At 40.6% G+C, this 72,089-nt stretch overlaps 3 protein-coding genes across 3 annotated transcripts in view; 1 reads left to right on the forward strand and 2 right to left on the reverse strand.

Annotated features, from left to right (window-relative positions):
* Positions 1 to 6,712: 6,712 nt before the first annotated feature.
* Positions 6,713 to 34,761, forward strand: ca6 (carbonic anhydrase VI). The gene is made up of 10 exons (XM_061903973.1): positions 6,713 to 6,873; positions 14,036 to 14,215; positions 19,042 to 19,190; positions 24,331 to 24,426; positions 25,665 to 25,731; positions 25,795 to 25,952; positions 29,381 to 29,507; positions 29,582 to 29,665; positions 29,762 to 29,797; positions 33,937 to 34,761. The coding sequence occupies exons 1-10, from the start codon at positions 6,756 to 6,758 to the stop codon at positions 34,566 to 34,568; spliced, it is 1,647 nt and encodes a 548-aa protein (XP_061759957.1). The 5' UTR covers positions 6,713 to 6,755; the 3' UTR covers positions 34,569 to 34,761.
* On the reverse strand, positions 31,516 to 54,245 carry slc2a1a (solute carrier family 2 member 1a). The gene is given in 12 exon segments (XM_061903975.1): positions 31,516 to 35,022; positions 37,641 to 37,768; positions 37,832 to 37,907; positions 40,274 to 40,375; positions 40,696 to 40,806; positions 40,870 to 41,057; positions 41,120 to 41,245; positions 48,410 to 48,562; positions 51,139 to 51,263; positions 51,331 to 51,491; positions 53,784 to 53,882; positions 53,956 to 54,245. Coding segments are annotated over 12 exon segments (1,545 nt in total). The 5' UTR covers positions 54,010 to 54,245; the 3' UTR covers positions 31,516 to 34,800.
* A 5,537-nt stretch (positions 54,246 to 59,782) lies between these two features.
* gpr157 (G protein-coupled receptor 157) overlaps positions 59,783 to 72,089 on the reverse strand; it is a 13,529-nt gene continuing 1,222 nt past the window's right edge. Inside the window, exons 2-4 of the mRNA XM_061903977.1 lie at positions 63,931 to 64,144; positions 63,662 to 63,856; positions 59,783 to 60,538 (exon numbers count right to left, since the gene is read on the reverse strand). Of these exons, the coding sequence (XP_061759961.1) occupies positions 60,329 to 60,538; positions 63,662 to 63,856; positions 63,931 to 64,144 (619 nt within the window). The 3' untranslated portion in view covers positions 59,783 to 60,328. The remainder of the gene's footprint in view (positions 60,539 to 63,661; positions 63,857 to 63,930; positions 64,145 to 72,089) is intronic.

A 72,089-nucleotide genomic window follows, 5' to 3' on the forward strand; every position in this document is an offset into this window, starting at 1 on the left:
TTTACCCATTCACACACACATTCACACACTGATGGAGGGAGCTGCCATGCAAGGCGCTAACCAGCACCCATCAGGAGCAAGGGTGAAGTGTCTTGCTCAGGACACAACGGACGTGACGAGGTTGGTACTAGGGGGGAATTGAACCAGGGACCCTCGGGTTGCGCACAGCCACTCTTCCACTGCGAAACGCCATCCCTAATATGAATTCATTTACAAATATTATGAATATTTCTATTTCCAGGTGTACATGTCACTATTGTGTGAACATTGAGACAATGGCTGAGTGTGCCTGCTGTCGTGAGCTAGAGGCAGTGGCCAGAACAATGGAGCAGGAAGGGGTGGAGACGTGCATCATAGACCACGCTGGCTTTCAATCTGTGTGTCTTGGTGAATGGGTGCTGCAGACAGCGTATTACGCCTACAAACAGCAATGTGGCGTGCCGCAGCAACAGCACTAATACGTTTAAATAATTCTTTATTCTATCAACCTTTGGAAGATAAGTCGAGTTTCACTGCTGAGCGTGAACCTAAACATACATTTAAAATAGAACAATGTTTCTACAAAAATGTTCTAGTCAACTTGAAAACTGGTTATTTATTTACAAGTTTATCTGAATTTTTTGACTTTCAAAAGATGTGCAGGAAAATACTGCTATTCCCTCACTGCTTCCGGGCAACTTATTTGCCTACTCACTTGGTTTGAGCCATTTCTTTTGCATGCTTCTACCGTGCAGCTGTCCATGAGCACAAATTGGGAAAAGGTCGCCATGGTCCTTGTGGATGTTCTGAATGTGTCGCTCCACAGACTTCCACTTGGCAACCAGAAGTTCTCCCTCTCCAGGCGGTGTAGACACTGCTGCCCAGTAGAAGTGGTTGATTATACTTAGCACCCAGGGCTTCAGGTCTTCACAGTCCTTGAGCTTGAGGATGGCCTTCAGTTTCTTCCCGATGGCTACAAACAGAAAAAAGCAGAAATTTGTGGATTAAATACAACATTGCATTCATCTGATCACTAATATGTACACACTACTTCACAACTTGTCATGCATAAAAATAATCCAACTAACATTTTGCAACATGCCAGATGTCATAGTATTGGGCATGTTTTTGCAAATCCATTTAGCGATCTGTCTGTCTGTCTGTCTGTCAACAGCACCCTGACATCCAGGTCCCAGCTGATCAGCAGCTACACCATCCTCTTCAGTCCTTCAATCTCCATATGGTAACTGCCGTGACATCCGTTGCTCTGAAATATATATAACAGAAAAGGAATGAGCAAAGAAAAAAATGAAAAAAGGGCTTAGTATAAACTAAATGCAAGCTTGTGATTCATTGAAATGGTTAATGTTACCAGACAAATTTACTAGGATAATTCTGGAAAATCCCGTATCTGCTTATTGTATTACCATAGTGTTTTAGTGAGATTATATGGTCGTACCTGTACAACCTGAAGGTCAAGAACCACATTGGCCTCAAGTTCCATTGTGGTGTAGGTACCGAACTTGTCTGCTCGCCCATCACCACCAAGGACGAGGGGTCGGCCTTCCACCTGCAGCATGGTGAGGTGCGTCCGTTGCTGTTCCTCTCACACCTTTTATGATGGCTGGCTGCAGGATGAGCTCCTGGTGGTTGAAAAATGTTCTCTTCAAATACGTGACCACTCTGATGCTGTTCAGCACTTGCAACACCTTGCCAGAAGATGCGCCGGCGAAGACGATGGCAGCAGATAGCAGGATGTTGCCCGCGGCTTAAGGGCCAATGTTTGGCTGGCTGCTCCACCTACTTACTCTGGTCACATGATGCACATTGTATACTCATGGTCGCCTGTATACCGTTCGAATCCCAAAAAGGGCTTATGTCCTGGCTGTCACAGGCTAGACAGTGACACCACTTGACGAGATTCTGGAGGCACGACTCAAAGATGATGTACTTCGGTTCCTTGTGGCAGCCCTCTTCCCACATCTTGGGAGTACGTGTGGGATCTGGCGACCCGTCAGGATAATTTGTATACTCTAGCCTTTAAATAGACCCCCCTTTTAGACGAGTTGATCTGCTGTTTCTTTTCTGCTCTGCCCCCCTCTCCCTTGTGGAGGGGGGGCAGAGGATCGGTGGCCACGGATGAAGCGCTGGCTTTCCAATGCTCGCCTGTGCATCGGTTGGGGAGATCTCTGCGCTGCTGACCCGTCTTCGCTAGGGATGGTTCCCTGCTGGCCCCACTATGGACTGGACTCTCACTATTATTATTATGTTGGATCCACTATGGACTAGACTATCACAATATTATGCTAGATCCACTCGACGGCCATTGCACCGGTCGCCCAGGGGGGGTCCCCACATCTGCGGTCCTCTACAAGGCGAGAATAATTTCGCAGTAGCCATTGTGGTCCTGGCATTATTGCTGATGGCACGGGAAGCGTCCAAGGACTGACCGGATTCGTGAGCCATGCCATTGTGGTCCTGGTATGGCTGCTGATGGTGCGAGGAGCGTCCAAGGACTGGCCCGATTCGTGAGGAGCGTGAATGCAAGGGCCAGGCAAGCGCTCCGGTAGCCGGTGAGCTGGAGGCGGCTTCTCTGACAGACGAGCTGAAGGCTGAGCAGAATTCCGAAATGGAGCAGACTGCAAGGCGAAGATGGGGGCAACGTCGGACCCATTGAAGGCAAAGGTGGCGTTGTCGGAAGATCCATTGGAGACAAAAGGGGCAGCATCGGAAGACCCATTGAAGGCAAAGGTGGCGTTGTCAGAAGACCCATTGGAGACAAAAGTGGCAGCATCGGAAGACCCATTGGAGGCAAAGGTGGCAGCGTCAGAAGACCCATTGGAGGCAAAAGTAGCAGCGTCAGAAGACCCATTGGAGGCAAAGGTGGCAGCGTCAGACGACCCATTGGAGGCAAAAGTGGCAGCGTCAGAAGACCCATTGGAGGCAAAAGTGGCAGCGTCAGAAGACCCATTGGAGGCAAAGGTGGCAGCGTCAGACGACCCATTGGAGGCAAAGGTGGCGTTGTCGGAAGATCCATTGGAGACAAAAGGGGCAGCATCGGAAGACCCATTGAAGGCAAAGGTGGCGTTGTCGGAAGACCCATTGGAGGCAAAAGTGGCAGCGTCAGAAGACCCATTGGAGGCAAAGGTGGCGTTGTTGGAAGACCCATTGGAGACGAAAGTGGCAGCATCGGAAGACCCATTAGAGGCAAAGGTGGCGTTGTCGGAAGACCCATTGGAGGCAAAAGTGGCAGCGTCAGAAGACCCATTGGAGGCAAAAGTGGCAGCGTCAGAAGACCCATTGGAGGCAAAGGTGGCAGCGTCATAAGACCCATTGGAGGCAAAAGTGGCAGCGTCAGAAGACCCATTGGAGGCAAAGGTGGCAGCGTCAGACGACCCATTGGAGGCAAAAGTGGCAGCGTCAGAAGACCCATTGGAGGCAAAAGTGGCAGCGTCAGAAGACCCATTGGAGGCAAAGGTGGCAGCGTCAGAAGACCCATTGGAGGCAAAAGTGGCAGCGTCAGAAGACCCATTGGAGGCAAAGGTGGCAGCGTCAGAAGACCCATTGGAGGCAAAAGTGGCAGCGTCAGAAGACCCATTGGAGGCAAAAGTGGCAGCGTCAGAAGACCCATTGGAGGCAAAAGTGGCAGCGTCAGAAGACCCATTGGAGGCAAAGGTGGCAGCGTCAGACGACCCATTGGAGGCAAAGGTGGCATTGTCAGGAGACCCATTGGAGGCAAAGGTGGCAGCGTCAGAAGACCCATTGGAGGCAAATGTGGCGTTGTCGGAAGATCCATTGGAGGCAAAAGTGGCAGCGTCGGAAGACCCACTGGAAACGAATGTAGTTCTGGTGGCGGCGGCGTTGCTGGACATAGAGTTGTATCTTCTGACCAGCAACCAAGTAGACAACATAGTGTATAAAATGAACAGCTTACAGCCCAGATCATACTACAAACAACCTACAGGAGTCTATCTATCAGACGTTAAAGTTTAAAAACCTACAATCATGATTTTTTCGGGCATGACTTCCACAACAAATTTCCCTGGCCATTTTGACTGTCTGTCTTCTCTTTGTTCCTGAATGCCATCAATCTCCTTATTCCAGGGACAGATCCCCTTTTTATTTCTCTTCTCAAATCTTCTAAGTATTTCTCCTCCTGGGTTTCCTGTCACAAATCCTTTAGTCGCCCTTCGTTCACCCACTTCTATGTTTTATTTTATTATCTTATTGCACAACTTCTGTCCCTTGGTACTTTCTTTGATGTCTTTTTTTAATCCCTGAACTAGTGTCATCAAATTGATCAGATTCATGTTTCTGTTTGAAGTACATTTTAATATATTCTTGTGCTGCTCAATCATAAACTTTTTCCTCCCTTCCCCTATTCATCTTCTTCTTACGCACTTTTAGCAATCATTTCTTCTCACTTTTTCCCCTCTTTTCTTTGGTGCTATGGCCATTTCCATGTCTTTCTCATACTGTATACCCCACCACCAGTGATGTGACAAAATGTGCCAAAGCGTCAAAAGATGTGTCGAGTAAGGGAGGGGGCGCTTCCTTCATGGGGGCAAGGAGCCGAAATGATGACGTGTGAAGTTTTTCTGCCTGGCTGTACCACGTGACTGCTTCGGGTTCAGATTGTGCCGGGACATTCTGTTAAGTGAGGTCGCATCTTACTGCACGGATTGTTCTCCCAAGATCTTACACCACATGGACAAAGATAAGACCTTCTGGAGGAAAGTGCTGTGGTCAGATGAAACAAAAATGTTGCTGTTTGGCCACAATACCCAGCAATCTGTTAAGAGGAGAAAAGGTGAGGCCTTTTATCCCAGGAACACCAAGCCCACCGTCAAGCATGGTGGTGGTAGTATTATGCTTTGGGCCTGCTTTGCTGCCAACGGAACTGGTGCTTTAAATGGGACAATGAAAAAGGAGGATTTCCTCCATATTCTTCAGAACAACCTAAAATCATCAGCCTGGAGGTTGGGTCTTGGGCGCAGTTGGGTGTTCCAACAGGAAAATGACCCCGAACGCACGTCAAAAGTGGTAAAGAAATGGTTAAATCAGACTACAATGAAAGTTTTAGAATGGCCTTCCCTAAGTCCTGACTTAAACGTGTGGACTATGCTGAAGAGACAAGTCTATGTCAGAAAAACAACAAATTTAGCTGAACTGCATCCATTTTGTCAAGAGGAGTGGTCAGAAACTCAACCAGAAGCTTGCCAGAAGCTTGTTGATGGCTACTAAAAGCACCATATTGCAGCAAAAATTGCCAAGGGACATGTAACCAAATATTAACATTGCTGTATGTATACTTTTGACCTAGCGGATTTGGTCACATTTTCAGTAGACCCATAATACATTCATAAAAGAACCAAACTTCATGAATGTTTTTTTTGTGACCAACAAGTATGTGCTCCAATCACTCTATCACAAAAAAAATAATAGTTGTAGAAATGATTGGAAACTCAAGACAGCCATGACATTATGTTCTTTACAAGTGTATGTGGAGTGTCCGTGCTGAGATCGGTTGGTCACGAGTCATACCAAAGACTATAAAAATGGGACCCCTTACCTCCTGCTTGGCACTCAGCATTAAGGGTTGGAATTGGGGTTAAATCACCATAAATTATTCCCTCACCTCCAAGGGATGATCAAGGGTGATGGGTCAAATGCAGAAAATAATTTCGCCACATCTACTATGTGTGCGACAATCATTGGTACTTTTACTTTAACTTGAAACCCTTTGACCATGAATGTACATAAGATTTTGGAAGAGCCATTTCTAATTTGGTCCTTCAGACCAAAAAAATTAAGTTTGTAGAATTAAGTTGACCATGTTCAGTAGTGTTTACAATCCTGATTCACACATCACTATTTATGCAGAAACTTCTCGTAGTTTTACTTGCTGGCTCACAAAGTCACAAAAAGTTTCCTGCAGTCAGGCAGTAAAACTGGTACCAAATGGCAACCTGTCATTTAGACACTTTCATGAGCTCTTTTTTATTGTAAAACAACACATTAGGACACTCACTGATGTTTCCAGCTCACGCTTTGAAACAACATCCAGACCCTAAAAATACCCTTGTGTTGTCAAATAGTTAATAGTCTACTAAACCAAGTTTGTATTTGCGTGTGAGGACATTTCACTCCTCCTCAGCACACTCACTCGTCAGGTATCCGAGGCGGTGGTGTCGGACATGCTCTAACTGGTACGGATCTAGGACAGGTGATGCATGCTATCCCATTATTCCCCGTGTTTATTAACTGTCATTTCATGTCAGGGAAAATAATCAATGGCGTGAGCGGACTTGTTCCCTTTTTTACGTGCAACTCAAACTAGGTCAGCTTTTATTGGGTCAATGGCAATTTCAGTCAGCATTTAGCAAGGAAATTTGTATTTTTTTCAAATGAATTTGTTCTTCATCTTTCTTTTATATGAACATGTCATCATGAGCAACGTATTTCTGTAAGTTTGGGTGCACATTTGTAAGTAAAATTCAAAAGTTGTGATGAATATGTAGGTAGATATTTAGATTTACAAGTATAAAAATAACCTTCCTGCAATATCACCCGTATAATCTCTACCCTATTATTCTGTGCACAGTTTAATATATACTTTTACAATCCTTTCACTAAGAGGGTCTTCTTGGGGAAAAAAAGCCAGGGCGATTCTTTTTTTTTTTTTTTTTTTACATAAAAAGGTTCCAGCACTTCCTTCCCTCTCACTTTAAAGGAGGAGAGTAGAACAATCTCTGCTGTGAGGTGTCACAGACGCCATGCCGAAAGCAACAGCAGACGCAGCGATGTGCTTCAAGTGTGTGTTAGTCTCTGCTTTCTTGCTGTGTGTTGTCATGGCAGGCATTCCTCATGATGACATACACTGGACATACACAGGTAGGAGTTGTTTTTTTATTATTATTGTTCTGTTTGGGATTTGTAGTAAAACTGATTTGATTTGTTGCATAAAACTTGAGGAATATGATGATGAGAATAATGAATGAATGAATTGATTTAAGTGGACTTAAACAAGTTGAAAAACTTATTCGGGTGTTACCATTTAGTGGAATTTGTATGGAATATGTACTGTACTGTGCAATCTACTAATAAAAGTTTCAATCAATGAAGGAACTATATCAATAATAAGAATTACAACATCGCCAAAAAACTCATCACAACACAATTCATTATGATGATTACTATCATCATATATGTCATTTTTATATTACACTTTTGGCAGCTTTTTAAGTGCTGTACAGCAGTGTTTTTCAACCGGTTCTGAACCGAGGCACAATTTTTTCATTGAAAAAATTCTGAGGCAGTCCACCAGCAGAAAACATAAAAAAATTAAACTCAGCAGCCGATATTGACGATAAAAAGTCGTTATCGCAATTGTTTGATATGACTCAAAACCAGTTGTTCTTAACCTTGTTGGAGATATCGAACCCCACCAGTTTCATATGCGCATTTACCGAACCCTTCATTAGTGGAAAAAAAAAAAAAAAAAAAATATATATATATATATATATATATATATATATATATATATATTCCAAATTCAAGACAAAGTTATATGTTTTTGGTAACACTTTAGTATAGGGAACATGTTCTAAGTAACAAATACTTAATTTTGTCATTATCTGTGGTCTGGATTATGTTTTTGTTATTCTTTTGTTAATTTTTGGAGTCTTTTAGTTCCTGTTTGCGCTCCCTTTTTTTGTTTGGTTACCATGCCGACTTATGATTTTATCCCTGCCTCTGGTGTTCGGACCGCGCACCCGTTTCTAATCCAGACCCTTATTTAAGCCTGTCTTTGCTAGTCAGTCGGCCTGGCGTCATTGCTTGTTTTCATGCAATACCACGGTTCGTGTTGTTCGATTCATGCCGTGTCCACGTAAGTCTTGCTTATTTCTTGCCACAGTTTTGTGTTTGTTCGAAGCCATAGTTTATGTTTGTTTGTCTCATGCCACAGTTTTGTGTTTGTTCCACGCCATAGTTTATGTTTGTTTACCTCATGCCCTCCCAAGATTTATCGAGTTAATAAATATGTTCCTATCTGCAAGCCTTGTCCGGAATAGTCCATTTGCGTCCTGGGAGAACAAACCTCGCAGTAAACTGCGACCCCTTCGTCATGACAGAATGATCATAAATCGGCATTAGATTAGATTAGATAGTACTTCCTTCAGGAGAGTGTAACCAAACAAAACAAGGGAGCGCAAACAGGAACCAAAAGAGTCCAAAAACTAACAAAAAATAACAAACATAATCCAGGCCACAGATCATGACCAATTTAGAGTTATTTGGACACAAGGGGAACATATTCTAAGTAATAAAAATTTACTTTAGAGTTATTTGGTTAGGGACAGGGTTAGAGGGTTTGGGTTATATTAAGGCCTTAATAATGACTAGTTAAGATCCAAAATGTTACTAATTTGCATGTTGATACGCGACTAATTAATGGTGAGTATATGTTCCCCATACTAAAGTGTTACCTTGTTTTTTTTACTGGTGCACAAAATGAACCGTGCATGAACATCACCTTGTTCAAACAACAAAACCAACAGTGCATAAACTCACAACAAATTACACACCTGCAAATCAGTCATCTGTTGTGGTATCTGTAATACGCCGATAGGGAGAAGTTTTTATTTACACAATGAGTCGGGTGTGTTTTGACCTCCGCCGAACCCCTGAGGCCAACTCACCGAACCCCAAGGGTTCGATCGAACCCAGGTTAAGAACCGCTGCTCTAAACCATAACCAAGCATGCATTGCTATAGCTCTTGTCTCAAAGTACTGTCACAACCTGTCACATCACGCTGAGTTTTTACGTGTTTTCCTGTGTGTAGTGTTTTAGTTCTTGTTTTGTTGTTGATTGTCATGTCATGTATGGATGTACTTTGTGGACGCCGTCTGCTCCACACGCTGTCAGTCTTTGCTGTCCTCCAGCATTCTGTTTTTTGTTTACTTTGCAGCCAGTTCAGTTTTAGTTTTGCATAGCCACCCCTAAGCTTCAATGCCTTTCTTTGGCGGCACTCGCCATTTGTTTATTTTTGGTTTAAGCATTAGATACCTTTTTACATGCAAACCATCGTCATCGTTCCTGACATTTACAAAGCAATTAGCTACCGGATGCCACCTACTGATATGGAAGAGTATTACATGGTTACTCTGCCAAGCTCAAGACAGCACAGACATTCAACAACGGCACATTTGCGGGTTATAAATACTGGTTTGCAAAAAATATTTTTAACCCAATTAGGTGAAATTACATAATCTCCCCCAGCACACCAAACAATATCTCACGGTACACTAGTGTGCCGCGGCACAGTGGTTGAAAAACACTGCTGTACAGCAACCTTGGCTACCTTGAAAGCCGCCTTATAAAAATAAATGTATAATTTAGGGGTGACCCGATACTGGAACGGCGAGTTTTGACCGAAACCGGTATTTTATATTAGCATGAATCATACATACTTTTATCAATTTGTTGCGTGGAATATTAGAATGGACCAGATTAAGTATTCATACAGTAACCTTATTACAGATTTATGCCAAAATAGACAAGTGGTAGGAAATGGATGGATGGATGGATGCTTTTAAAAAAGATTGATCATTTATTTTTTGGCGACACCAAGTGGTCACAATAATTTGTTAAGGTCATGATGCAGAAAGTTGACACATTTCTTATTGAATACGTTCTAATACACTGCTGCCATTAGACTTAGACAAACTTTATTGATCCACAAGGGAAATTGTTTCACACAGTAGCTCAGTTTCAAAGGATGGAAAGGATAATGCAGGAATAAAGTAGACTAAATATGTACCATAGTAGCGATATAAAATATAACGTATATGTAATATTTACATATCATATATACAGTATATAACATATACTGATATATTATATTATTATATTATGTTATATTTTCATATAATGTATACAATACATAAAAAATCCCAATTAATTCATTTATATGCAGATAAGTGGGACGGCGTGATGCAGTGGAAGAGTGGCCGTGCGCAACGCGAGGGTCCTTGGTTCAATTCTCACCTAGTACCAACTTTGTCATGTCCGTTGTGTCCTGAGCAAGACACTTCACCCTTGCTCCTGATGGGTGCTGGTTAGCGCCTTTCATGGCAGCTCCCTCCATCAATGTGTGTGTGAATGGGTAAATGTAGAAGTAGTGTCAAAGCGCTTTGAGTACTTTGAAGGTAGAAAAAGCGCTATACAAGTATAACCCCTTTATCATTTATATGCAACTGCAATGGTTTAATTTGCAACTAAAATGATTTGATACTTGTTAATATTGTCAAATGTCACGTTTTAGACCGCGATATTGTTCAATGAAGGACACTTGTTACGTATGTCTAGCTTGTGCGCTCTTGCGTGCTTAGCTTTTGCGTAACTCCTCACTCCGAGTATCTTATACCATCTTTACTTTTGTAAATGACTTCACTAAAATACTAGAATAGGCCAACCATGTGTGCTTATTGGAGGATATTTAGATCTCAACTGGCTGCCGATGTCATCATTTTGCAGGGTTGCTTGTATCGGAGCATATATCGAAGATTTTAATGCATCTGATACTTCTTTTTTTTTTGCTCATACCCGACCGATGTCTGATATCAATATCAAATCGGAACACTCCTTGTATGTGTATTATTATTCATTGCAGACTAATCCTGATATGCCAATTCACGCAGCAGTTTTATATTTAATACTTTCAAAAAGTGTTGGGGATGATTAATAGGTTGCAAGAGTACCGAGTTGGGCAAGTCATGTCCCATGACTGTAAACTGTTTAATAGTCAGATACAGAAAACAATTTTCCAAACAAAGTCACTTCCCAGTTGATGAAATATTTCAAACTGCGGTGGATTTGACAATTGCTTAAAATGTTTTATTTATCAGATGAATCACAGGGTTGCTGTAGATTGATTTCAATTTAAAGAAGGGAATGCACTTTTATTAAGTACATTTAACATGATGTTCATTTGAATTTTGACATCCCCAGCAGAATTTCAGCAAATTTTGCAAAACTCTTGTTTTTTGTCATCTTTATCCCTTTAAAGTTTCCTGCTAAAAACTAAAAAAATATATATAGTATTGTACGTATATTATGAGTTATGAACCTAAAAAAAGGCATAACCGTCTGATGCATTGATGGTCAGTATGCTCTAAAATCCATATTGCGATAAATGAAATTATTTTTTCTGAACAAAAGCACATTGCATGTGGTTTTGAGAACATTTACTGTGCAACACTGTAAAAACACAACATGATGTTGCAAATCCATTTAAATACAGGACAAAGAAAATGTTTCAAGTGTTGGTTTCTTCCAAAAGAAGCCATTCTAAAATGCATTTTAAGTAGTTTTTGACAACCAAGATATAGAGAACAGGAAATACAATTGTCCAATCAATAAACTAACAGATACTGTGAATTACATACTAAGAAGACTTTAAAGAAAGACAACTATTCAAATGTTGTGTACAGATACTTCAAATAATACTATTACACAAAATAGCCTGCAACATTTGGTGCTGTACAATTTTTTTTTTTTTTTTTTCAAATGAAGCAATTAATTTGTTAAATAAAAGAATAATTTCAGTATCAAACTAAAGAACACACAGTATTTCAAGAACCACAGCAGAGTGAGTCAAAAGTGCGCAGCAGTGCAGGACGCCGCACATTGAGTTTATTATTTTTGCCTAAATGACTCAAGAGATGCAAATAACAGAACAACCAGTTCTCAGTTGGCATTGCTGGAATTCAAGTGTGTGTTTTTCTCTGAAGTGGTCAAACAGAGGGCTCTTTGCCTGTGTTGTTCATTCCTCAGGATTTTGCAATAATAGAATTGCAGCAATTCACACAAATTCAACAATCCTCCTTGCAACTGCATGTGTCCAATCCCTGCATCTTCTCTGCACATTTAGGTCAAACCGTCATTTCGCCAATCTAATTTGTCTCAGAGCGTTCAAATGCGACTGTCCAATCTATCAAATGTGTCCCTGCGATGGCCTGCGTTGACGACCCACATCCTTTTAGAGATGTTGATGTGTGATGATAATCACAGCATTCACCAACAAAAATGACAGCTGCTCGATCTCAACGTTTCCACAGTTTTCTCAACAAAAGCAGCGGTCAACGTTGTGTGATGTGTTTTAACTAAGAACCACGCACAATATTGATAAAGCGAACACTGGTACTGTTTTTTATTTTATTTTACTTACATCTGACTGAAGCCGAGAACAGAATGCCATCAGAGTAAAATGGCAACGCCCCCTGGTGGTAAAAAAAAAAGATGCACTACTTCTAACATTAATGTCGATGGATGTTCTCATTCATCCAGGTCGGTGTATTCCCAGGGGCCATTCAATAAATCGCAACTGGACTGTTTGGTTTAAGGAATTTAAAGTCATCCCGTGTAATTAGATTAACAATAATGATTGATTTATCTGCATTTTTACTCTATTTTTTTTTATAATTCTTAGCAGAACTTTTACAAAAAGGTGCAAAACAAGTTAAAAAATGCTTATGCCCTTTGAGATCTCTTGATAAAAAAAGTCAATAGATCCATCCATCCATCCATTTTTCTACCACTTATTCCCTTCGGGGTAGCGGGGGGTGCTGGAGCCTATATCAGCTACACTCGGGCGGAGGGTGGGGTACACCCTGGACAAGTCACCATCTCATCACAGGGCCAACACAGATAGACAGACAACATTCTCACTCACATTCACACACTAGGGACCATATAGTGATGCCAATCAACCTATCCCCAGGTGCATGTCTTTTGAGATGGGAGGAAGCCGGAGTACCCGGGGGGAACCCACGCAGTCAAGGGAGAACATGCAAACTCCACACAGAGAAAGATCCATCGCCCGGGAGGGCCGGGATTGAACTCAGGACTACTCAGGACCTTCGTATTGTGAGGCAGACGCACTAATCCCTTTTCCTCCATGCTGCCCTTGGTCAGAAACCACGTCCAAATAAAATATGGTTTTCCCCAGCTCCTCCTCTTCGCTTTCAGCCATGTTTACCCTTACTCATTATACGGCGTAGCTTGTTGCAGCTTGTAACGTGCATTATCTCATGAGGGCAATGAAAGTAAAACTTCTATCTTATGCCACATTTCTATAGTTAATCAATCTATCTGCAGCTCAGCTTACCTTCCAGGGGGGTGATCAAGGGTGATGGGTCAAATACAGAGAATAATTTTGCCGCACCTTGTGTGTGTGTGGCAATAATTGGCACTTTAACTTAATATGACTCAAAATGTGAATAAATGTCCATCCATCCATCCAATAAACACGCGTTAAGTTGCTCATTCCTAATAAAACATGACTAATATAGATTAAGAATCAATTATATTTTACTGTGATTAATAAAAATTAATCCACAACCACCCTAGGATTATTCTGATTAAAAATGTTCATGGTCCGACAGCACTAATATTTGCATTTGGCTTATATCGGTCATTACGAGTCACTTTCAGGTCAATATTGACAGTCAAACAGCCCTACAGTATGTCAAGACGTGGACTGTGGTGCGGATTGTTTTCCCATGGTGCAAAGCGACTGGATCGGACCCGATGTGAAGGTAATGACATATTTTATTATTAGCTAAAAAAAAAAAAGTAACAAACGAAAGGCGCTCTAAGCAGAGGTTCAAAACTTAGCTCTGAAAACAAAAACTCGCACAATGGCAGAACTATGGACAACAAAAACACTTACAGGGACGTGAAAAGTATGAATCTATGGCAAGAAGTGAGCAATCCGGTATCAAGGGTGTGTAAAGGGTGATGTCGCCAGGCTGACTGCCTGGCAACTATAGGCTTAAATATTGCTGTGATTGTTGACAGGTGCGTGAGTCCAATCAAATGAGCCAGGTGAAACTAATGGTTGTCATGGAAACTAAAACAAACCAGGGTGCGCAAAAACAGGATCTAACGGAGTAAAAAACAAAACAGAACATAACTAAACAGAACATGATCCCAAAGACATGACACAGTACATCTGTAACTTGACATTGACATATTTGTGCCTTGGTGCAGAGGGGAGTTTGGACCAGATGCACTGGGCCACAAAGTATCCGGCATGTGGGGGTAAGAAACAGTCCCCCATTGACATCCAGAGACGCGGCGTGAGACACAACCCGGACATGCTACAGCTGGAGCTCAGTGGATATGACGCACAGAGAGGGACCTTCCTTATGTCCAATAATGGACACTCAGGTATGTGTAATGTATTTTAACACCTTTACATGGAAAGTTATGCAGATAGATCTACAAACCCCGTTTCCATATCATTTGGGAAATTGTGGAAAATGTAAAAGTAAACGGAATACAATTATTTGGAAATCCTTTTCAACCCATATTCAATTGAACGCACTACAAAGACAAGATATTTGATGTTCAAACTCATAAACTTAATTTTTTTTTTGCAAATAATAATTAACTTAGAATTTCATGGCTGCAACATGTGCCAAAGTAGTTAGGAAAGGGCATGTTCACCACTGTGTTACATCACCTTTTCTTTTAACAACACTCAATAAACGTTTGGGAACTGAGGAAACTAATTGTTGAAGCTTTGAAAGTGGAATTCTTTCCCATTCTTGTTTTATGTAGAGCTTTAATCGTTCAACAGTCCGGGGTCTCCGCTGTCGTATTTTACGTTTCATAATGCGCCACACATTTTGGATGGGAGACAGGTCGGGACTGCAGGCGGTCCAGGAAAGTACCCGCACTCTTTTTTTACAAAACCACGCTGTTGTAACACATGCTGAATGTGGCTTGGCATTGTCTTGCTGAAATAAGCAGGGGCGTCCATGAAAAAGACGGCGCTCAGATGGCAGCATATGTTGTTCCAAAACCTGTATGTACCTTTTGGCATTAATGGTGCCTTCACAGATGTGTAAGTTACCCATGCCTTGGGCACTAATGCACCCCCATACCATCGCAGATGCTGGCTTTTGAAATTTGCATCGATAACAGTCTGGATGGTTCGCTTCCCCTTGGGTCCGGATGACACGATGTCGAATATTTTCAAAAGCAATTTTAAATATGGACTCGTCAGACCACAAAACACTTTGCCACTTTGCATTAGTCCATCTTAGATGATCTCGGGCCCAGAGAAGCCGGCGGCGTTTCTGGATGTTGTTGATAAATGGCTTTTGCTTTGCATAGTAGAGCTTTAACTTGCACTTACAGATGTAGCGACCAAACGTATTTAGTGACAGTGGTTTTCCAAAGTGTTCCTGAGCCCATGTGGTGATATCCTTTAGAGATTGATGTTGGTTTTTGATACAGTGCCGTCTGAGGGATCGAAGGTCACGGTCATTCAATGTTGGTTTCCGGCCATGCCGCTTACATGGAGTGATTTCTCCAGATTCTCTGAACCTTTTGATGATATTATGGACCGTAGATGTTGAAATCCCTAAATTTCTTGCAATTGCACTTTGAGAAACGTTGTTCTTAAACTGTTTGACTATTTGCTCACGTAGTTGTGGACAAAGAGGTGTACCTCGCCCCAACCTTTCTTGTGAAAGACTGAGCATTTTTTGGGAAGCTGTTTTTATACCCAATCATGACACCCACCTGTTCCCAATTAGCCTGCACACTTGTGGGATGTTCCAAATAAGTGTTTGATGAGCATTCCTCAACTTTATCAGTATTTATTGCCACCTTTCCCAACTTATTTGTCACATGTTACTGGCATAAAATTCTAAAGTTAATGATTATTTGCACAAAAAAAAATAATGTTTATCAGTTTGAACATCAAATATGTTGTCTTTGTAGCATATTCAACTGAATATGGGTTGAAAAATTATTTGCAAATCATTGTATTTGTTTATATTTACATCCAACAAAATTTCCCAACTCATACGGAAACAGGGTTTGTAAAACATACTGAATATCCAACTAGCATTTTGGTTGCCGGTGGAGTTTTTAGATTTCTTAATTGATTTGAAGAAGAAGAATGAATTTGGGTAGGGTCGGGTACCGAATTCAGTACTTTCATTGGCACTGACCGAACTCTGTCGGTGTTACCAAGTGTCAATTCACATTAAAGAAAACAGTGTCCTATTAATATACCTTGGTTGCCTCAGGACGTCATGTCCGGTTGGAGACCATACACTTGACTTTGACTTTATTTCGATCACAACAACCAAAAAAACTTTCCATCCATCCAACTTTAACCAAGTAAAGAAAGTGGAAAATGAAATGGTGTGTGTTCGAAAAGGAGCAGGAAGAAGCAAAAGCTAATGTCCTGCCTCATCACTCTCTTATTATAATCTGATTCTTTATCAACAACCAAATACATGACATTGTATAACAATATTCATTTAATATACATTATAGTGTACATTATATCATATCATATACCAGTAGTATATTTAGTATATAAATGTATACCGTATTTCCTTGAATTGCCGCAGGGCATATAGTATGCACCTGCCTTGAATTCGTGCGGGGTCAAACTTGCTTTGCGAAATAATCAGCGCATGCTTAGTATTACCGCCTGGTCAAACTGGTGGCGTCACGAGTGACACTTCCCCTGTCATCATTTTCAAAATGGAGGAGGCTGATTTCAATACCGGTAATTTGAAATCGCATAAAGGGAAGAAGATTAGGAGCTATTCAGTTGGATTTAAGGTCCAAGCTTACATCACACTCAAATTTTTACTGCATGCCTTTGGTAACTGCCGGAGTGAGAAGAGGTTTTAAAATAATTAGCGCATGCTTACTTTTACCGCATGCCTTTGGTAAGCGCAGGAGTGAGAAGAGGTTTTAAATTAATTAGCGCTCCGGCGGCAATTCAAGGAAATACGGTAATATATATTCAATTACATCCATGAATACTCATGGATGTAAAAAAAACACTCATCATATTTGGTCAGAGACACAGTTACATGGGGCGGTGTAGCTCGGTCAGTAGAGTGGCCATCCTAGTCACTGCCGTTGTGTCCTTGGGCAAGACACTTTACCCACCTGCTCCCAGTGCCACCCACACTGGTGTAAATGTAACTTAGATATTGGGTTTCACTATGTAAAAGCGCTTTGAGTCACTAGAGAAAAGCGCTGTATAAATATAATTCACTTCACTCATTTCAAGAAAGTATGTCCTGGGATCAAGATAGGATTTTAACCACTTAAGAACAGAACCGGATATTCCCAACCAGTTTTCTAACCTCTGTATTAGGATAGTATGGTCATCTATTTCAGAATTAGCACTCTCGTTCAGCAGAACCAAGACTGAGACTTTTCCTGCGTCTTTGTTCAGGCGGAATATCATTTGTCACCTTGATCAATGCTGTTTCAGTGCTGGAGCCTGAAGCCTGACTGGAAATGATCAAACTCATAGTTGAAGTTAAAGTACCAATGATCGTCTCACACGCATACACACACACACACACACACACACTAGGTGTGGTGAAATTTGTCGTCTGCATTTGACCCATCCTCATGTTCACCCCGTGGAAGGTGAGGGGAGCAGTGAGAAGCAGTGGTTGCCACGCTCGGGAATCATTTTTGGTGATTTAACCCCAATTCTAACCCTTGATGCTGAGTGCCAATCAGGGAGGTAATGGATACCACTTTTATCATCTTTGGTATGACTCGGCCGGGGTTTGAACTCACAATCTACAGATCTCAGGGTGGACACCTTAACCACAAGGTCACTGAGCAGTTGGTATCAAACTTTTCCCTAAAATGTCAGGTTTGATATGAGCCGATAGTTGTCCAGTACTGTGGCATCAAGACTACCCTTCTTTAGTAGGTGCTTAATGACCACATTTATTAAAGGCCTACTGAAATTAGATTTTCTTATTTAAACGGGGATAGCAGGTCCATTCTATGTGTCATACTTGAACATTTTGCGATATTGCCATATTTTTGTTGAAAGGATTTAGTAGAGAACATCGACGATAAAGTTCACAACTTTTGGTCGCTAATAAAAAAGCCTTGCCTTTACCGGAAGTAGCAGACGATGAGCGCGTGACATCACCGGTGTGATGGCTCCTCACGTCCTCACATTGTTTATAATGTGAGCCTCCAGCAGCAAGAGCTATTTGGACCGAGAAAGCGACAATTTCCCCATTAATTAGAACGAGGATGAAAGATTCGTGGATTAGGAAAGTTAGAGTAAGACACTAAAAAAAAAAAAAAAAAGCGACGGCTCCGGGCGACAGCAGTGGTTGCGTTTCAGATGTAATTAGACACATTTACTAGGATAATTCTGCTTATTGTGTTAATAGTATTTTAATGAGATTAGATGAGTAAAGTCATACCTGAAAGTCGGATGGCTGCGGTTAACGCCAGTGATCACAGCTGCCTTTTTGACAGCTACAGGAGAAGGTCCCATAATCCACTGAAGTCTCTGGTAAGTGCCAACAATTTTCCCATCCAAAAACTTGCTGGTTGACATAGAGAAACATGTTCGCTTGACCGCTCTGTATTAAAGCTTCACAACAAAAACAAAGAAACACCGGCTGAGTCTCGGTGCTAAAGACAGCTGCAATACACTGCTTTCCACCAACAACATTCCTATTTATAGTCTCCATTATTAATTGAACAAATTGCAAAAGATTCAGCAACACAGATGTCTGAATTACTGTGTAATTATGCGATGAAAAGAGACGACTTTTAGCCATAACTGGTGCTGAGCTAATATTTCCTGTCAGTCCGTGACGTCACGCACAAGCGTCATCATTCCGTAACGTTTTCAACAAGAAACTCCGCGGGAAATTTAAAACTGTAATTTAGTCAACTAAAAGGGCCGTATTGGCATGTGTTGCAATGTTAATATTTCATCATTGATATATAAACTATCAGACTGCGTGGTCGGTAGTAGTGGGTTTCAGTAGGCCTTTAAGGCCTTTGGAAAGATTCCAGTCTGAAGTGAGATGTAACTAGATGATTGACTTGTGGTAAAAAAACAACTGCTCAGCACAAATATTACAAATCTAGTGGGTAACTCATCAAGGCAGCATGTTATTTGACTCAGAATGTGGATGAAGTGGTTAACTGACCTGAATAATTGACCATGTTGTTTCAATCAGTCCAAATCGACCTGCCCCCCACAATGAAGATCACAAAGGGCCTCCCAGGAAAATACACAGCTGTTCAGATGCATCTGCACTGGGGCGGCTGGGACCTGGAGGCCAGCGGAGCAGAGCATACCATCGACGGCATCCGCTACATGGCAGAGGTAGACTAAATAAATACATCCAGCTTTGAAGGCGATACACTTCAATGGTGACAGATGAACGTGTGAAACCCAAACATTCCCCTAAATGCAAACATTTCAATTTGTCAAAGTGACAGTGTGTGCGGGTATTAGGTGTTGACATAGAAGAGTGTAGCACACATAGTACATCATTGTAACACATCATTTATGGTGCATACTTTGGATCATTTTGTAGACTAAATTAATAAAAAATTCTGTTAATTTTACATTCAAACATGAGTTACATTTTTTTACTGAACCTTCTCTAAAGTCTTCTGATCAAATCAAATCAACTTTATTTATAAAGCACATTTAAAATTTACCACCGGGGTGACCAAAGTGCTGTACAATGGACAGGTTAAAAGATAATACAATGACAGAGCAAACAACACAACACAAACAGAACATGATAAAAAATAAATAAATAAAACATGAAAACAGGTTTACAGCAGGTGTATAATGGGGCGCCATTGCAGGATGGATATCACATAGTGTTGAAAGCCAAGGAATACAAGTATGTTTTTAAGAGAGATTTAAAAACAGGAAGATGTCTCCCTGTTTAAATGCCACTTTTGTTCTTAGATAGTCCAAGTTCAGTAAATCCCTGCAACACGACAAATAATCATCTACTTTTGGTGGATTTGACTAAAACCAGACTAGAAGTAGTGATCAAATGTATTACATGAAAAAGAGTGTTTGTTTGGTTGAGTATTCATTGCAATGCTTCTTAATCTTGCCAAAACAATAGTACCTTAATTAATTGTTTCTGTGATGGCGCTCTTAACTCAAAACACTAGTATCTCAAATCAAAGTCTCCCATTTAAATCAATTGAAAGCTATTTAATCGCCGCTTGGCTTCCCCTAAAACAGCACAATTTTAACATGTAGCATGCCTTTAAAAAAAACTTTTAGACAAGAAAATAATGTGTAAAACATAAAATACAATTTACTACTAACTGTACTTTATAGTAAATAAATGGGTTGTACTTGTATAGCGCTTTTCTACCTTCAAGGTACTCAAAGCGCTTTGACACTACTTCCACATTTACCCATTCACACACACATTCACACACTGATGGAGGGAGCTGCCATGCAAGGCGCCAACCAGCACCCATCAGGAGCAAGGGTGAAGTGTCTTGCTCAGGACACAACGGACGTGACGAGGTTGGTACTAGGTGGGATTTGAACCAGTGACCCTCGGGTTGCGCACGGCCACTGTTCCACTGCGCCACGCCGTCCCTAGTAGTAATACTAATGTACAGCATTTTCTTTGGCTAGCGGACTTCTACGGTATCTTTTCAGCAGATTCTCCGTCAAACACAACATAAGCTGCTATTCTATATTTTCATGGATATATGTCCGCCATTCGTAAGTAATTTTAGCATCCCTGGCTGGCGTTAGTGTGACGCTTGGGTGGCATCATGGTGATGTTTTGTTCTCTCGTGGGTGCAGCGGGGATGGAAAACAGCATGAAGGTAGGAATGATAATTTATTGGTACATTAAAGAACACAATAAAACAAACTAAGAACAAAGGCACTTGCACAAAGGCACTAGACTAAACAAACAGAAAGCGTTAGCATGTAAGCTAGGGACATAAACAGGGCAGGAATAGCGTGGAAGCTAACAAGTATCAAAAGTAGGTTACCACAATGCGGGAAGAGCGACGTCATCTGTTGCATAGAAACAAATAAGAGTCTGAGAACGAATGGCAAACAAAGGAAGTCTTAAATAAGGAGATAATCACAAATCAGGTGCGCGACGACAAACAAGAGACAGGTGACACTAATGAGTTACTATGACAACAGAAACAAAACAGGAAGTGCCACCAGGAACTAAGGACGTCAAATAACAAACAGGCTGTGATAACAAAACAGAAAACCGAACCCAGACCAGAACAAGACATGATCCAAGTCGTGGATAGTGACAGTTAGATTCTTCTGCTTCAGTATGGTGCAGACGAGCAATGACACGCTCAAATTGCTTCACCAATCGGCAACACGCTCGGTCATGTTTTCAATTATTTATTTGATGAATTCAATGAACATCATCCACTTTTTCTCAGCACTGTCCTTTACACTCACTTTCTTCCTTTCCAAGTTTGGAAAAACAAAGTTATGTCGATCTCTAGCTATGAGCTAAGGCTAGCGAGTAAAAACAGATGTTTTGGTCTGATCACACAGTTCACTGTGACATTTGCAACTCCAATTAATGGCAGGGGTTGCTTGTAACTCAAATTTTTGCTCGCAACTTAAAGTATAACAGTGAACCTGAATACAGCTCTTATCTCAAAACACTCTAAAGTTTGGCAAGTCCAGGCTGACCATATTCTGAAATCCCAAAAAGAGGCCGGGACTAGGTGAAAATTTGCCAATGATACTCGAACTTGCCTTATAAATAATATATTTATTCATCCATCCCATCCATCCATTTTCTACCGCTTAATCCCTTCGGGTTCGCGGGGGGTGCTGGAGCCTATCTCAGCTGCAATCGGACGGAAGGCGGTGTACACCCTGGACAAGTCGCCACTTCATCGCAGGGCCAACACAGATAGACAGAAATCATTCACACTCACATTCACACACTAGGGACCATTTAGTGTTGCCAATCAAGCATTTTTTCTCCTCTGTTGACAGCAGTGTTGGCGCTAGGAATTTTTTGAATGGGGTCCAACAGTAAAATTTTGTGGTCCCACTTTTTTGTAAGCATTTTGAGAAAAAAAAAAGATAAACGTATGCATTATCCTGTTACAGTATATCTCACATTCTATTTTGTGTTTTGGAAAAAGGTTGTCATAAACGTTACTTAATTCATTAAAAAAAATAATATAAAAAAAAAGAAAACACATTTGTATGCGTATATAAATGTATTCAGTTATAAACATTCATTCCCTTTCTTCTTTCCTTCATGGATCTGAACAATGCTGGTAGTTTTTTCTATGTTTTATTTAATAAGTTGTATGTGTATATTTTTCAGTATAAAAGTGTAAAAAGTGTTTTGCTTCAGTCATGAAATGATAATGGTGTGCCAGGGCATACATACATTTTATATTTAACGCTTCAATCTCTGAAGTCTACATCAACTTCTGATCTATCCCTCATTTTAAAATGTTTTAGTTGTTTTTATGTTGTTGTTTTTTTTGTTTGTTTGTTTCCTGCCTTTTTGTGTCAAACAAAACTATGTTTTTAATGGCAAAGACACAAAATATGTAAAGTCTTTCACCAAAAATATTTTTCAAAATGGAATATTTGATGTGAAAGCATCAGAAACTTGGATAGGTGAATAATTCACAATACATTCATTTTGATTCAATATTATGTTTTGATCAATGACAGTTTGAAAAAAAACCCCAGCTTTGTTTTGTTAGTCGACATTGCAACTTTTTCTAAATTACATTTCACCTTTAAGCTTTTTAATTTCACTTTTGTTCTGTTTTTGTTTATTTTAATCGTATTTTTAGAATGTGTTGTGGGCCTTTGAAACATTGGCTGTGGGCCGCAAAAAGGCCTCGGGGACACACTTTTGACACCCCTATTTATAGATAATAATATTATAAATCTGATAAATCTATTGATAAAAAGCAGAGCCTGTCGACGCATGCACGTTTATCATAACTCTCTTGCTCTCTCTGTCTCTGCCCCTCCCTCACGAATGCTGCTGCCTGCGCACACCTTCACAATTTGTTTTGTTTTTAACCCCTTCTTAACCCTGAACGTACATTGAAAATTCACACAACCCCAACTCAAAATGCCAGACATTTGAGGCTTTTAAGAAACTCCGCCCGGACAACCCTGCAAATGAGGACATGTCCAGGGAAAAGAGGACGTATGGTCAGTCTAGGCAACTCTGTAGTTAATAATATAATAATAATAATAAATGTTATTTCTCGGCGCCTTTCTCAACAGTCAAGGACACTGTACATTCGTTAAAAGCAGTGCAACACAAACAATCATAAAAAAGTAGGAAATAGACAAATATTCAGATCAGGCTAAAATACAACAACAACACAATGCAAATGAGGTATTTCTTATATAAGTAAAATGAATATTCATTAGTTCTAGTGACATACATTGATAATGTGACAAAAGACAATTAAACCCTTTTGTTTATTTTTTTTTAAGTAAAACCCACTGTGTGTGTGTAAAGCTGTCACCATGTTGAACTCTAACTTATAATAATAATAATAATTCACCCCTATACAATATCATGCCCTAATCCCCTACTGTGCAATACTACCCTTCGAGTGCAATACGTCCGACACTAATTGTTATTTATTACTTCGGTACTCTTGTCTTGTTATGTATAATGTACAGTATTTTGTACTTCTATAGTGTTTTGTATATTGTACAGGATTGCTTATTATTTTTATTGGATAGTAGTCTGTTTATTTCAATTGTTAGTTTTTTCCTTTATATACCTCTTGTGTTATTTATTTCACCCCATATTTGTTCCTACTACCGCACCTTAATTTGGAGTCTTTAATCTCGTTATATGGAAATATAATGACAATAAAAGTCCATTTTATTCTATTCTATTCTATTCTAACTTTAATGCTAACACATACACTATGTCAGAGTTAATAGACACACTACTGTGTACTTTATCCACTTTTTCCATATAATGAACTCTGTTATTCTGAACTTCTCCAACGTAATAGATAGAATAGATATCACAAACAACAACATAACAAAAAAGAGCGGCAGAAGAGGACACAAATACATGTTAGCAACACTAGCATATACTGGTAGTATATTTATGTATACTAACATTATTTTTACAGCAGGTTTGCTCAAAGAAAACAAAATGATTTAACTTACAGCTGCCACGTCTGAGCCAGGGTTTACTTTAAGATGTGTTACAAAACCTCTTTTTTTTCCCATTCAGTGGCCATTTTTAATATAAAAAAATACTTGTTTTGTTAGGTGTGTGTGTGTGTGTGTGTGTGTGTGTGTGTGTGTGTGTGTGTGTGTGTGTGGTGTCCACTGGCTATTTTTTTTCCCTGCGTTAGCATACTTTATTTCTGTCTCTCACCAGAATGTCAATGATCATTTTTGTGCCTTTCATCCATTTTAAAGTGCAATGCTCATTTGGTATTCTGCGGCTGTTCTCTCTGTTGTCTTTCAGCTCCATGTCGTCCATTACAATTCGGACAAGTACAAGAGCTTCACTGAGGCCAAAGATAAATCAGACGGGCTGGCAGTGCTCGCCTTTTTCTACGACGTAGGCTTCCCTTTCCTCTCCATGTGTGGCGTTTGGTTTTGTATCTCAATCCCGCTCTGGACGTGTATGATATAAGACTTTTGGACCCGGTTTTGTGCTAAGTTTGCCTCCCTAGTGCAGGGGTCACCAACGCGGTGCCCGCGGGCACCAGGTAGCCCGTAAGGACCAGATGAGTAGCCCGCTGGCCTGTTCTAAAAATAGCCCAAATAGCAGCACTTACCAGTGAGCTGCCTCTATTTTTTAAATTGTATTTATTTACTAGCAAGCTGGTCTCGCTTTGCTCGACATTTTTAATTCTAAGAGAGACAAAACTCAAATAGAATTTGAAAATCCAAGAAAATATTTTAAAAACTTGGTCTTCACTTGTTTAAATAAATTCATTTATTTTTTTTACTTTGCTTCTTATAACTTTCAGAAAGACAATTTTAGAGAAAATATACAACCTTAAAAATGATTTTAGGATTTTTAAACACATATACCTTTTTACCTTTTAAATTCCTTCCTCTTCTTTCCTGACAATTTAAATCAATGTTCAAATATTTTTTTTAATTACCTTAATCAGGAAGAAATACTAATGACGGTCCATAAATTATTTTTTTAATTTTTTCAAAAAGATTCGAATTAGATAGTTTTTCTCTTCTTTTTTTTTGGTGAATTTTGAATTTCAAAGAGTCAAAATTGAAGATGAACTATGTTTCTAAATTTAATTTTCATTTTTTCCCTGTTTTCTCCTCTTTTAAACTGTTCAATTGAGTGTTTTTTTCATCATTTATTCTCTACAAAAAACCTTCCGTAAAAGGAAAAAAAAATGTACCACAGAATGACGGACAGAAATACCCAGTTTTTTATATATATAGATTTATTTATTAAAGGTAAATTGAGCAAATTGGCTATTTCTGGCAATTTATTTAAGTGTGTATCAAAATGGTAGCCCTTTGCATTAATCAGTACCCAAGAAGTAGCTCTTGGTTTCAAAAAGGTTGGTGACCCCTGCCCTAGAGGAATGAGGTGAATCCCAGGCAGCCAGTGATGTGATCATCGCTATGGTAACAACAGCTATCATCCCTGGTCATATCACTGGTGGCAATAATTAGAAATTATTACAGCAGGGAAACATGACCTCCTGATCCAGTGTGTATTAAAATAGTCAGATAATCTTGACCCTCTTGTAGAAAAAAAGATCATACGTGCACACTATCATGCGATCTGCTGCTAATGACTTGTTGCTGCATTGTCAGGACGGCCATTTTGAGAACACCTACTACAGTGATTTCATCTCCAACCTGGCCAACATCAAATATGCAGGTGAGTCGTGTGGGAAGCACAATACTGTGACATCAGTCTGTGTTTGAATACGGACTCTGGCAGGTCAGTCCATGAACATTTCAAGCCTGAACGTGCGCTCCATGTTGCCCGAGAACATGAACCATTTCTTCAGGTACCAGGGCTCCCTCACTACTCCCCCCTGCTATGAGAGCATCCTGTGGACGGTGTTCGACACCCCCATTACTCTTTCACATAACCAGGTAACCAAGAAGGATTATTCATATCTGTGTTGCACAGGGTTATCACACCTGCAAAACACAGGGTGGTAACTTCTGTCAATGCACCTCTATGCCAGTATAGTAACATCTGTCAACGCACCTCTATGCCAGAATAGTAACTTCTGTCAACGCACCTCTATGCCAGAATAGTAACTTCTGCCAATGCACCTCTATGCCAGAATAGTAACTTCTGTCAATGCACCTCTATGCCACAATTGTAGCTTCTGTCAATGCACCTCTATGCCAGAATAGTAGCTTCTGTCAATGCACCTCTATGCCAGAATAGTAACTTCTGCCAATGCACCTCTATGCCAGAAAAGTAACTTCTGTCAACGTACCTCTATGCCAGAATAGGAACTTCTGCCAATGCACCTCTATGCCACAATTGTAGCTTCTGTCAATGCACCTCTATGCCAGAATAGTAACTTCTGCCAATGCACCTCTATGCCAGAATAGTAACTTCTGTCAACGCACCTCTATGCCAGAATAGTAACTTCTGTCAACGCACCTCTATGCCACAATAGTAACTTTTGCCAATGCACCTCTATGCCAGAATAGTAACTTCTGCCAATGCACCTCTATGCCAGAATAGTAACTTCTGTCAACGCACCTCTATGCCAGAATAGTAACTTCTGTCAACGCACCTCTATGCCAGAATAGTAACTTCTGCCAATGCACTTCTATGCCACAATTGTAGCTTCTGTCAATGCACCTCTATGCCAGAATAGTAACTTCTGTCAACGCACCTCTATGCCAGAATAGTAACTTCTGCCAATGCACTTCTATGCCACAATTGTAGTTTCTGCCAATGCACCTCTATGGCAGAATAGTAACTTCTGTCAACGCACCCCTATGCCAGAATAGTAACTTCTGTCAACGCACCTCTATGCCAGAATAGGAACTTCTGCCAATGCACCTCTATGCCAGAATAGTAACTTCTGTCAATGCACCTCTATGTCAGAATAATAACTTCTGTCAATGCACCTCTATGTCAGAATAGTAATTAATGGCAATGCACCTCTATGCCAGAATAGTAACTTCTGTCAATGCACCCCTATGCATGAATAGTAACTTCTGTCAATGCACCTCTATGCCAGAATAGTAACTTCTGTCAATGCACCTCTATGCCAGAATAGTAACTTCTGTCAATGCACCTCTATGCCAGAATAGTAACTTCTGTCAACGCACCTCTATGCCAGAATAGTAACTTCTGCCAATGGACCTCTATGCCAGAATAGTAACTTCTGTCAATGCGCCTCTATGCCACAATTGTAGCTTCTGTCAATGCACCTCTATGCCAGAATAGTAACTTCTGCCAATGCACCTCTATGCCAGAAGAGTAACTTCTGTCAACGCACCTCTATGCCAGAATAGTAACTTCTGTCAATGCACCTATATGCCAGAATAGTAACTTCTGTCAATGCACCTCTATGCCACAATTGTAGCTTCTGTCAATGCTCCTCTATGCCAGAATAGTAACTTCTGCCAATGCCCCTCTATGCCAGAATAGTATCTTCTGTCAACGCACCTCTATGCCAGAATAGTAACTTCTGTCAACGCACCTCTATGCCAGAATAGGAACTTCTGCCAATGCACCTCTATGCCACAATTGTAGCTTCTGTCAATGCACCTCTATGCCAGAATAGTAACTTCTGCCAATGCACCTCTATGCCAGAATAGTAACTTCTGTCAACGCACCTCTATGCCACAATAGTAACTTTTGCCAATGCACCTCTATGCCAGAATAGTAACTTCTGCCAATGCACCTCTATGCCACAATTGTAGCTTCTGTCAATGCACCTCTATGCCAGAATAGTAACTTCTGTCAACGCACCTCTATGCCAGAATAGTAACTTCTGCCAATGCACCTCTATGCCACAATTGTAGCTTCTGTCAATGCACCTCTATGCCAGAATAGTAACTTCTGTCAACGCACCTCTATGCCAGAATAGTAACTTCTGCCAATGCACTTCTATGCCACAATTGTAGTTTCTGCCAATGCACCTCTATGGCAGAATAGTAACTTCTGTCAACGCACCCCTATGCCAGAATAGTAACTTCTGTCAACGCACCTCTATGCCAGAATAGGAACTTCTGCCAATGCACCTCTATGCCAGAATAGTAACTTCTGTCAATGCACCTCTATGTCAGAATAATAACTTCTGTCAATGCGCCTCTATGTCAGAATAGTAATTAATGGCAATGCACCTCTATGCCAGAATAGTAACTTCTGTCAATGCACCCCTATGCATGAATAGTAACTTCTGTCAATGCACCTCTATGCCAGAATAGTAACTTCTGTCAACGCACCTCTATGCCAAAATAGTAACTTCTGTCAATGCACGTCAATACCAGAATAGTAACTTCTCCCAATGCACCTCTATGCCAGAATAGTAACTTCTCCCAATGCACCTCTATGCCAGAATAGTAACTTCTCCCAATGCACCTCTATGAAAGTACAGTAACTTTTGTCAAAGTAGTAGATTATGCCAGAGCAACTATATCATAGGGTGGTAATGTCTATCAACACACCTCTGTGACAGGTTGGTAACTTCTGTCAATTCACCTCTATGATAGGGTTCTAACAACTTTCCCTGCATTTCTATGGCTTAGTCATAACTTCTGTCAGTGTACCTTTAATGCCAGGCTGGTAACTTCTGTCAATATACCTCAAAAACAGGGTGGTAATGTCATGTCAACACATCTCTTTGACAGTTTCTTCTCTCAATGCACCTCTATGACAGTACAGTGACACACTTGGCGGTAACTTCTGTCAGTGCACCTCTATGACATTTTGGGGAAAATATTAACAACCAGCTCTGTGACGCTGAGAACTCAGAAAAAGTTGAGTAGCGAAAGAGCTTTGTAAAGTTGTTTTGGGAAATATTTTTAAAATGAGGGGAGGATGCATCCCATCCAACCTCTATGGCAGAATAGCAACTTCTATCAGTGCACCTCAATGACACAATAGTGAGACACCTCTTTGACATGGTGGTAACTTCTTTCAATGCACCTCTATGACAGGACAGACACTTCACTCTATGCACCTCTATGTGTGTGTCAACACCTTTATTACGGGGTGGTAATTTATGTCAATACATCACTCTGACAGGGTGGTGTCTCCTGTCAACACACATCTACAAAAGGATGGTAACTTCTGTCAACACACCTGCACGACAGGGTGTCATACACATCAACATTTCTCTATAAAAGAACAATAACTGTCCCGTCAGGGCACCTCAAACACAGAGAACCGAAACAATGCATCACAATACAAACCTGAACCAGCTTTAAGAGGTGCAAATACTTAACCCAGCTTGAGCGCTTGGGTGTTGTTTAGGTTTTATAACTTTTGTGCGCCTCCACATCAAGATCTAAGCTCTGGCACCTTTGGACTTTGTTGCGCCCAGATCAGGAAACTGGAGAGCACACTGATGGACATCCACAACAAGACTCTGTGGGACGACTACCGCATGGCTCAGCCCCTAAATGACCGAGTGGTGGAGTCGTCTTTCCTGCCACGACTTGGGAAAGGAAGTGTGTAACGCACGAATATCTGACCAATTAAGAGCAAGACAAACCATTACTGTTCACCTTTTTTGTTTCGCCAGCATTCTGTCGACAGGACGAAATCGAATCCAAGCTGCTTAAAATCGAGGGACTGATAACGTCTCTTGGAAAAAGCGTGTACTCAGGTGAGGTGGTATGCCAACACACACCAAGTCATATTTGGCTGAATGCTGTTCCTATTTACTCAAGAGTGTTGATCTACACTTACTTGTATGCCTTAGGTGGTAGACTACAAGACTCACGGCCAAGCAAACATGGTGAGCTTTTCTATTTTCCAGTTCACATTCAAGCAAACAAAGTGGCTTTTAATTCCTGTTCAGCATTGTGCAAAAGTCTTGAGGAATATTGCAAATAAACATTAGTATAATCATTACTTTCTTCTAGTTTGTATTATTTCCTATGCTATTGACTAACACCTGTTTGGCCTGAGCGCCGGCCCCCATACCTGTCCCTGATTGGTATTCAGGACACACCTGTCCCTGGTTGCCAATCAGGGTGTTTCTTTTGCTCTGCGCTTCCATGTGCTTGCTCTTTGTGCACTTCCCAGCAGCACGTCTTTGGTTTTTTTTTTGTGTTAAATGTTTTTTTCTGGTAAAAAGAGCTTCTTTTATGCACTTGTCTGCCATATCTGCATCCCAGACATACACTAGAACATAATGGAGAATCCCTTCAATTAGCAAAAAGTCCAGCTGCCTTGGTTTAACTGTTGCGGATTACCATTTAATATCAAATTTAGGGAAATTTGCTATCTTAAAAGCATGGGTGCTTCCATTTTGCAGCCAATCTCGTGCATTGATTGTACTGTATTGGGTGTAAGTGTCTATGATATCTTACCAAGCGTTGTTTTATTACTATCCTTAATTCGATCACCTGCATGGTAGTAACTTCTGTCCATGTTTGTCTACAGCAGGGTGGAATCTTTTTACAGCTCTTTGACAGAGTGGTATCTTCTGTCACTTGTCAGATTCAAACACTGATGACATCTATTGAACAGACAAAAAACAAGGAATCATGCAGCGACAGAGTTCAATTTTGCTCAATGAGGAGAGACGTATTGGGCTGTACACTTAGTTACAGTTCTAACCTACACTCTGAGGTACAGCCCATGTGCTCCTCTATTTATTTGGGAGGTCTTTGGTTTCATCAGTGAGGCTGCTTCTGAAGGAAGGGGGTTAATTTCAGCAGCCCCAGTTAGACACAATATATGAATATTCAGAAATGGAAATGTGCTGACACTCGTGATATCGCCCTGTCTCTGCTTTGTCTGTGTCACGGTACTCAATGTTCGCCCTTGGCAGTCAGCAGACCGGGTCTGGACACAAACACTGATACGAGACAACCCACAATCCAAGATCGCAAGTTATCCCTTTGCACGGATAGAAAAGTACAACTTCAGCATAATCGATAATAACCATAGCAACGACCTTTAAGCATAAGATTTGTGTGATGACTTACACATAATTATTCCAACACAATGCACGTCAATGATAGTGTAGTGACACACATCTTAGACAGGGTGCTAACTTCTGTCAATGCTCGGCTACAACAGTGTGGTAACTTCTATCGACCTATCTCTTTGACAAAGTTGTTATTCTGTCAATGCACCTCTATGACAGTAAAGTGACACACCTTTTTGACAGGATGGTAATTTCTATCAGTGTACCTCTATGACGTAGTGGTAACTTCATTCAACACATCTCTTTGAAAGAATGTCATCTTCTGTCAACGCATCTCTGTGACACCTTTTCGACAGGGTCGTGCCTATAGTCAATGCACCTCTATGGCAGGGTGGTAACTTCTGTCAATTCCTCTCTTTGACAGAGTGGTATTTTTTGTCAATCCAGTATAGTGACACTTCTTTGACAGGGAGGTAACTTCTGTCAGTGCTTGTCTACAGTAGAACAGATACTTCTATCAATGAACCTCTACAGCAGGGTGGTAACTGCCATCAACACATCTTTTTGACAGGGTGGTGTCTTCTGTCAATGCGATGCAGTGATACACTACTTCGACAGTGTGGTAACTTCTGTCAATCCGCCTCTATTTCATGGTGGTAACTTCTGTCAACATATCTCTTTGACCGCGTGGCATCTTCTTTCAGTGCACCTCGATGACAGTATAGTGAAACACCTTTTTGACAGGATGGTGACTTCTGTCAATTTACCTCTGCGACAAAGTGGTAACTCTGTCAACACATCTCTGTGACAAAGTGGTATCTTCTTTCAAAACAACTCAATGACAGCATAGTGACCCACTTTTTTGACAAGGTGTTGACTTCTGTTAAAGCACCACTATGACAGTGTAGTAACTTCTGTCAACACATCTCTTTGACAGAGGGGTGTCTTTTGTCAATGCAATATAGTAACACGCTTCTTTGACTGGGAGGTAATGTCTGTGAATGCTCGTCTACAGGAGAGTAGCAACTTTTGTCAATGAACCTCTATGAAAAGGTGGTAACTTCTGTCAACACATCTTTTTGACAGAATGGAAACCTCTGTCAATGTTCACATGCGACAGAGTAGTGACTTCTGACAGTGCACTTCTATGACTGAGCGGTTATCCATGTCAGTACATCTCTTCGACATAGTGGTATCCTCCGTCAATGCGCACCTATGACAGTATAGTGACACACCCCTTTGACAGGGTGGTAACTTCTGTTAATGCTCACGTGTGACAGAGTGGCAACCTCTGTCAATGAACTTCTACCACAGGGTGGTAACATCATCAACACATCTCTTGGACAGAGTGGAATCTTCTGTCAATGCATCTATGACAGTATAATGACCCCCCTCTTTCAGAGGGTGGTAACTTCTGTCAATGCACCTTTATGACACTATAGTGACAAACCTCTTTGTCAGGTTGGTACATTCTGGCAATGCAGGTCTATGACATTTTGTAAAAAAAAAAAATCAGGATATTTACAAATAAATATTTATTCAAAAACACAACAACCAAGTCTGAGTATTATGTCAAAACAGCATAAACAAAGGCCGAGTAGCGGAAAAGCCACCCATCCAAATGATGAGAATCAGGTGTCCTAATCACTTCTCCCGGCCACAGGTGTATAAAATCAAGCACTTATGCATGGACACTGTTTCCACAAATTTTTGTGAAAGAATCGCCCGCTCTTAGGAGCTCAGTGATTTCCATTGTGGAACTGTCGTAAAATGCCACCTCTGCAACAAATCCAGTCGTGAAATTTCCTCGCTCCTAAATATTCCAAAGTCAACTGTGTTTTTTATTATAAGAATATGGAAGAGTTTGAGAACAACAGCAACTCAGCCACCAAGTGGTAGGCCACGTAAACTGACAATGAGGGGTCAGCGGATGCATAGTGCTAAGACTCTCCGCACAGTCAGTTGCTACAGAGCTCCAAACTTCAAGTGAACGTCCAATTAGCCCACGTACAGTACGCAGAGAGCTTCTTGGAATGGGTTTCCATGGCCAAGCAGCTGCATCTAAGCCATACATCACCAAGTCCAATGCAAAGCGTCAGATGCAGTGGTGTAAAGGACCCTAGAGCAGTGGAGACGCGTTCTCAGGAGTGATGAATCACGCGTTTCCATCTGGCAATCTGATGGACGAGTATGGGTTTAGAGGTTTCCAGGAAAACGGTACATTTCGGACTGCTTTGTGCCAAGTGTGAAATTTGGTGGAGGAGGAATTATGGTGTGGGGTTGTTGTTGTTTTTTTTTGTTTTTTTTTTTAAGGAGTTGGGCTTGGCCCCTTAGTTCCAGAGATATGAACTTTGAATGCTCCAGGAAACCAGAACATTTTGGATGATTCCATGCTCCTAACCTTGTGGGAACAATTTGGAGCAGGCCTCTTCCTCTTCCAACATGACTGTGCACCAGTGCACAAAGTAAGGTCTATAAAGACATATATGACAGAATCTGTGTGGATGAACTTGACTGGCCTGCACAGAGTCCTGACCTGAACCCGATAGAACACCTTTGGGATGATATTAGAACGGAAACTGAGAGCCAGGCCTTCTCGACCTACATCAGTGTGTGACCTGACCAGTGCGCTTTTGGAAGAATGGTCAAAAATTCCTATAAACACATTCCGCAACCTTGTGGACAGCCATCCCAAAAGAGCTGAAGCTGTAATAGCTGCAAAAGGTGGACCGACATCATAGTGAACCCTTAGGTTAGGAATGGGATGCCACTTCAAGTTCATATGTGAGTCAAGGCAGGTGGCCAATACTTGTGGCAATATAGTTCTATTTGTAAAATGAGGGGAGAATGTGTTCTATTTAGGCAGATGTTTTTTTTAATCACTTATTGTTATTATTGTTCAGGGTTGCAGAGAGTGGGTCAGCAGTCATTCACAGGGCAAGAGGATGCATTACCTAACTGATGCTCAACCGTCATTTAAGACTCTTTGTCTCCCTCAGAACCTCAAGCTTTGTTCCCTCTCGTGCTCAACTTCCAGCGGGAGAATACTGGCAGTTATGCAAAAGCCCACCTGGGCCGTCCCATGAAGCTGGACTCCTTCACCGTCTGCATGCACGTGTTGCCTGAACGGGAGGGCGCGCACACGGTCATCTCCTACTCCAGCAACAGCATCCACAACGAGCTGGTGATCTCCATCAGCGAGGACCGAGACAGCAAGGAGGTGGGCCTCTGGATCGGCAACGAGTTCGTCAACTTGCCGTTCAACTTCCAGTCCCAAAGCTGGGCCAACTACTGCATCACGTGGTCGTCCCGCACAGGGGGCGCGGAGCTGTGGATCAACGGCATGGTGGGGGAGCGACGCTACTTAAAAAACGGCTACACCATTACCCCCGGCGGGGTGTTTGTCTTGGGAAACGACCAGGACAGCTTGCTGGGTATTTCCAACACGGATGCCTTTGTGGGGAAGATGACGGATGTGAACGTGTGGGACTATACCCTCAGCACGGCAAACATTCGGAACCAGATGTCATGTGAGAGGAACGTCACGGCGCAGGGAAATGTGTTTAGCTGGGGGACCACCAAACTTAGCCTGTACGGGGGGGTGCAGCTAGACAGTCAGTACAGATGCTGAAATATACACGAAATGCCTTAAAATATGCATGGCAATATATTAGGGGACATGATCAGTCAGTATTTAATGTAGGCTTTAGCAATATACGAATAAAGTAAGTAATGCATTGACAAAAACGTGGATTATTTTTGATAATGCTGCAAAAAAACATTGTGCAAATGTTCATTGAAAATAAAATTAGAATCACATCCAACCCCCCCCCCCAAAGTGAAGACTTCCTCTATTTTCCCTCTCAAAAGGATGTGACCTTCCATGCATCCTGCAGGCTCTCTTTGTTGTCTTTCACGTTGCCATCCTCTCCCAGCTTGAGCCCCACCTTGTTCCTCTTTGCAAACATCTGGGAGACCTCCAGGAAGGTCTTGTTCTTGGTTTCGGGCAGCACCAGCCAGATGTAAATCAGCGCTTGCAGACAAACGCAGGAAAAAACGATGAAGCTGTAAGACCCCAGGCCTCTCTATTTGGGGGAGACAAAACCCAATCAGTTGCCAGTCAGAATACTTCCTATGCCAGCCTTGTACAGTTCTTTTACTTTTGCTGCTGTGTGCTGCACACACCTGTTTTCCCTTTGTTCACATCTTGTTTTACTTTATTTTCCCTAAAAAAAGGGTTTCTTCTTCTGCAATTGCCTGCCATCTCTGCATCCCGGGGTCCAAAACAACCCGAACATTGTTTCAAGTAAATGATTTTTGTATGTTGTTATTCATATACAAAACAATAAAATGGGACAGCGTGGCTTGGATAATAAGGCAAACCGTGTCAGCAACTTCAGGTTTCCAGGTTCGATTCCAGCTTCTGCCATTCTAGTCACGGCCATTGTGTCTTGGGAAAAACCCTCCGCCCACCTTGTTCACTGTGGCAACTAAACAGGTTAATGAATGTGCAGGACTCCCTTGAAAAATAGATTTTTATTCTCAATGGGACTAAAGGTGAACATTTTTTTGAAGGTGTATCACTGGGATTTATAACAGAATCATAGGAATTTTGGGTAAACTATTATAACAGAAAATGCGCTCAGAGTAAAAAGTCATTCTAAAAAATAAAATAAAAAGATTGTAACTTCAGCATTCATCCCAAAAAATCTGATCATAGCTGACATTTTCATCAAAATATACCTAGAACTTTTTCAGCTATGTTGCTAACAGACAGACAGAAAAACAAACCCCCTGGCAGAGGAAATTAATCGACAGATACCTACAATGGCAATGTCTCTACATGTTTGCTTTGTTTGTCTGCAGACTGCAACAGGGTTCACTCCTGAAATAAACTGAGAGAACCCTCTTGTCAGTCATCAACCCTCTTTGTCTCTGCAGGCTGTTAGCATACATGCACAGAAGTTAAGGATCATAACGTAAACTTTAGTAGAAAGAATCGGCATTAGCATCAAAATCTAATCAGTTGTTCTTTATCCCACTTTGTGGACTTCCTGAACTAACACATTTCTTAAAGTCCCACTTAAGACCTTTCAGTTAAGCCAAATTGATTTTTTTCTCTGTTTAATTCCTTGCTTCTTGTCTTTTTTAATAGATGTCATCAGTGTTTGAACCTGACAAAACCTGTTTTAGAAATAAAAACATAGCGTTAAACTAATAGTAACACGAATATTAGCATATGTATTAATATTAATATGATATAATAATGTTAATCACAATAATAGTTATGTTATCATAGTATAATTGTAATATTTATATAAGTTACTAAACATTCTAGTCACCATTTGCATTGTTTTTCACTTTAAAGGGGAACATTATCACAATTTCAAAAGGGTTAAAAACAATAAAAATCAGTTCCCAGTCACTTGTTGTATTTTTTGAATTTTTTTCCTAAATTTTACCAGTCCCGGAATATCTCTAAAAAAAGCTTTAAAGTGCTTGATTTTCGCTATTTGCGATGCGACTATCCATTGCCCTGTGACGTCATACAGGGCTGCCAATGTAAACAAACAATGGCGAAAAGCACAGCAAGATATAGCGACATTAGCTCGGATTCAGACTCGGATTTCAGCGGCTTAAGCGATTCAACAGATTACGCATGTATTGAAACGGATGGTTGGAGTATGAAAGTATTGAAGAAGAAACTGAAGCTATTGAGCGAATAGCTATTGACGCTATTCATAGCCATAGCATGGCCGAATAGCTGCGTTAGCATCGCAGGTAAAATGTGCGGACCAAACGATCAGGACTTTCGCATCTCGTGACACTGGAGCACCTTAAATCCTTCGATTGGTAAGTGTTTTTTTCGCATTAAATGTGGGTGGAAGGAAACGTAATATAGTTGCAAATGCATCTGCAGGTTATCCATACATCTCTGTGCCATGTCTGCTTTAGCACCGCCGGTAAATAGCATGTTTAGCATCAATTAGCGTAGCATGTTAGCATCGATTAGCTGGCAGTCAACATCAACAAAACTCACCTTTGTGATTTCGTTGACTTTATCATTGCAAATGCATCTGCAGGTTATCCATACATCTCTGTGCCATGTCTGTCATCGCCAGGAAAATGTGGAGACACTTTGGCACATTCAATGGGGGTCTGGCGGCAGACATGTTCGCATCTTCGGGCCAGTGGTGCAACGTGAATCCCTCCCTGTTAGTGTTGTTACACCCTCCGACAACACACCGACGAGGCATGATGTCTCCAAAGTTCCAAAAAATAGTCGAAAAAACGGAAAATAACAGAGCTGAGACCCAATGTTTGCAATGTGTTGAAAATTAAAATGGCGGCTGTACTTCCTCGGAGACGTCACGTTCTGACGTCATCGCAAAAAGAGCGATAAACAGAAAGGCGTTTAATTCGCCAAAATTCACCCATTTAAAGTTCGGAAATCGGTTAAAAAAATATATGGTCTTTTTTCTGCACCATCAAGGTATATATTGACGCTTACATAGCTCTGGTGATAAAGTTCCCCTTTAAAATTATCTTTAGCCTGATCTTTTAACACAAACAATCAGACTGACCGTATGTATTTGACTGTAGTGTACAGTATCAATAATGAATAGATAATGTAGATTGAGACTCAACTCGAGAGGAAGGAAAGTAGAGGAGCCCCAACGATGTGAGGTGTGTTGAAACTGACCTCCATGAAGGGGAAGAGCAGGCCAACAGTGAAGTTGGAGAGCCAGTGGATAGAACCTGCCACCATGAAGGCAGCGGGTCTGGCTGACTGGCGGAACATCTCGGTGGTCACCACGTACGGGATTGAACCTGTGGAAGAATGGTTAAGACGCATGACGTCAAATTGAATTATGTGACTATCTACAAACTCACTGGGTCCAATGGCATGTCCCATGATGTAGATGACGACGGACGCGATGCTGACATAAGACATCCATGTCACACTCTCCTGTAAACACACACCAACAATGAGGTAATGCCTTCTCCTAATGTAAACAGCATCTTAAATGGTGTCACTGACTCCATATGTACCATCTTCTACAGTGTTTTTGACCCTACTGATATATTAAGACATGGGTTCTTCACCTTTTTGACACCGGGGCCCAAATTTTCTACGACAGAGGGGCCTGTGGCCCCACTCAAATATTAACACTGAATTAGTAATCTTGAGATCGGTAGGTTGTGAGTTCAAACCCCAGTCGAGTCATACCAAAGACTTTAAAAATGGGACCCATTATCTCCCTGCTTGGCACTCAGCATCAAGGGTTGGAATTGCGAGTTAGATCACCAAAAATGATTCCCGGGCGCGGCCACCGCTACTGCCCACTGCTCCTTTCACCTCCCGGAGGGTGATCAAGGGTGATGGGTCAAGTGCAGAGAATAATTTCGCCACACCTAGTGTGTGTGTGACAATCATTGGTACTTTAACTTTACTCTTGATTTTAATCATATTTAATAATTATTTTTCTAACTTAGTTACAGTTTACAACCTTGTCAACTGATATGAAAGACTCTGTTGATCACAAAGATTATGAATAAGCTTTAGGTCAGTCTGATGACAAGAATAAATAATCAAACCTACTGCAAAAGCACTGATAAAAAATAAATGCAAATACAATTACGCAGTGCCGAAATAAATTTTAACTAAATAATAACATACAAAAGTGTTTAACTAAACTGTCAGTTAAATTCAAGTGCAAATGAAAACTTTAGTCATCATTTTTGTGCTTAAGAATTTTCTGTATGACTTGGGCTGCAGACTTCCTCGGTTTGTTTGAGATTGTCATTACTGCCACAAGTGGTGGAAAAGTGTATTACAACGGAGCGTTAATGCGGACCATCAAGAGAAGCTAGATGAGTCATCTAGTCAGGATGCCTACAGGGAGGTGTTTAGGGCATGTCCGGCCAGTAGGAGGCCACGGGGAAGACCCAGGACTGGTTGAGGAGACTATGTGTCCCAGGACTGGTTGAGGAGAACATGTGTCCCAGCTTCCCTGGGAACGCCTCGAGATCCCTCAGGAGGAGCTGGACGAAGGTAAGTCTAAGCTCCCCTGCTTAGGCTGCTGCCCCCACGACCCAACCTCGGATAAGCGGAAGAAGACAGACGGATGGATAATTATTGAATTTGACAAAAACCCAGAGTAAGATTATTAGTTTAGTATTGATATTTGATTGGGCTCAGAGACCTCTGTGGTGGAAAAGTGTGTCCCTGAGGTCAAAAGGGTAAAGAACTTCTGGTGTACTTCAAATGAAATTTTATCGCAAACGTATTTCTATCCCCTTCCTGCTCCATCACTGACAGGAATATAATGACACATTTCTCCACTTGGCTACACACTGCTTCCTGTGGCACACAACATTAGTCCTTGATTAGTGAAGCAAGGGAACTGGGTTTGAATTCCAATTGGAGTTGATTTATGAAGGATTATATTTTTATGTTTTAATGCTGTTAAATTTGTTATTTTGCACTCAACAATTTATTTTACATTAACTTGTTTTAGAACAGAATATACACCAAATTAAAATAATGTTGATTTAAAAAAAAAAAGTCGAACATACAGTGGGGCAAAAAAGTATTTAGTCAGCCACCGATTGTGCAGGTTCTCCCACTTAAAATGATGACAGAGGTCAGTAATTTTCTTCATAGGTACACTTCAACTGTGAAAGACAGAATGTGAAAAAAAATCCAGGAATTCACATTGTAGGAATTTAAAAGAATGTATTTGTAAATTATGGTGGAAAATAAGTATTAGGTCAACCATTCAAAGCTCTCACTGATGGAAGGAGGTTTTGGCTCAAAATCTCATGATACATGGCCCCATTCATTCTTTCCTTAACACGGATCAATCGTCCTGTCCCCTTAGCAGAAAAACAGCCCCAAAGCCTGATGTTTCCACCCCCATGCTTCACAGTAGGTTTGGTGTTCTTGGGATGCAACTCAGTATTCTTCTTCCTCCAAACACGACGAGTTGAGTTTATACCAAAAAGTTCTATTTTGGTTTCATCTGACCACATGACATTCTCCCAATCCTCTGCTGTATCATCCATGTATCCATTTTGGTATAAACTCAACTGACTAAATACTTTTTTGCCCCACTGTACATAACAAAGTTTAAAAAAAAATGTAATAGGGAAGGACGGGCCTCCAAAAACAATCAGGCCCTTTTTTGTCTAAATTAACCCAATTGGGATATTTGAATTTTCACTTAGCAGTTCTAAAAGTGCTTCTGTAACACAAACCATAGGAGAGTCTAAGACTGGCCACGAGAGGGCAGTAGAGTGACACACTGTGGGAGCTTTCCACTGCCGTCATACCTGGAAGTGGAGGGCAATGGTGAGCATCAGACAGGAGCCACAGCAGATCCCAAATCCACAGAGGAGGAGGATACGTCTCCCTAAGGCCTCCACGATGAACACCTTGAGTAGCAAAATCCAAATGAATGTCTTTGTTACGGAAGGGAATGGATTCATATGGCCCCATTTTTGAGTGGATCTTGCTTGGTAGGAAGGTGGGGGGGTTAATCATTTTGCAATGCCGTCTGCTGAAAATGATGGAAAGCACCACTCTACATAGCAACTGAGGCTGTGGTCAAAGTTGGAATTACCACAAAACACTCTAATGTTGTTGAGCTGCTAAGGTGGATAGTGCACCATCCCCCCAATTGGTAACATTTCAAGTGTCAGGTAAAATGAATCCCCTTCCTACTGTAAGCCACTCAACCTATGAGGGTACCTACAGCTGCGATGGTCATGATGACGTTAACAGCACCGGTTCCAACTGTGACGTATTGGATGTAATTTTGGGCCACCCCCGCATTGGCGTATATGCTGTCTGCGTAGTAGTAGATCTACAGAAGTGGGAACAACAGACTCAATAATGAGTAGCAGTGTAACATTGGTGCGGGCCTCACCGCGTTGACCCCTGACAGCTGCTGACCCATGTTCATTACGACGATGGAGACCAGCTGCTAGCGAAGAGAACGCTTGGACAGCAAGGAAAGCAAGGACAAGCGACCCTCCGCCTTCTCCGACTGGTCCTCTAAACGCATCTCTGACAGCTCCTCCGCCACGTCGGCCCAACCGCGCAGGCGCTGTAGCGCTAAAAGCAGGCGGAGCCTAAGGCGAGTGTAATCTCGCACGAACTTGACTTTTGTAAATCACCTTTCTTTGCCGTTGTTTTGTCGCCCCTTTGGATGAGTGTGTACCTGGGGCTCTCTGGAAAGAAGGGCAGCAGCAGGATCTCAATCAGGGCAGGAATACCAGTGAGACCCAGCATGAGCGTCCAGCCTGAACACACACGGCACCAAGATTAAGAGCCGTCTTGACTCACTTTCCACCATTTCCCATAATTAAAACATTCAATTACATAGCACATTTAATTATCTGTCTAGGTTGAAAATATAGTGGTATCTCAACATTAGGAGTGTTTTGAGATAAGAGCTAATTGTAACGCTTATGTTACAAATATCTGAGTTACAAGCATCCCCGCCATTAGCAGGTGTAGCAAACCCTGTACGATCTGCCCCGAAACATTTGGTATTTGATTGATTGATTGAGACTTTTATTAGAAAATTGCACAGTACAGTACATATCCCGTACAATTGACCACTAAATGGTAACACCCGAATACGTTTTTCAACTTGTTTAAGTAGGGGTCCACATTAATCAATTCATGGTATAAATATATACTATCAGCATAATACAGTAATCACATAAGTTAATCATCAGAGTATATATATACTAGGGCTGTGGATCTTTGGGTGTCCCACGATTCGATTCAGTATCGATTCCTGGGGTCACGATTCGATAATATATCGATTTTTTCGATTCGATTCGATTCTCGATTCAAAATAATATTTTTCCGATTCAAAATGATTCTGTATTCATTCAATACGTAGGATTTCAGCATGATCTACCCCAGTCTGCTGACATGCAAGCAGAGTAGTAGATTTTTTTAAAAACAGCCTTTATAATTGTAAAGTACAATGATTTATCAACTGATTGCAATAATGTAAATTTGTTTTAACTATTAAACAAACCAAAAATATGACTTATTTTATCTTTTTGAAAACATTGTACACAGTGTTGTCAAGCTTATGAGATGCGATGCAAGTGTAAGCCACTGTGACACTATTGTTCTTTTTTTTATTTTTATAAATGTCTAATGATAATGTCAATGAGGGATTTTTAATCACTGCTATGCTGAAAATATAACTAATATTGATACTGTTGTTGATGATATTCATTTTTGTTTCACTACTTTTGGTTTGTTCTGTGTCTTGTTTGTGTCTTCTCAATTGCTCTGTTTATTGCAGTTCTGAGTGTTGCTGGGTCAGGTTTGGTTTTGGAATTGGATAGCATTGGTATGGTATTGCTGTGTAGTGGTTAGTTGGATTGCTAAAAAATTTTTAAAAAAAAAGAAATAAAATAAATAAATAAATCGATTTTTTAATAGTGAGAATCGATTCTGAATTGTTCAACGTATTTGATTCGATTCGTATTCGAATCTATTTTTTCCCACACCCTTAGTATATATATATTGAAGTATTTACATTATTTACAATCCGGGGGGTGGAATATGGAGGTGGTTGGGGTGGGGTGGTTAGGTTTGGTTGATATCAGCACTTCAGTCATCAACAATCATGTAGTCTGAGAAATAGACATTGACACAGTGTAGGACTGACTTCAAAGGATATGTACAGCAAGCAGTGAACATAGTGAGCTCACAATGCATAAGAACAAGTATATACATTGGGTTATTTACATTTGATTATTTACAATCCGGGGAGGTGGGATGTGGTGGGGGAAGGGTGTTAGTCTAGAGTTGTAGTTGCCTGGAGGTTTTCTTTTAGTGCGGTTTTGAAGGAGGGTAAAGATGCACTTCTTTTACACCTGTTGGGAGTGCATTCCACATTGATGTGGCTTAGAAGGAGAATGAGTTAAGACCTTTGTTAGATCGGAATCTCGGTTTAACATGGTTTGTGGAGCACCCCCTGGCGGTCATTTACGTTGTGGAAGTAGTTTGATATGTACTTCTGTATCAGGGAGGTGTAATGGATTTTATAGACTAGGCTCAGTGCAAATTGTTTTACTCTGTCCTCCACCCTGAGACAGCCCACTTTGGAGAAGTGGGTAGGAGTGAGGTGTGATCTGGGGTGGGGTTCTAGATGTAACCTGACTAGCTTGTTCTGGGATGTTTGGAGTCTAGATTTAAGTTTTTGGAGGTGCTGGGGTACCAGGAGGTGCAAGCGTAATCGAAAAAGGGTTGAATGAGAGTTCCCGCTAGAATCTTTCTGGTGCTTTTGTTGACCAGAAAGGAGATTCTGTATAGAAATCTTGTTTGTTGGTTGACATTTTTGATTACCTTGGTTGCCATTTTATCATAGAAAGATTAGCCTCTAGAATGGAACCTAAGTAGGTGACCTCATCTTTCCTAGTGATAACAATGTCACCCACTTTAATAGGTGACTTTCTTAAGTTTGATTTGGGACCCAAATAGTGTGGATTCCGTATTACCTAAGTGTATGGATAGCTTGTTGTCTTACTTGCTAGCACTAAATTTCAGCTAGAGATGGACTTAACTTTGTTTTCCAAGAAAGTGAGTGTGAAGGAGTGGATAATATTCATAGAATTGAAGAAAGAATGCAACATATGATGCTTCAACCTGCATTATATTGAAGCAGAATGAGTCAATAACAGCAGCTAAAGGCATTATAATTATTCATCAACAGCGGACATTTATCCATGAAAATATGGAGAAGCTGATGATGATGCGTTTGAGGGAGAAGCAGCTCACAAGAGATACTCTCTGAGGTAAATACTTAACATTGTCATCATAGTACTTCATAAAAGTACTGCATTGGTTTGCGGTATCAAATTTATTGAATGGAATTGCATGATATATACTTCCTTCGATGCAGATTGGGATTGCAATTCTACTTATTGTTTGCAAACTCATTTTAAATGTATTAAATTTTATTAAAATTTAGGAAACCTTCTCAATTACGTTTGGAAATCTAGCACAAGCCCGAAATGTCCGCAAAAACAAACTGGACACAAACCATTAGAATTTCTGTAATGTACAGTAGATGGTGATGCAATTTGCATAGAAATGCAGAACATGCAAAAGTAAAATGAACTGATTGTCTTTGTGGATCTTTTGCTACATTGGAAAACATGACGGCATAATCACTCTATGTCGCAAGCACTACGGGGCCCACATGATCATGGTCTGGACTTTTGTAAAGTTTTGAAGATGTTTTTATTTCATTTAAAACTGTCAGTTATAAAACAGGACGTCATAAATGTCATAAAATACATTGTGCGGGCGACGGTCAATAAAATGGTTCCTTATGGTAGTTGCGAACGCAGCATAGAGCACCTAAATTTTTGACTCAAAATAGACGTCGTAACGCCATCAAAGCCCACACTTATGTATATCTATTTGTGGCAGCATCGGACAAAGTTATTTTCAAGTTTCATTTTCATATCTCATAGCATATAATTGTGGTGCGTTCAAGGAACCTTGAATAAAGTTAGAAAGAGTCACTATTTTTAAAGACAACGGACAAGTGGTAGAAAATGGATGGATGGATGGATATAATAATAATATTGTATTATGACTTTGAAGTAAAATGAAACATAATATATTTATAATCATATTTAAGTAAATAATGATTGTATGATTATTAAAACTCAAGGTGGAGAGTCCACTAATTATAATGAATTTGGAACATGCAAGCATACAACATGATACATCACAATTTCCAGTTTCTCTATTCAACATGTTTAAAAAGGAGTAGGAAGAAGCGTAGTTTATTCAATCCTACCCCTTTTCCTTTACATAGCAGTTGCTAATACTTTTGTTCACTTTCTGTTCTCAGTTTATTCACAATATACTCCATAAGTAATAAAAATTAAAATAAATAAATAATAATTAGTGAAGTAAGTTATATTTCATATGGTGAGATGAGTGAGATTATCTGGAAAATTAATGGATAGGTGAGATAAATTCAGAATGTTTATCATGGTTCTTCTTCTTTGTACTTTGTAAACACTTTAAGTTTGAAGAGTTTCTTGAAGTGGATTAATTTTGGTACATTGTTTGATGTCTTTGCTTAATCCATTCCATAATTTCATTCCACAGATATACTGAAGGTCTTAAGTGTTGTACGTGCGTACAAATGTTTTAAATTGGATTTTTCTCTAAGGTTATATTTCTCCTCTTTTGTTGAGAAGAATTGTTGAATATTCTTGTGTAGCAGATTGTAGTTTGCTTAGTGTATAATTTTAGCTGTTTGCAAATTCACTATGTCGTGGAATTTCAGTATTTTTGATTCAATGAATAAAGGGTTTGTACAAACCCCGTTTCCATATGAGTTGGGAAATTGTGTTAGATGTAAATATAAACGCAATACTATGATTTGCAAATCATTTTCAACCCATATTAATTTGAATATGCCACAAAGACAAAATATTTGATGTTCAAACGGATAAACATTATTTTTTTTGCAAATAATCATTAACTTTAGAATTTGATGCCAGCAACACATGAAAAAGAATTTGGGAAAAGTGACAATAAATACTGATAAAGTTGAGAAATACTCATTAAACACTTATCTGGAACATCCCACAGGTGTGCAGGCTGACTGGGAACAGGTGGAAAAAACGGAAATGCGGATTATCGGTCCTGCTAGACACCGACCTCTATTTAATAATACAACTTTAACATTTGACAACCAAACAATTAAACAAGGCGACTCGGTAAAGAATCTGGGTATTATCTTCCACCCAACTCTCTCCTTTGAGTCACACATTAAAAGCGTTACTAAAACGGCCTCCTTTCATCTCCGTAATATCGCTAAAATTCGCTCCATTTTGTCCACTAAAGACGCTGAGATCATTATCCATGTGTTTGTTACGTTTCGCCTCGATTACTGTAACGTATTATTTTCGGGTCTCCCCATGTCTAGCATTAAAAGATTACAGTTGGTACAAAATGCGGCTGCTAGACTTTTGAAAAGAACAAAAAAGTTTGATCATATTACGCCTGTACTGGCTCACCTGCACTGGCTTCCTGTGCACTTAAGATGTGACTTTAAGGTTTTACTACTTACGTATAAAATACTACACGGTTTAGCTCCAGCCTATTTTGCCGATTGTATTGTACCATATGTCCCGGCAAGAAATCTGCGTTCAAAGGACTACAGCTTATTAGTGATTCCCAGAGCCCAAAAAAAGTCTGCGGGCTATAGAGTGTTTTCCATTCGGGCTCCAGTACTCTGGAATGCCCTCCCGGTAACAGTTCGAGATGCTACCTCAGTAGAAGCATTGAAATCTCACCTTAAAACTCATTTGTATACTCTAGCCTTTAAATAGACTCCCTTTTTAGACCAGTTGATCTGCCGTTTCTTTTTTTTTTCTGCTATGTCCCACTGGAGGGGGTCCGGTCCGGTGGCTATGGATGAGGTGCTGGCTGTCCAGAGTCGGGACCCAGGATGGACCGCTCGTCCAGAGCTGGGACCCAAGATGGACCGCTCGTCCAGAGCCGGGACCCAGGATGGACCGCTCGTCTGTGTATCGGCTGGGACATCTCTGCGCTGCTGATCCGCCTCCGCTTGGGTGGTTTCCTGCTGGCTCCACTGTGGACGGGACTCTCTCTGCTGTGTTGGATCCACTTTGGACTGGACTCTCACGATTGTGTTGGATCCACTATGGAGTGAACTTTCACAGCATCATGTTAGACCCGCTCGAAATCCATTGCTTTCCGTTCCCCTAGAGGGGGGTGGGGGGGGAGGGCTTGCCCACATATGCGGTCCTCTCCAAGGTTTCTCATAGTCATCATTGTCACCGACGTCCCACTGGGTGTGAGTCCGACTGGGTGTGAGTTTTCTTTGCCCTTATGTGGGCTCTACAGAGGATGTCGTTGTGGTTTGTGTTGTGGTTTGTGCAGCCCTTTGAGACACTAGTGATTTAGGGCTATATAAATAATCGTTGATTGATTGATTGATTGATGATTGGGTATGAAAACAGCTTCCATGAAATGCTAAGTAAGTCACAAACAAGGATGGGGAGAGGGTCACCAATCTGTAAGCAAATTATCGAACAGTTTTAGAACAACATTTCTCAACGAGCTATTGCAAGGAATTTAGGGATTTTACCATCTACGGTCCGTAAAATCATCAAAAGGTTCAGAGAATCTGAGAAATCACTGCACGTAAGCGATTATATTACGGACCTTTGATCCCTCAGGCGGTACTCTATCAGTGTGTAATGGATATCACCACATGGGATCAGGAACACTTCATAAAACCACTGTCAGTAACTACTGTTGGTTGCTACATCTGTAAGTGCAAGTTAAAACTCTGCTATGCAAAGCAAAACCCATTTATCAACAACACACAGGAACGCCGCTGGCTTCACTGGGCCCGACTTCATTTAAGATGGACTGATGAAAAGTGGAAAAGTGTTCTGTGGTCTGATGAGTCCACATTTCAAATTATATTTGGAAACTGTGGACGTGGTGTCCTCCGGAACAAAGAGGAAAATAACCATCTGGATTGTTATAGGCCCAAAGTTCAAAAGCCAGCATCTATGATGGTATGGGGGTGTATTAGTGGCCAAGGCATGGGTAACTTACACATCTGTGAAGGCACCATTAATGCTGAATGGTCCATACAGGTTTTGGAGCAACATATGTTGTCATCCAAGCAACGTTATCATGGACGCCCCTGCTTATTTCAGCAAGACAATGCCAAGCCGTTACAACAGCGTGATTTCGTAGTAAAAGAGTGTGGGTACTTTCCTGGCCTGCCTGCAGTCCAGACATGTCTCCCATCGAAAATGTGTGGCGCATTATGAAGCGTAAAATACGACAGCGTAGATCCCGGACTGTTGAACGACTGAAGCTCTACATAAAACAAAAATTAGAAAGAATTCCACTTTCAAAGCTTCAACATTTAGTTTCCTTAGTCCAAACGTTTATTGAATGTTGTTAGGGGAAAGGTTATGTAACAAAGTGGTGAACATGCCCATTCCCAACTACTTTGGCACATGTTGCAGCCATGAAATTCTAAGTTAATTATTATTTGCAAAAAAAAAATAAACTTTATGAGTGTGAACATTAAATATGTTGTCTTTGTAGCACATTCAACTGAATATGGGTTGAAAAGGATTTGCAAATCATTGTATTCCGTTTATATTTACATCGAACACAATTTCCCAACTCATATGGAAACGGGGTTTGTATGTTCTCTATATCCGACATTATGTATTATTTTAAAAGATATTTTTTGTAACACCGTTATTTAGTTTTACATTCATTTTGACTTGTAGAAAACTAGTGCCTATACTGAATAATTTGTTAGGATCAATTTACCAACTTGATGGAGAGTGCTTAAAAAAGGGATCACATTGAACAAAATAGTATCACTTATGTATATTTGTGTCTACCTGTGCTGTTGCCGAGTATGTTTCTGATGCCCAACACTTGGGCACTGAGGATGCCAATGGTGATGAAGAGCTGCGGTACGATGCCAATTGCTCCTCTCAGGTTTTTGGGTGAGAGTTCGCCCAGATACATGGGCACCACATTGGATGAAAGACCTGAAGGAAAGGCCCATAAACAACATCAGGAAAGTATTCGCAGCGCTTCACTTTTTCTACATTTTGTTGTGTTATAGCCTTATTCTAAAATTGTATAAAATCATATTTGTCCACAAAATTCGACACACAACACCCCATAATGACAATGTGAAAAGTTTTTTTTTTCAAATTTTGCAAATGTATTTCTCTTTGCAGCACCTCACATTCTCCATCAGGTTGGATGGGAAGTCTTGGTTTTCATCCGGAATGTACATTGCTGCATTCATCTTAGTCTAGTCTGGGTGGTGACCAAGAACATGATGGTCATTCTGTCAGAGGTCCAGCATTCCTCTGTGGAGAGAGGAGAACTTTCTAGAACAGGGGGCGGCAACCTTTACCACTCAAAGAGCCATTTTGACCCGTTTCACAAGATAAAGAAAACAATGGGAGCCACAAAACTCTTTTGAAATTTAAAATGAAATAACACTGTATACAGAGTTTTTTTTTTTACTTTGTGGTATGTATAAACCAGGGGTCTCAGACACGGGGCCTGCACCTTAATATGAACATTTGATGATAGTGGGGCCCGCGAGTCTTACATGAGTGCCGCTTGACAGTATCACACTTGCCAACCCTCCCGAATGTTTCGAGAGACTACCGAATGTCAGATCAACTACTCTCGTGAATGTATGCAGAATTTCCCTTCATCAACATTAATAGGGGCATCCTATGAAGGTGCTGCCTTTGGCGCCTTCTACAACACATTTAATCAGCTTGACAGCTCAGTTACATGTTGTATGAGGCTTCTGCAAACGCAAACCATTGCAAGGCATACTTGTTTAACAGCCATACAGGTCACACAGAGAGTGCCCGTTTAAACAACTTTAACACTGTTACTAATGTGCTCCACACTGTGAACCCACACCAAACAAGAATGACAAACACATTTCGGGAGAATATCGGCACTGTAACACAACATGAACACAAAGGAACAAATGCCCAGAATCCCATGCATCCCTACTCCTCTGGGCTACATTATACACCCCCGCAAGCATGTGTTTGTCATTCTTGTTTGGTGTGGGTTCACAGTGTGGCGTATATTAGTAACAGTGTTAAAGTTGTTTAAACGGGCACCCTCTGTGTGACCTGTATGGCTGTTAAACAAGTATGCCTTGCAATGGTTTGCGTTTGCAGAAGCCTCACACAACATGTAACTGAGCTGTCAAGCTGATTAAACGTGTTGTAGAAGGCGCCAAAGGCAGCGCCTTCATAGGATGCCCTTATTAGTGTTGATCGAGGGAAATTGTGCATACATTCGCGAGAGTAGTTGATCTGACATTCGGTAGTCTCTCTGAACATTCGGGAGGGTTGGCAAGTGTGATGCTGTCAAGCAGCACTCATGTAAAACTCGCCGGCCCCACTATCATTAAATTTTCGTATTAAGGTGCGGGCCACGTGTCTGAGATGCGTGTCTGTGTTTGTCATTCTTGTTTGGTGTGGGTTCACAGTGTGGCGCATATTAGTAAAAGGTCGACAACATGTTGTAAATGAGGTTAAAGGCATTACCATCACTGCACACCCTCTATTTTGAAGTCCAGGCGAAAGTTGTAGAATGTTATCCCCGGGTGATTTCTGAGAGGCACTAACATCCGGAAACCTCCTGGAATAATCGTTGGGGTCGGCAATTTAGAAACTGGGCCACATCAGAGTGATCAAAGAGCCGCATGCGGCTCCGGAGCCGCGGGTTGCCGACCCCCTAGAAGGACAACTATCTCTGCAGAAATCCAGCAAACAGGCTGTTATGGTAGAGTGGCCAGATGGAAGCCATTTCTTGCCCAGATGTGGGATCAGATCCAAGGATGTTGTTGTGGTTTGTGCAGCCCTTTGAGACATTTGTGATTAAGGGAAATCTTTGCTTGATCGATTGAGTAAAAAGTTTGACAAAATGCACCTAATAGACTCATGAGAAACAAAATTATCTGGTCTGATGAGACAAAGATTGAACTCTTTGGCGTGAATGCCAGGCGTCTTTTTGGAGGAAACCAGGCACCGCTCATCACCAGGCCAATACCACCTGTACAGTGAAGCATGGTGGTGGCAGCATCATGCAGTGGGGATGTTTTTCAGCGGCAGGAACTTGTAGACTATTCAGGATAGAGGGAAATATGAATGCAGCTATATACAGAAACATCCTGGATAAAAAACAACGCTTCTCATCCACTCTGATGGACCTTGCTACAAAGAGTATAGGGCAAATTTGCCTATAAATAGTTGTGCCAAGCTTGTGGTATCATATTCAAAAATACTTGAGGCTGTAATTGCTGCGAAAAGTGCATCAACAAAGTATTGAGCAAATCCTGTGAATACATGGGATTTTTTTGTCTCTATTTTTTAAAAATGTGCAAAATGTTTAATTAAACCCTTTTCACATTGTCATTATGGGGTATTGTCTGTAGAATTTTGAGGAAAAATGTTTTTAATTCCATTTTGAATAAGGCCATGACATAACACAAAAAGGAAAAAAGGAAGCACTGTGAATACTTTACGAATGCAGTGTATGAAGGATATGAACGAATGATTCTTTGAATTGGTCAGACCTGCACAGACTCCCACTATGACTCTCGCTACTATGATGATCTCATAAGACTTTGCAAGCTGGCTGACTCCCATCATTATAGCAGGGACGATGGAGAAGACGTTGTTGAAGAGAAGGGTGCCCTTTCTGTCAGAATGTTAGTAAAATGGTGATCCTTTCTACATGGTGGTTGTAATGTGCATTATTACTGTACCTCCCCAGCTTGTTGGCCAGTGGAGCCACCAGGAGAGAACCGAAGAAGCCTCCGAGCGGATACATTGACACAGATAGCGACCACAGCAGAGTCAGCAGATTCTCCTCCATGGGTGCTCCGTAACGCTCCAAGAAGGTGACATTGTAAAAGTTCTGCATGAACTGTAGAGCACAGGAATAACAATAACATAAACTGCATGAGTGCAAAAAGCGTGTATGTGTGTGTGTGTGTGTGTGTGTGTGTGTGCTCTTGTATTTCTACCCTTCTTGAGACATCAGTAAGGAAAAGTACATTCCATATGAGGACCGGTGAACAAGTTAGGACCGAAATGATGGTCCCAATACGAAAAACCATTGCATCTAATAAACAGTCAAAAACTAGAGTCCGTGAACATTGCTCCAAAGTCAGGATTTTTTTGTTGACTTTACAACATGCGGTGCTGACAGAAGACAACCCGTGTCCCGTATGTCACCATATGATGAACACACTACGGCACTAAGACTATAGTGGCCATTAACAGTTAGCTTACACAGCTGGGTTGACCAAAGTGTGGCACAGTGGCCATCTATGGTCCGTGACTCGTTTGTCATCGGCCTTAAGCACATGACAAAATACAAAAAATACAGATCTCTTATGAACCCCTGGTGGTGAAATCTATTAAAATTAGGATGGTCCTAAAGAGGTAGGCGTTTTTTCAGGGGTCTACAAAAGGTAACAGATACAAGAATGTGTGTGTTCTTGTATTTTTACCCTTCTTGAGACATCAACAAGGAAAAATACCTTCCATGAGAACCGGTGTACAAGTTAGGATGGAAATTATTGTCCCAATATGGAAAACCATTGCATCTAATAAAGAGTTACAAATTAGAGTCTGTGAACATTGCTCCAAAGTCAGGATTGTTTGTTTATTTTAATGTGCATACAAAAGTAAACATTGACAGGTTCAAAGGCAGCAATATATGATAAAACAAGCTAAAGAAGGACTTCCCTATTCATCCCCCCAAAAAACCGCCAGGTGAACTGCTGATTTTACATCTTCTGGTGCTGACTTAAGACAACCCGCGTCCCATATGTGACAATTGGATGAACACATACACTACGCTACTAAGACTATAGTGGCCATTAAAAGTTAGCTTACACAGCTGGGTTGACCAAAGTGCGGCACAAGGGGCCATCTGTGGTCCGTGACTCGTTTGTCATCAGCCTAAAAGGCCTACAGAAATGAGATTTTCTTATTTAAACGGGGATAGCAGGTCCATTCTATGTGTCATACTTGATTATTTGGCGATATTGCCATATTTTTGCTGAAAGGATTTAGTAGAGAACATCCACGATAAAGTTCGCAACTTTCGGTGTTAAGAGAAAAGCCCTGCCTCTACCGGAAGTCGCAGACGATGACGTCGCAAGTGTGGGGGCTCCTCACATATTTACATTGATTTTAATGGGAGCCTCCAACAAAAAGTGCCATTCGGATCGAGAAAACAACAATTTCTCCATTAGTTTGAGTGAGGATGAAAGATTCGTGTTTGAGGATATTGATAGCGACGGACTAGAAAAAAAAAAGAAAAAAAACGCGTTTGCATTGGGACGGATTCCGATGTTTTTAGACACATTTAGTAAGATAATTCTGGGAAAACCCTTATCTTTCTATTGTGTTGCTAGTGTTGTAGTGAGTTAAATAGTACCTGATAGTCGGAGGGGTGTGTCCACGGGTGTCTTGACGCCGCAGTGTCTCAGGGGAGTCGACGGCAGCAGCGAGCTCAGCTTTTCTCCGGTAAGGAGCGACTTTTTAACCACAGTTTTCTCACCGAAACCTGCTGGTTGACATTCCGTCGTGTTTCATGTTCGCTTGACCGCGCTCTGATCCATAGTAAAGTTTCACCTTGAGGAATTTTAAACAAGGAATCACCGTGTGTTTGTGTGGCTAAAGGCTAAAACTTCCCAACTCCATCTTGCTACTTTGACTTCTCCATTATTAATTGAACATATTGCAAAAGATTCAGCAACACACTTCTCCAAAATTCTGTGTAATTATGCCGTTAAAGCAGACGACTTTTAGTTGTGTCTGTGCGTAGCTCTCATACTTCCTAAAAACCTGTGACGTCTTGCGTACACGTCATCATTACATGACGTTTTCAAGACGAAAATCCCGGGAAATTTAAAATTGCAATTTAGTAAACTAAAAAGGCCGTATTGGCATGTGTTGCAATGTTAATATTTCATCATTGATATATAAACTATCAGGTGGGTAGTAGTGGGTTTCAGTAGGCCTTAAAGCACATTATAAAAATCAAAGAAAAGAGATCTCATTTGCACCCCTGGTGGTGAAATCTATTAAAATTAGGGTGGTCCCAAAGAGGTAGGCATTTTTCAGAGGTCTCAAAAAAGTAACACATACAAGAATGCGTGTGTGTGTGTGTTTGTGTGCGTGCGTAAGTGTGTGTGACACTTACTGGTGCTGGAGAGTTGATGACAGCCACGTTATATCCATACTGGAAGGACGACCCAAAGGCAGATATAAGTGTTGCCAGAGCTAAGACTGCTGTTAATCGCTACAAAGGAACATTAACAAATTATTGTACAGCATTCGTTGCAGTAACATTTGGAATTATGTGTGACACTCACCCCTTGCCTTTCAGCAGACCGAGCAGGCTTCCCCAATTCCTCGGTGTCCGCCATGGCTGCTTTTGGGTCTTCAGTAACAATACATATCAGCACACTTCAAAAACACACCGCACTTGCGCCCTTTGAACATGTCGTCATCACAGCTAAAAGCTCCTCTTTGTTTATTGCTGTCATGTTGCTGACTTGCTCACATTTAGACTTTAAATTACATAAACATTAGTGGTGAATCGATAGTGGACTTATAAAAAGTTGCTAAAGCTGAATGAGCGCCTAAACTGTTTGCACCCATGTTGTGTTATACTGGTAATATAACAACACTGTGCAAAACTAATACCTTCTTTTTTGTAGTTTTACCTATTGGGGCACTTAATGAAAAAAGAATATATTTCCTATTTTGTTGTTTTGTCGTTAAATATTTGAACCACATGGTTGAAATGCAAAGCATTATGGGTACAACAACAACTAACATCTTCTTTTTTGTTTTTACCGATTGAAGCCCTTATTGAAATTCTAATACAAATATTTTTTCATTGCCTATTCTGTTTTTTGTTGTTGACATTTCCCAAAATATTGATTCTTCATAAGCTCACCAGACCACATTATTCACATACAAAGCATTATGGGTACATCACAGTGTTTACTGTTGACTGCGAACTCTGTCTGCTGAAAAAAAAGAGGTATACCCGTGTTTTCTAGACCATAGGGTGCACCAGATTATGAGGCGCACCGTCAATGTATGGTCTAGTTTTGATATTTTTTCATATATTAGGCACACCGGATTATAGGGCGCAAAAAAGGAGTCAAATACAGTATATATATATACATATATATTTTCTAAATTGAAGACATTTCCTAGTGGTCTACATAACATGTAATGGTGGATCTTTGGTCAAAATGTTGCATGGATCAATCAATCATGATTAATTGACTGATTGACATTGATTGATTGAATGTTACATTGATTATGTTTCACGGATCATCTTCAAGACGCTTTCTGATATTTGCTTCAGGATGCGCTTTTTTGTGGGCGTTCTTTTTTACGTGGCTCACCTTCTACAGCGTCTTCTCCCCGTCATCTTTGTTGTAGCGGTGTAGCGTGCAAGGACGGGAGTGGAAGAAGTGTCAAAAGATGGAACTAACTGTTTTAATGACATTCAGACTTTACTAAAATCAATAACAAAGCAGCATCTCCTCATCCAGAAACAACAAGGCCGGAAATGTGTACCGTGAAAAAACGTCCGACCAGAACTCAAATAACTAAAGTTCCTTGGGGGAATAATGTAAACTCACTACACCGGTATGTTTTATGGCTTCATGGCGATTTTACTGACAGATATAAATATGAATTTTACACTACTGTAAATTAGAAATGGCAACAGCGATGGATGAATGACACATAAGAAGAAGATACAGAAAAAGAAGAAGCTTATCGACTACGGTGTCCCAACGGACTACAAAAGTGGAAGCGCACAATTTTTCAGGATTTATGCAGATCCCAAATACAGAACAGCAGGTCCCAGAAGGCAAGAAAAATTGCTTTTGCATAATATTACGAAACAAAACGGCAGATAATAAGTCTTACCTTATACACAAACCATAATAAGCTTGTATGTTTAATGAGCCGACAATCCATCAAGCGGTGTGGCCTCATAGCTTACCAAAGTCGTATTAAAACATTTTGATGGATTTTTGAGCTCTGTGTGTAATGTTCTATATTTTCGATGGAACATATAAAATGTTGGTGTTGTTTACTTGAGTCATACTGCCATCATAGTGCGGTCTACACTTATCTCTTATGTTTGCCCTTTGAGACACTTGTGATTTAGGGCTATATAAATAAACAAATGATTTGACTGCCATCTACTGGCCACACTAATCATTACACCATGTACCAAATAAAATTGTTTGGAGGTAGGTAAGAAAAAACAGAATTATTCTGTACATTCGGCACACTGGGTTATAAGGGGCACTGTCAAGTTTTGAGAAAAAACAAATATTTTAAGTGCGCCTCATAGCCTTGAAAATTCGGTAAGTCTGTTACCACGGTAACTTACTCTGTGAATCTAACCTACTTTTTGCCAAGTTTTCATTAATAAATGTGAAACAAGCTATCAGACATGATGTATTTGCTCCTTCGTAACTAGACAATGTTAAAACAGAATTAATTCCTGAAGATTTTTGTCGGGAGACAATTTTGAGACCATGGTTAATTAGATACACAATCACTATACAAGACTGACAAAAAAATCAATATCTTGTTATCCATCCACCCAGTCGCAGGGGTGCTGGAGGCCATCTCAGCTGCACTAGAGAAGAAGGCGGCATACACCCTGGACAAGTCGCCATCTCATCGCAGGGCCAACACAGATAGACAGACAACCGTCACTAAATGAAAACAATACTGGACTAACATAAAATGATAAACTGAACCAGTTAGTAAAAACTATCAATTTAGCCAAAACAAAAAATACAAAGTAAGATTTGAATCTGTTTTTAGTCATGTATAAATTTGAATATTAAAAAAAATAAGCAAAAGAACCTGCCAATAACAGACACAATTGACTGTACATGTCAAATATAATTGCAAAATAAATCAAATAAATTATTTACAAAAGCCCCATGTGTGTTATGCACTGGTGGGGTTACACCTAAATTCACATAAGATTTTATACAAAAATAAACCTGCAGTTTTGTTTGTGTTTTTTTTTTAACCTCTGGGATAATAAGAACATGTAAATCAATACACTACTGCATTAAAACTCAACTCATAAGTTGGGTTATTGGAAGCACAGTTCATCGCTTTTTCTACATTTTGACATGTTACAGCCTTTTCCGAAATGGAATAAATACTTTTTTGTCCTCAACATTCTACTAACCATACCCCATAAGGACAAGGATTTTTTTCTTCTTCCCATCCTTCCATTTTCTACCGCTTGTCCCTTTTGGGGTGACGTGGGGTGCTGAAGCCTATCTCTGCTGCATTCGGGCAAAAGGCGGGGTACACCCTGGACAAGTCACCACCTCATCACAGGGCCAACACAGATAGACAGACAACATTCACACTCACATTCACACAATAGGGCCCATTTAGTGTTGCCAATCTCGGGATCTTTCTGTGTGGAGTTTGCATGTTCTCCCCATGACTGCGTGGGTTCCCTCTGGGTACTCCGGCTTCCACCCACCTCCAAAAACATGCACCTGGGGATAGGTTTTTTCTTCCATTTTCCAATTTATTATACATTTTTTAAAAACACCCCTTTTTGCAGCATCTCTATAGCTCCATCAGTTTGGATGGGAAGTGTTGAAATTAATCCAGGATGTCTCTGTACGTTGCTGTATTCATTTATCCCTCGATACTGCCTATTCTCCCAGTTCCTGCCGCTGAAAAACATCCCCACAGCATGATGCTACCAACACCATGTATTGGGTTCTTGGTCACCTCCCTGACTACACTAAGATGAATGCAGCAATGTACAGAGACATCCTGGATGAAAACTTCCCCTCCAACCTGATTGAACTTGAGAGGTCCTGCAAAGAAGAATTGGAAAAACTGCCCAAGCTTGTGGCATTGTATTCAAAATGACTTGAGGCTGTAATTGAGGCATCAACAGAGAATTAAGCAAATTCTGTGAATACTTATATACAGTACAATTTTCAGAATTGAAAAAAATAAACTTTCATATTGTCATTATGAGGTATTGTGTGTAGAATTTTGAGGGGAAAAAACATTTCTTCCATTTTGGAATAGGGCTGCAACAAAATGTGCAAAAAAGCGAAGCGCTGTGAATACTTTCCGGAGGCACTGTATTTATCGCTCACTTCAGTCAAATATTATTTTCCTGTATTGCTCTTATTTCAGTTACCGACTCAGTGGTCTTGTGGTTAGAGTGTCCGCCCTGAGACTGGAAGGTCGTGAGTTCAAACCAAGTCACACCAAAGACCCATTGCCTCACTGCTTGGCACTCCGCATCAAGGGTTGGAATTGGGGTTTAGATCATCAAAATGATTCCCGAGCGCGGCCACCGCTGCTGCTCACTGCTCCCCTCACCTCCCAGGGGGGAGGGTCCAATTCAGAGGACACATTTCACCACACCTTGTGTGTGTGTGACTATCGTTGGGACTTTAACTTTAACTTTCTCCAGTTTCCTCCCACGTGCATATTGAGTTAATTGGAGACTTTAAATTGTCCTCAAGTCCTAACGTGTCTAAATGTTTGTTTATATGTGACGTAATAGCAACCCGTATTAGTGAGAAATGTGAAGAAAAAGAAAAATGAGAGTCTTGTCCTTCATTAGCCTAAATGACAAACTGATCACATCATACTGTTTGCACACTCTTCTTTTAGCTTTAATGAATTAGGAGGGCAGCAAGCCAGCTGACCAAATCCCTTCATGGAAGGTTTTTGCACGCTGAAGTGGCTTCAATGTCAGCCAAAACTCAAAAGTTGACACAATGGTTATGTTCCGAGGAGGAGAAAAGAGACGTCAGCATATGCTGTCATGACTTCTCCATTTTAGCGGACGTACTACTGCAAATGTTTGTGCATATTTTGTTGGGTATTCTTCATAAAACCTGCCCCAATGTGACAACTGTTAAAGCATAGTTTGAGATGAAATGGATGGAGAACCAGCAGAGCTAACACAAACAAGTGAACATGTGGTCAAGGGGCACCAGGGTTCAATGGGCTAAAAGCCCACGCTGGTATGCTTTCCGGCTGAAGCTAAATCTGGCTAACGGGACCAAAGGTTAACTAGGGTCAAAGGAGAAGTGAGGCCCACGATGGTCAAAAACAGACTGTGGCTGCAAGGAGGAAGGATGACATGTGATGATCGATCATAACAGTATGACCACAGAGGATGTTCATCACCGTGACACGTCTAAAACCATGACGTTGCAACACGACAATAGCAAAAGGGATTGCGAAATAAGGATCAAACACATCAATGGAATATTCATCTGGCTGGAATGTATTTGTGTTAGTGTCAGTGTGAAAAGGAACAAGCTATACTTTGTTATTAGACATTTTTTTGGCCTGTTTATTGGCCATGTCGGATTTGTGTACACCTATTTATTAAAATCAATATTTTTTTATTGCAAAGACAATTATTTTCTACATTTTTTATTACAGTGGTACTCTACCTTAAGAGTGTTTTGAAATAAGAGTTGTCTCTAGGCTAATTGTGATGCTTTAAGTTGCAAGCAAACATTTAAGTTACAAGCATTCCCGCCATTAGTTTGTGTAGCAAATGTCATAGTGAAACTCGTAAGATCAGACCAAACATCTGGTCTTACTCGCTAGCATTAGCTTATCGACACTGCTTTGTTTTCCAACCATGGGAATGTCGAAAGTGAGTGTGAGGGACAGTGCTGAGAAGGACAAGAGGATGATATTCTTTGAATTAAAGAAAGAAATGCTCAAAAATATGACCGATTGTGTAGTCGACTTTGCAAAGCAATTTGAGCGTATCACTGCTAGTCCACGCCACACTCGGACGTTAAAATAATATCTAAACGGCAGACATTTATCCATTAAAATATGGAAAAGCTGCGGATGGTGTGTTTGACGGAGAAGCAGCTGGAGGGAGATACCGTAGAAGTCTACTCTCCAAGGTAAATGCTGTACGTTTTTACATCATAAAAGTAATGTAGTTTTTTTCTTGCAATTTTTTTCATACAATATTTATTATCTAAAAGTTGTTTCCTTTTTAAAAGAAATGTTGATGTGAAAATTGTACTGTTCAATTGATTTGATTTCAAAGAGACAGTGATTTGAGATACATTTGTTAAGAGTTAAGAGCCACGTCACAGAACAAAATAAGGTCGTAAATTCTCTTTTTGTTCCTTCATTCTTTTATTTTCCTTCATTATTCCATAAACGTAATTCCATATTCCATAATGTACACCATGTACATCTTCCGAGTATTTGTACATATCAATATGAGACAGGAAGCGTAAAGTACAGTATACTGTTTTGCGAAACCATATTTTTCTTCAGGAAGAAGTGAACCTACTGAATATATTTTAGGCCTGGTGGGACTATCAATATTTAATGTTTGTCTTGTCAGAAAATGTCCTCACATCCCATTTGGGACCAAAACAACATATGATGTATGGCTCTCATGGCTTCATTCAATAACAGTGAGAGTAAAGGCACCTAACGGCTATCCTATTCATTTCTAGAACATGACCACACATACTGTAATGTTTGAGTTTATTAAACATAAATAATATGACATGGACTGTTTTCATTATTTTACAAATGCCACCGCATTCTTTAAAGGTTACTGTGGTGTGGAGTGCATATGGTATTTCCTATCATTTTCACAAGTTCGTCTTAATGTCCACTTTCTGTCCTTGTCAGCACAATCGAGCGTCACCTGTCAGTGGTTGTGGCGTCCTCTTTCTGGCCTGAGCTGTGTCTTCCCGGCAACAGCACCTGAGAGGCATCCAGTGCCTGCTGGCTCTCTGCTTTGCCCTGGCAGCAGCCGCAGCAGAGCCTGGCGAGGAGGCGCGTACGGACTGGAGCGGTGAACAACACAAACATGATGCAATTGGCTGCTCCCTGTGATGTGTTGCCAATACCCTGCCGAAAAACAACGTAATTTAATTTGCAATCAAAATATCCTCACGTAATCAATCATCTGATAAGGTTAGATAACAAGCTACATGTTAACCTGCTCAGTGGCCTTGCGGTTAGTGTCCGACCTGAGATCGATAGGTCGTGTGTTCAAACCCCGGCCGAGTCATACCAAAGACTATAAAAATGGGACCCATTACCTCCCTGCTTGACACTCAGCATCAAGGGTTGGAATTGAGGGTTAAATCACCAATAAGTATTCCCGGGCGCAACCACAACAGCTACTCACTGCTCCCCTCACCTCCCAGGGGGTGGTCAAGGGTGGATGCAGATGATAATTTCACCACACCTATCATTGGTACTTTAACTTTAGCTACCAAGCAAAAATCATAACGTACGTACATGTGAAACGTACTCATGTCACGAGGGAGTCAGAGACAGAGGGACGCTTCAAGCTTACCTCTCAAAAAAAACAAAAAAACTTTAAAATAGCAGAGGAATTCTCTCTTGCAGATTAGATTTTCCTTTAGTGATGAAGATGACATGCAGGAAACCCACAATAATGATACGTGTTTTGGGCCATATTTAGACAAATGTATACGTTAAGAGAAAACAATGCCCAAAACAGTAGTTTTTAGTTGTTTATTCTGTAAACCAAAATCCTAACTGCTATCTTGGTGGCTTGGATTAGTTGGTAGAGTGGCCGTGCCAGCAGCTTGAGGGTTCCAGGTTCGATCCCCGCTTCTGCCATCCTAGTCACTGCTGTTGTGTCCTTGGGCAAGACACTTTACCCACCTGCTCCCAGTGCCACCCACACTGGTTTAAATGTAACTCAGATATTGGGTTTCACCATGTAAGGCGCTTTGAGTCACTAGAGAAAAAGCGCTACATAAATATAATTCACTTCACTTTAGTATTCATCTAAGACGACCAACACAAATTTAGGAACACAAATTAATGTGAGTTGAGTTCATGAAAAGTTTTACTGCACAGAACCATTACCAACTCTTGTCACAATATAGACAGTTGCTGTTTTTTTACTGTAAGTAGACAAAATTAATAACAGTATAGGGGTGGGCCAAAGAAAAGGCAAACTAAAAATAAATACAGCGGGGTGAGGGGACCCCTAGACGTAGTTGTAGGATGTCAAAAATAAAAGCACACGCATATATAGCGCAGTGATTAAAAACAATACATTGGAGAAGACACCACAGTTGACATACTTCACAAAAAAGTCATAATTTCCCTGTGATTGTTATTCCAAAGCTAATGAAGATTTTAGTCAAATGAGGGTAATACAGGTTTTTTTTTTGGACCTTGTGTAATTTCTGAAAGACATTTCACCGGTTGGAGAGTTGCTGGTCACTAAACACTGCATGGATATAGCTGAAGAGTGGTCCACTCATGCGGCTGCAAAAATGCTCCGAAATATATACTTTCACGAATTAAAAGCAATTTATTGTAGGTTATATTTTGAACTATATTTAGACTTATTATTTTGGTTTATTCCTTCAGTAAAATTAACGTCAATTGTATGCATCCGTCCTAGGTACAAAACATTGGTGCCTCTCGCTTAGTTGTCCATACTCTTTCTATACACAACTGACAAGTGATACAGGTACCACAGTGTCATGACCTGCCACCTATCTTATTTGTGTTGCAGTGACTGGTTTCTGGGTCACGGGGCATGGCCACCTGCGTGCACATCATTTCCTCCTGACGACTTATGCTCTCCCATCCCTTCACTCAGCGTAGTCGACTTCCTGATAGTTCACCCTTTCAGTCACGTACATCTCCTCTGCTTTGGCTCCACACACGCTTCTTGTTCCTTGTGGCCCAGTCTTGGCCTTGTATTAATAGTTATTCTCCACGCCTTAAGTGTGAAATTTTTGTTACTCACACTTTAAGTGTGGATCCTTAGTTATTTTTGTCCTCATTCCTTTTTAAGTGCTATTTTTGTGATTATTTTTATTCATTTTTCTGCTCTACGTGACGCAGTTTGAGAATTACTTGTCCACCCCCCTACAATCCTGAAAAGAACAAGCGCTAGAAAATGGATGGATGGTCTAAATAATATACGTATTAAAGTGTACTGACGGAAGTATTTGATTTGAGACACGTCATTAATGGTAAAAATGAGATGGCTGAGGCTCATTTATTTGAGCAGTGATAATTAGGGACATCCTGATGTCTGGTCCCAATACAGTTTTTAGGCCTCAGGTCCGATCTGATTTTGAGTCCCGATCTGATACTTTGACAATATAACAGAAAATGCTTTTTCATCAAGTACTAAAGTAAACACAATAAGACTTTTTAAAAAAGTTTATGTTAATGTTCTTGGAATTTGCTAGTATTGTTGAAAATCAGATAATGTATTACATCTGTGGTGTTGAGGTTTCATACCATTTTTTTGTTTTTAACAAAAGCGGCTAGTGCACAATAACTAAACAAAAACAAAAACTACTATTGGCTTCGATTTATGCGGTATAGCTTGGTTGGTAGAGTGGCCGTGCCAGCAACTTGAGGGTTCCAGGTTCGATCCCAGCTTCTGCCATCCTTCTGCCGTTGTGTCCTTGGGCATGACACTTTACCCGCTTGCTCACGGTGCCACCCACACTGGTTTAAATGTAACTTATATATTGGGTTTCACTATGTAAAGAGCTTTGAGTCACTAGAGAAAAAGCGCTATATAAATATAAGTCACTTCACTACATTTAGAGTTCTCCTGTATCCAGAGACTAACTGCCTAAGTTTGTAAACAATAACAACACCAACAAAAAAAAGATGTAAAATGAGAGCAAGAACAATTTATATACTGATCAGATACTAGGTATTAATGGAATCGACATCTGGATCGATCACCCCTACTTTACATCGAACCTTTAGCGGTTGGCTTCTTGTTAGCCATTCCTTTTCCTCTAGTCCACCAGTGATAATGTTACGTGGAAGAAACTTGGTCATAGTGATGTGGATTAGAATCCAAGAAGAGGCTTTGTCATTTTTGTAAACAACTGTCGTAAACACACAAAATAGCCAAGTTGGATTAGGAATGGTTAACTGTGCTTAGGAGAGGACCCAGTTATCATTTTCAATGTGTATTTGTAGAGTTAGTCACAGAATTTCACTCACATGTAGAGTCACCAGCACAGGGTTCTGTCCGGCCGGCGATCCAACCAGCAGCAGAATGAAGCGTATTGTGCTCCAAATCCGCAACACAATGAAGATAATAGGGATGAGTGTTAGCTTCGTGTCTGCCATGGAGGAGTAGGAGTGCGATGGCGTCCTGTTGGCCAAGAGTGGACGGTACTCTGAAAGGGCCGCATGCTGAGAAAAGAGAGCAAAATATACATTAAATGAATGAAGGACTTTTACACTTGGGTTTCCGCTTTTGTCCTCACCGCTGTGTGGATGTGCCTCTTGATGAGGATGTATAGGACCGGGAGGGTGAGGTAAGCCAGGAATTCCCAGATCTTCCCAGTCAGGAGCATCCACAGGACTCGGTCGGGACTGTGGATCTTGATCCAGCACCAGCCCACGGACACCTCCGAAGCATTGTAGCCAATCTTGTTGAGGCACACGGCTGCAACAGTGATGGCCAGGGGAACCCCCCAGCTAAAAAATACAGGGTCGATTTAGACCGGGGGTGTACAAAGACGGGCCCACAGATCATTTCCAACATCCCCTAGCCCATTTTAAAAATAATATTACCAAAAAAAATATATATATGCAAATATATTTATTTTTTTTACATTAAAACTGTCGTTGCTCAAAAAATAAAAACGTATGTTCGAAAAAAAAACTGAAATCAGATTTAAGGTAAAAAATAATAATATTTATGGATAGAGTACTTATTTTAAACCCTTTTATGAGTCGCGGGGTCTTTTGAGAACTTCAGTCTAATTTTTTTTTATTTAAGGTCATTGTTCAACTTATTTAACTTTTTGCAACTCAACGGAAGAAAACGGAAATGCTGATTATCGGTCCTACTAGACACTGACACCTAATAATACCACCTTAACATTTGACAACCAAACAATTACACAAGGCGACTCGGTAAAGAATCTGGGTATTATCTTCGATACTTCGTTCAAAGGACTCCGGGCTATTAGTGATTCCCAGAGCCTAAAAAAAGTCTGCGGGCTATAGAGCGTTTTCTATTGTGGCTCCAGTGTTCTAAAATGCCCTCCCGGTAACGGTTAGAGATGCTACCTCAGTAGAAGCATTTAAGTCCCATCTTAAATCTCATTTGTATACTCTAGCCTTTAAATAGTCCCCCTTTTTAGACCAGTTGATCTGTCGTTTCTTTTCTTTTCTGCTCTGGCCCCCTCTCCCTTGTGGAGGAGGGGGCCACACCCACATCCAACGTTCCCTCTAATGCAGTGGTTCTCAACCTTTTTTCAGTGATCATGTACCCCCTGTGAACATTTTTTTAATTCAAGTACCCCTTTATCAGAGCAAAGCATTTTTGGTTGAAAAAAAGAGATAAAGAAGTAAAATACAGCCCTATGCCATCAGTTTCTGATTTATTAAATTGTATAACAGTGCAAAATGTTGCTCATTTGTAATGGTCTTTCTTGAAATATTTGGAAAAAAAGATATAAAAATAACTAAAAACTTGTTGAAAAATAAAGAAGTGATTCAATTATAAATAAATATTTCTACACATAGAAGTAATCATCAACCTAAAGTGCCCTCTTTGGGGATTGTAACAGAGATCCAACGGGATTCATGAACTTAATTCTAAATATTTCTTCACAAAAAAATAAATCTTTAACATCAATATTTATGGAACATGTCCACAAAAAAATCTAGCTGTCAACACTGAATATTGCATTGTTGCATTTCTTTTCACAGTTTATGAACTTACATTCATATTTTGTTGAAGTATTATTCAATAAATATATATATAAAGGATTTTTAAATTGTTGCTTTTTGTAGAATATTTAAAAAAAATCTCAAGTACCCCTTGGCATACCTTCAAGTACCCCCAGGTGTACGCGTACTCTCATTTGAGAACCAGTGCTCTAAGGTAAAGCGCCTGTGCAATTGCACACTGCTAACGCGTCCTCTGCGCACGGCAAATCTAGGCCGCACACAAAATCGAATAAAAAAATACGCGCATAATAGTGTACACGTCTGCCGTTGCTCACATGTGCGCCACGCCACATATGCTCACACATATGAAAAATTGGAGGGAAAATTGCCCACATATGCGGTCCTCTCCAAGGTTTCTCATTATCATTCCACTGGGTTGAGTTTTTCCTTGCCCTGATATGGGATCTCAACTGAGGATGTTGTGGCTTGTGCAGCCCTTTGAGACACTTTTGACTTAGGGTTATATAAATAAACATTGATTGATTGATTGATTCAAAAAATTATATTAATCAAAACCAATGTTGTTATGAATTGTTGACCTATTTAAGGCTCCAAATACTTCACATTATATATTGCATTTTTGAAAAATGTTTTGGGTGAACTGCGATGAGGTGGCGACTTGTCCAGGGTGTACACCGCCTTCTGCCCGATTGTAGCTGAAATAGGCACCAGCGCCCCCCGTGACCCCAAAAGGAATAAGCGGTAGAAATGGATGGATGGATAGGTTTTGGGTGAAATACTGCATATTTTGTGTTTTTGCAATAAAAAAAATATTTACTTGAGGGGAAAAAAGGGCAAAAAACAACAACTTTATTGTAAGGGATGTATCTGAAGTTGATGAAAAGATATTTATAAGTGTTGAAAATTATAATAAATATTTATATACAACTTCTTTTTTAACACTTTAAAGACTGAGACCCTTTTTGGTCCCGGGAACTTTAACGATCACCAAAATTGAAGAGAGCCCTAATGGTTTTGAAAATGAAAAATATCAAAATGGCCCCCACATGCCTTCATTTTTCAGTTAGAAAAGTTTGGACACACCCGTATTAAACTATGACATCATCACTTTTACTAATATCTTTTCCCACTTTTAAATGCCGATGGGCTTCAATACCCGTCCACATGTGATGCCATGTGACAGAACCGAGGCTGCACTGTTGTCGCCAAACTTCAAGCTGCCAAAGCTAAAAATACTGTATGTATTTTCATGTCAGAATGACAAATTGTTTCTATTAGCATCTTGCCGAGTGGACCAGCCTGTCTGTGCTTCTTGTATAAGCGGATAAATAGCTCTGTTGTAACACCCCAAATACAACGTCTCAGTATTCACAAAAGTTAAAATTTTACTGCAGATTCTGCAGTGAAGAGCACGCGGGGCCAAACAGATCGTAAACATAGTAGATTCATTGTTCGTCTCGACAAGATGAAGATCCTTCCTGTTTATAAGTATATCATCAATGTACAAAGTGCAATGAACTTTGTGACATGAAGTACGCTTTGTGAATAGCCTATAGCAATAGAGCAATGATTCCCAGCCACAGTGCCGTGGACATTAGTGTGCCATGAAATTATCTCTGAAAAATATTATCTATTTCAGAAATGTAATGTATCTTTGTTCATCAATCTATGTAAGTAAATTTTGGTGGTGCAAGATTTTTCTAACACAGCAGTACCACAATTTATGAGCTTCAATGGTTTTGTGATGGAAGTCTTGACTCATAACACTTAATTGAGATCAATTCAATTGGTGCTTCCCTCGACCCAACAGTTAAATTTTAAAATGCAACATGCTCTTTGAAAAGAAAAACAAACATTTAATTAATATTGTATAAAAACAATAGAATGTACTACAAACTACAGTAGTTTTATGAAGTACTGTAATAATAATGTACAGCATTCACCTCTTCTATAGTATCTCCTTCCAACTTCTTTTCCATCAAATACACCGTCAGCAGCTTTTTCATATTTTCTTGGATAAATGTCCACCCTTTAGATGTTATTTCGACATTTTTGGCTTGCTTTAGTATGGTGCAAACCAGCAGGGATAGGCTCAAATTGCTTCACCAAGTTGGCGACACGCTCAATCATGTTTTTGATGATTTGCTTCGTTACATTTACAAATAGAATCTGCTTCTTCTTCGCAGTACTGTACTTCACACTCACTTTCTTCCTTCCCATGGATGAAAAAACAAAGCTATGTCAATCTTTAGCTAAGACCAGATGTTTTGGTCAAATGTTACAGGGTTCACTGTCACTTTGTCTACGCCAACTAATGGCGGGGATGCTTGTAACTCAAATTGTTGCTTGCAACTCAAAGCGTAACAATTAGCCGAGAGACAACTCTTATATCAAAACACTCTTACTGTAAGTTGAGGTATCACTGTGTGTCAATAAAGCTGTTGTGGTTAGTTCAATAAAGTACAATATTGGTGCCAAATAAATATTATGTAATGTTGAATATTTGTGTTATATTGTTATTATTGTTAACATTTGTGATGTCGCTCTACTCATGTTGTTTACACACATTTGGACATTGCCAACTACTGGACTGGTATGCACATTTCAGTTTGCAAATTTCATGAACAGGTTTGCAGCCTAACATGGGTATTTTTCTCACTCTATTTTCTTATTTTGTATCTCAAAAAACTATCGGTGCATATTATTTTCACCCAACATAATTACTTAATTCACAATATAAGTAATGCTGTACTTTAATGAGGGGCGTCCAAACTTTTTCCATTAAGGTCTACATGCTGGGAAATCAAGAAAAACGCAAGGGCCACTTTGATACATTTTGTATATTTAAGAAGCTAAAACCAATGCAATGAACATCAGAATATAATAATATTTTTAGCTTTGTTCTTTTTTATTTTGTTTAGCTTGACCATGGGAACAGAATCATACAAGATTACATCACATGTTCAGTTTCACATTTCAGCTAGAAAAAGGAGAAGGGGGAGGCAGATCTTTTTTAATCCTACAACTTCTCCACTTCCCAGCTATTACTAATACTTTCGTTCACTTCCCAGATAAATATATACATAATATATCACATACAGGGACAAGCGGTAGAAAATGGATGGATGGATGGATGTATAAATACGTAAATATGTAACTTTACATGAATAAAAAGTAAAATCATAATAATGATAATAATTAGTGTTGTCAAAGTATGAACTATTTTGTCTGTAATTACCTCATAATTAATCTCCAGTTTACTCATATATAAGTAAATATAGTTGGGTTTTTTTTAATGTTCAATAAGTGCACGCTAGACGGATCATTTTCAAGGGTTTTGTCACTGCGCGGTCTCGAACTCTCAATTTTCCCGCAGCAAGATCCTCCAACACTCTGTCTGGCCGCATGCCAGGAGACGCCCCCCTACGCGCCGAACGCTTCACGCCCACGCTTCGCCGCAGCTGTAGATTGTCAGCGATCAGCGCACCTTGCAGCAATCAGGAGGACAGCATAAAGACAAGTCGCTCTTCGGAACCTACGCCGGAACGTCGTTAACGCTCAGTAGTAAGCATATTAGGTATCTGGCTTCCCTCTTGTTGTCCTCGCCCTTGTTCTCCGTGTCCTTTTGTCTTTTTGACTGATGTACAGTATTTTGTCTCCCTCGCACTACCCGCCTTGTTCCATGTCCTCGAGCTCTGTGCCCCGACCTCCATCCGGATTTTGGACTGCCTTCCTCGATCCTCGACCCTTGCCTGGACACGGACCTTGTTGCTTCTCTCCTGCCCTCAACCACTGCCTGGACTTCCTTTGTGCCTCGCCCTCTTGGACTGACAAAGAATTCATCCACAACACACGTACAACATCCTCTGGTATTATTTACACGGTTAATTCCACACTTAATCCTGCAACCAACACGTAGAGTAGCATACACCTCCCACATAATCAAAGGTTACGATAAACCTGGTAACCTGAGTTTCTTCGTGGTGTCATCTCCTTCCACCCTTCACGTACATAACATGTTTAATAGTATCAACATCGGACTGCTTTTTTAAACAGCTCAACACTTTTACAGACACACATACTCTTTCATTACCATTTCTGACACAGGCTTACTTTGAAAACAAACTTACTACAAATGTCAATTAAAAAAATTGCCTGGCTGTGCCTGTCTGCATTTTCATGACAGTTGGGGCATGCAAATGTTTTGGAAAGCCTCCTCCCTATCCCACAATATTGATCGATTGCATATTTTGGGGCACTCACACCTATTTGGAAATGTTGTTGGTTGTAGGAGTTTACAATGCTTTATCTGTAATACTTTTTATTTTGACATCCCTATGCATTCATTACATTTTCAGAACATGTCAAGGGCCAATAGAAAAAAAAAAAACAGCTGCGAGACAAAAATGGCCCCTCAGGCCCCACTTTGGATTCCCCTGCTGTAATGTGTATATATATATATTACCAGTAGCCTTCCTTAAGATACACGGGGGGCACGATGCTGTAAATTGCAGGTGGTAGCTTGTTTCCCAACAGCATTTTGTTTCTATTAAAGCTAAAACTGCATTTTAAACTATTACATTGTCTGAGGTTTTGTTTTTTAAGCAGGTATTGGTTTTAGAACAAAAAAATTAGATTATCATGATGTTTGGAACACAAACTACCGTACGTTTTTGCCAATAAGCCGCTTAAAAAAACGGTGCGGCTGAGTTATGGAATTGTCTTCACCAACATCCATAAAATTTTGTGTTCAATAGTGTTCATTAGACACAAGCAGAGACACTGAAATTGTGCACTGGTGACATCATTTACCATGACTTTAATATTTAATATCTCTAAAACAAACATAGCAGAATCAATCATTCAAATGGTAAAACGAATGAGACTATTTTGCTATCAGAGGCTAGCTGAACTTTGATATGAATCTTTAATAACCCAGAAACAAAAAAACAACAATTTCAACGGCACAAACCAAATCACCAAATGATTGCAGAACACGACGCATGCTGCAGCTCACTGCTCCTCTCACCTCTCAAGGGGTGAACATGGGGATGGGTCAGATGCAGAGGACAAATTTCACCACACCCATTGTTTGTGACTGTCGTTGGGACTTTAACTTTAACAAACCAGAACAAAGGAATGCCAAAATGTTAATGTAATTTGGATTAACGAAGGGGCTGGCTAAATTTAAATTGCCTTTATAATATTTAACAAATCAAAAACGAAAACAGTAAAAACTACCATTTCAATGGCACAAACCTAGCACAAACTAATCAGACAATTGTAACTAAGTTTTGTGTGTCCTGTGGAGAGGGTGAGGGATGTTACTTTTGGAAATGTGAAATGTTATCATCTCAAAAATGAAAGCATAACAATCAATAACTTTTACTGCACAAACCAGCACAAATGAATGATAGTTTTCGCCTTCAAAAAAAACAACACTGCTTGTCCTGGTCCGATAATATCCATTCATCCATTCATTTTCTAGCAATTGTCCCTTTCGGGGTCGTGGGCGGCGCTGGGGCCTATCTCAGCTGCATTCGGGCGGAAGGCGGTGTACACCCTGGACAAGTCACCATCATCACAGGGCAAACACAGATAGACAGACAACATTCACACTCTAATGAATATTTATCGCCAATCAACCTATCCCTAGGTGCATTTCTTTGTTAAAGGTAAATACCAAATGATAGTCACACGTACACACACTAGGTGTGGCGAAATTATTCTCTGCATTTGACCCATCCCCTGAGGAGGTGGGAGGAAACCGGAGTACCCGGAGGGAACTATGCAGTCACCGGGAGAACATGTAAACTCCAAACAGAAAGAGCACGCGCCCAGGATTGGGGACGGCGTGGTGAATTTGGGAGACTGGCCGTGCCAGCAACTTGAGGGTTCCTGGTTCGATCCCCACCTTCTACCAACACACATCCGTTGTACGTAAACATTACATCCGTTAAGCAAGACACTTCATCCTTGCTCCACAGTACATGTCATTGAATTTGATTTTGCATATTTTAACTGACACTCTAATACTTAAACAATACGCAATTAACAGTATGACATCCATCCATCGATTTTCTACTGCTTATTCCCCTTGGGGTCGCTAGTGCCTATCTCAGCTACAATCGGGCCAAAAGCGGGGCATGTTTGTTTAAAATGTGTTTTACTGGGTGATGTTTGGGCGCTGTGTAGAACATAAAGCTGTTTTTCTTATATCATGTGAGATTGGGTATCTTTAACTCAATAAATTGTCAAACATGATAAGTGGACATTTGTTTAAGGTCCATTTGGGGTCTATTGGGACGGCGTGGCTCAGATGGTAGAGCATCCATCCAGAAACATCTGCCATTAGTGCAGTGGTTCTTAACCTTGTTGGAGGTACCGAACCCCACCAGTTTCATATGCTCATTAACCGAACCCTTCTTTCGTGAAAAATAAAATGTTTTTTTTCTCAAATTCAAGACAAAGTTATGTTTTTTTTACTGGTGCACAAAATGAACAGTGCGTGAACATCATCTTGTTCAAAGAACAAAACCAACACAGTGCATGAACTCATAACAAATTAAACACCTGTGAATCAGATGGAAAATTAGAGGGAACATTGTTTGGGGGTATCCATATGTGGAGAGGCGGAGCAGCTGGTCCGACAGAGCGGCAGGGCACGCTGGAGATGGCAGCAAGGAGGCGGAGGATGCGAGCGAGCGGCGAGGCGGGGCGT

Source organism: Nerophis ophidion, linkage group LG06 (genome assembly GCF_033978795.1).
Source record: "Nerophis ophidion isolate RoL-2023_Sa linkage group LG06, RoL_Noph_v1.0, whole genome shotgun sequence".
Lineage (NCBI taxonomy): Eukaryota > Metazoa > Chordata > Actinopteri > Syngnathiformes > Syngnathidae > Nerophis > Nerophis ophidion.

Bases quoted from the DNA above. Each gene is read 5' to 3' on its own strand.
- ca6 (XM_061903973.1), top strand. From the start codon at position 6,756: ATGCCGAAAGCAACAGCAGACGCAGCGATGTGCTTCAAGTGTGTGTTA. The intron at 25,732-25,794 runs GTGAGTCGTGTG...GGACTCTGGCAG, and splicing joins GGCCAACATCAAATATGCAG to GTCAGTCCATGAACATTTCA. The intron at 25,953-29,380 runs GTAACCAAGAAG...TGTTGCGCCCAG, and splicing joins TTACTCTTTCACATAACCAG to ATCAGGAAACTGGAGAGCAC.